This window comes from Papaver somniferum, unplaced genomic scaffold (genome assembly GCF_003573695.1).
Source record: "Papaver somniferum cultivar HN1 unplaced genomic scaffold, ASM357369v1 unplaced-scaffold_137, whole genome shotgun sequence".
Classification (NCBI taxonomy): Eukaryota; Viridiplantae; Streptophyta; class Magnoliopsida; order Ranunculales; family Papaveraceae; genus Papaver; species Papaver somniferum.
This window is the reverse complement of record NW_020622934.1, coordinates 19555990-19628078: the sequence shown is the minus strand read 5'-3', so window position 1 is coordinate 19628078 and position 72089 is coordinate 19555990. Positions and strand designations below refer to the sequence as shown.

General features: G+C 36.3%; 4 protein-coding genes, 1 non-coding gene and 1 pseudogene across 6 annotated transcripts; 2 read left to right on the top strand and 4 right to left on the bottom strand.

The window, feature by feature from the left end:
* The first annotated feature begins 16603 nt into the window (after positions 1 to 16603).
* LOC113335013 lies at positions 16604 to 20586 on the top strand (annotated as a pseudogene).
* Positions 20587 to 21110: 524 nt separating this feature from the next.
* Positions 21111 to 21192, bottom strand: TRNAS-UGA. Its single transcript has one exon. It is a non-coding gene; the product is annotated as a tRNA-Ser (tRNA).
* A 106-nt stretch (positions 21193 to 21298) lies between these two features.
* LOC113334719 (pentatricopeptide repeat-containing protein At3g29230-like) lies at positions 21299 to 24366 on the top strand. Of its 2 annotated transcripts, none has more exons than XR_003352903.1 (2): positions 21299 to 22979; positions 23495 to 24366. XR_003352903.1 is itself a non-coding variant. In XM_026580907.1 (2 exons), the coding sequence occupies exons 1-2, from the start codon at positions 21932 to 21934 to the stop codon at positions 23545 to 23547; spliced, it is 432 nt and encodes a 143-aa protein (XP_026436692.1). In that variant the 5' UTR covers positions 21299 to 21931; the 3' UTR covers positions 23548 to 24366. The 2 variants fall into 2 exon arrangements, 1 of the variants encoding a protein (XP_026436692.1); XM_026580907.1 differs by having other exon boundaries at positions 21299 to 22310.
* A 19918-nt stretch (positions 24367 to 44284) lies between these two features.
* Positions 44285 to 46110, bottom strand: LOC113334654. The gene is made up of 3 exons (XM_026580860.1): positions 45674 to 46110; positions 44650 to 45503; positions 44285 to 44436 (listed from the first exon to the last, which is right to left on the bottom strand). Exons 1-3 carry the CDS (start codon positions 46108 to 46110, stop codon positions 44285 to 44287), a joined length of 1443 nt encoding a protein of 480 aa, XP_026436645.1.
* A 2343-nt stretch (positions 46111 to 48453) lies between these two features.
* Positions 48454 to 49224, bottom strand: LOC113334653. The gene has a single exon (XM_026580859.1). It carries the CDS (start codon positions 49222 to 49224, stop codon positions 48454 to 48456), a length of 771 nt encoding a protein of 256 aa, XP_026436644.1.
* A 9244-nt stretch (positions 49225 to 58468) lies between these two features.
* On the bottom strand, positions 58469 to 59649 carry LOC113334652. Its single transcript, XM_026580858.1, has 2 exons — positions 59523 to 59649; positions 58469 to 59244 (listed from the first exon to the last, which is right to left on the bottom strand). Exons 1-2 carry the CDS (start codon positions 59647 to 59649, stop codon positions 58469 to 58471), a joined length of 903 nt encoding a protein of 300 aa, XP_026436643.1.
* Positions 59650 to 72089: the final 12440 nt, after the last annotated feature.

The window sequence follows — 72089 nt, the reverse complement described above, 5'->3', positions numbered from 1 at the left end:
TATTTCCAATAAACTATTGAATCTAGAATTCAATCCATGATTTCACCACACCAATAAGGTTTCCTACAAATCATGAAATTTACATGAGTTCATAATACCAATAATATTTTCAACAATTCATACAATTAGATTTCACGCATGAGTTCACGGTACAAATGTCCTTGGTTCGTACACCAACCTCTCGTTATCCGGTATAGATATCCGCTACCGATGGTCAGGAACATAAGTTCCTCCATAGGGATCATTACTCGCCGTTAGCATGAAACCATGTTCCTTCTAACAGTAAAACACGAACTTATTTTCAATTTGTAAATAATTTTTACAAACAATACTAACAAATAATGTGATAAACAGGTAATGATAAGTTTCATTCAAGCATATGTGCAAACAAGAATAAGTTTTACAATTTGTAGACATATTACGCTAATTATTTCATAGTGATAAATTGATCCGCTCGTCTTCAAATTATACAAGAGCGTAGATGAAAATTAAAAACAACATATCTAAAAATTCACAGTAAACTAACGACTCAATTAAAAGATATTGATTTTATAAAAGCATCCTATAAACTGGACACATTATTACCAAACAATTCATGGTAAATTCATAAAAATCTGAAATTGAGCAAATCCAAATCACAATGAAAGATATCATACATGGATACAATTTTTGTAAAGATTACAAATCATTCTAACATCATTAAGATTGCCTAAACACATCAAAACCATAGCAAAGCGAAACTATCCAGAATTTCAGAAACTATCATCTAAACTAAAACAAACATTCAACAGTGAAACTTTGGTGTATTATTCTCAAAATTTAACCATAGATACCTATCATATTATCTATCAATATGAGAAGCATGATCATCAATAAGACATGTATTTATGCGAATAAATTATTGAAACCTAACAACGCAAAATCATACGAAATAAACACCCCAAAAAAAACACCAATAAAGAAAGGGTCTAGCATTCTATCTTTTATTAGATACAATCTCATCTGTATTCTACATAGACTTCTTCTCTAAAAACTCTAGTTCCATCTTATTCTCATTCTCCCTAACCTTTTGTTTTCTCTTTCCTAAAATTTCTTTCCTAGCTTTTAGTTATAAAAATCTTAGTAATACTAATATGATGATAATTAATATTTCCTCCGTACTAAATTAGATGAGCTAGTTTGTAATTGATTAAAAGGGTAGTTTTAGAAACATCCCCTTGATTAGAGAGATGACTCATCTAATTTGGGACAAAATTTAGAACATACTAGCTCATCTAATTTGGGACGGAGGGAGTATACCCTATATTATTTTATTTTACAATAATGTTTTTATTTATTTATTAAAATAAATTAAATAATTATATTTTTGTATACCCAAACTTGTAGAATTCCTATTCCAAGCAACGTATTTAGGCTAAGGCCAAGGAACAACAACCTAAACCATATGGTTAGCTAATTTGGAAACAACCCAAACCAAAACGGAAACTAAAAGTACTGGGTATTACATTCTACCACCCTTAAAAAAATCGTCCCGAAATTTAGAATACACTTAAAATCTCAAAATTACACACAACGTAAATAAAATAATAACAACAAAACGATTGAATCCATCACATAACTAGCTATTCACATGAATTTCACAAAAGAAAAAATACAACTTAAAACATGGAATGAGCAATAGACCAATCAAATCAAACAAGCAGCATAACAACATACAAAATATTTTATTTACGGTCTCATTCAAGATCTACAGCTCTGACACCAACTTGTAATGAACAGATCTGAACAGACCCTCCATCGATATTGTTCCCACTTAACCACGGAGGTTATCCGCCAGTGTGGGGTTTTACGACGGGCACCGATGCGGTCATCCAACAACATCTTCCCATGAGGTCACCCATCCCTGGATTACCCCTGCCCGAGCACGCTTAACTGCAGAGTTTTCTGCTAACTCTGGAGCCAGTTGTGCTGAAAAGGTCTCAGTTTTAGGAAATGACAAACCATTACCTATATTCCATTCGGTAAACCTTACCTGTCGAATCGAGGTATTATATGAGATGTTTCACCAAATGCATTTATTAATGGCATCTTTTAAGGCACTATAAGAAGGTATGTATAAAAAATTAAAATAAAGAGGAAAAATATTTTGTAAAAGAGAGATTAAGAGATGGAAAATCCTGGAAAAAATGTTTTTGTTAGCAATCTTCAAAAGGATTGCTTCAACTCTTGTAACCAGGGAGTTAGAAACTTGAAATTTCTTTTTCATGATGAGATTGAAAGACGCGGTCGGAAAACAAAATATGAAAGGATCCGTCAAGAGAATGTTGTGAAATATGCTTTGTGGAAACTGAAGAGGATGACAAGGGATCATGAAAGAAAACAAAGAGAACGAGTAATGTTAGAGCATAGGTCGGTTGAACCCACCAAGCGTTGGTATGCCAAGTTTGGTTGTCATATTTTAGTGTGTCAAAACTCATCTAAGAGTCTCTTGATTATTTACTAGAGACAACTTCGTTTAGGATAGACTATAAAGTCTAGGAATGTTGCGACATACAAGTATTACTCGAAGACCTGAAGAAGGTAAAGAAGTAATGAACTAAAACGACGACATCATCCTTCCTCTTGAGGTTAGTAATATTGACTTGAACTTTCCATTCCTAACATATCTTTCAAGTCGTGCTATATTGAAAACATAATTGCGAAGCTGTGTATTGGATATATTACTCTAGTAGTGAGACATGATCATATGATCATAGTATTAGGGAATTAGACTACGAAGTATAACGCTTATCTTTTGAACTTCGTAAATATGACATCGACATAATCTTATATATGTTGTTATAATTATGTAAATGGGTTATGGTGAAGATTTCATCCTAGGAAACAATGTTTTACATTTGTTTAAAGGAAATACATTCATGAACTTTTTTTATGAATCGAAAGGGAAATCACTAGGCTTATTGGTACGGCTGTTCATTGCAAATATTTGGATTATCAATATGTGTGAGTTGGAAGAACCGATCATAACTTTGTTATGTATCTTGGTATAACTAATCATAATTCCTGACTTGTGATTTGGAATGACTAGTTTTCATTAATTAGTGTAACCGATCCTAAGTAATCACCATGAGATGGTATCATTGATATTTGTAATTGGTGTGACCGATCCTAGTAATTGGTGTGACGATCACAAAGTGTTGTGTAATTGATCCTTGTAATTGGTGTAACCAGTCCTAATAATTGGTGTAACCGATCCTGGTAATTTGTGTAACTGATCCTAGTAACTGGTGTGACCTATCACAAGCAATACCATGAGTATATGGTAACTGATGTAACCGGTTCGGGTAACTTGTGTGACCGATCACAAGTGTTTCCATATTAATGTATAACCGATCCTAGTGATTGGTAGAACCGAGTGAATCCATGTATGTGATTTGATATTTGATCAATCACATAGTAGTCTTGGAATACAGGTGAACCAGTTCTAAACTTGTTTGGAAGTGTGGTATAACCGATTCCAAGATTCTAAATAAGAGGCTTTACAGAGAAAATATGTCAACATACTCTGAACACTTTTAGTATCAATTATCATTTATTGTTCAAAGATATTCCTTAGTACTTAAGGAGATCTTCTGCCGAAATAAATTAAGAATCTTTTAATTAAGGTTGTTATTTTTATATGCTTTAATTACCAGCAATTAAATGCACATATCTAGAGAATAAAAATTAGTAATGTGCATTTACTAATTGGAGATTTTCTATTGAGATATTTCGGAAATTTTGGACAAGCATTTATTATTAAGAAAACCGAATTTTGCTATTCATTGCATATCTTGAGAATATTTTCGGCTTTGGGAATTTCTTGGTGTCCAAACATTCTTGGTCTATAAATACCTAAGTTTGCATTTCTAGCAAACTATCCTAAGAGCCAGGAAAACTTCATCTTTTTGTTGTTTCTGGTGGAGCAATCTATCTGGAGAGGAAAGTACCGAATTAGGCAAAATCTCTTATGACAGCTCGTTTAAAGACTTCTGTAGGATGAAGAAGCTATACGAGTACCGTTGGTGGGAAACTAGATAATTGCAGTGTTATTAGTTTTCGATTGATTTGATTGACTAACGGTTGTTGGAACTTTGACTGCACCTAGATTGTTTATGCTTGAGAATCTTCTCTTCTAGTATAAGATTCACTCAAACTAGATCGAAGTATCGACGAGATCTTTAGATTTAAAGGCATTGTGTGATAATCCATTGTTAACCGACTCCGTTCTGTGTGTGATTTATCACAAGATATTCAAGTGATGTTGTGCAGGTTTTAATTGAAGATTAAAAGAAGATTTGATGACGAAGAAGATTTCTTATTGTTTCTCATATCTTTGTGTGTTGCAAAAACCTTGATCGGCTGGGATCCAACTAGAATCGGATATATTCGGTTGATAGTTGCATGAGTTCGGTAACCCTTAGTAGTTCTATTGAGATCTATTTTGATTGTTACAAATTCGAATCTTATTACTTTGGTAATAGATATTGGATTGATCTAACCAGGCGAAGGAGTTTATTATTTTTAACGAAAGAGTATTTGTGTATGACCTAAAATATCTTTATCTTAAAGAATCAATTGAGTTGTTACCAAACAGATTTGTTGTTCCTTTATTGTTTGGAATACGATCCAAAAGAATTGTTCCAGGGCGTGCACCCATCAAAGTCGGAAGCGCATGGATATTGAGGAAACTGAGTTAACTATGGGTAGTTTCTTGGTCTCAACTATACGAAGTGGTTTAGATTTTGTATAGCGGCTTAACTCTGAGAGTATTCAATTCTGAACTTGGTCCCGGGGTTTTTCTGCATTTGCAATTTTTCTCATAAACAAAATCTTACTGTGTGATTTACTTTTATTTTCCGCAATTATATTTTTTTATATAATTTGAAGTATATTACACAGACTTTAACTCCGCAATACTTGTTAGTGATCCTATAGAGTTTGGTTAAGTCCGAACCTATTATCAAGTATGATACTTCGTTGTTGTATTGTCTCGATCTTGTATCCATAGTCAATCACACAAGTTATCTTGTTGTCGTATTGTATCGATCTTGTATCCATAGACGATCACACGAAATGTGAACCAATATGTTGTATTGTCTCGACTTTTTCCATAGACAATCACTTTCGGTAGAGGACTTATAGGTGGATATATTAAAGATTGTGGTGTATTTGGGTACCCTCGTCTTTTCAATTGGTACCAAAGCAGTCAAACACAAAAAGATCTAACAATTTGTGTTTGGTGCGATCCAACCTATAAGAATCGAATCTAATGTGTGATTCAGAACATTGAGCAAGAAGATGATACACTTCAGAAAGTCAATTTGTTTTCAGATCCTGATAAACAACTCCACACTGTTATTTCAATGATTGAACACAATTCAAGAAATATTAACCATGATGCGTTAATAAGAAAACAAATACCTGTGATGCACAAGTTATATTCAGATGACAGTGATGAGATTAATTTTTTCGTAAAGCTTGCCTGAAAATATAATCTAAAAGATAATATATATTATCCTTCTGGATTCTTTGATAAAGACCAGGTTTCACGAAAAAGATGCATCTCAAGAAACTCTTGAAGTTCATGAACCCCCTGACATGATGATAATCACATCTAGTCTATGTCAAGATGAAAATACAGTTCTGTTTTCTCTTGAAATTGAATCTGAAGAATCTGACGATGATCAATTTAGAAAAGATCTATTAGCTAAGATAGGGATATGTGATTCTAATTCCCAGAATCTCTTAACTAATATACAACATCTTGATTCTAATAGTCTAACCACTTGCAAGAATCAAAAGAGATGTGTTTCAAAGAATAATCCTATGACTAATATCCGGTCAAGTAAAACAGTCACTTATTGTGACAAGGATTATCTCACTGAAAGTGACAAAGATCGGCATAAATGAACTCAAAAAAATGATTTGAGATCATGCTGTTTTGTTGTTGATCAATTGTCTAAATCAGAATCAAGGGAAAAATCTCTTCAAAAGATGTTGTCATATTCCAAGATTTTTTTGGGTTGATATAAGAGTTCTGCTCAATTCGTGGCTCAAAAGGATTCTTGTCACACTTATGATCCTGTTCATCAAACTGATATTTCTGTTGACCAGATCACTCAAGTTGTGAATTAATGAAAGAAGCTTATTCTTGGAATAGTTCCAAAAAGGAAGATGTATGAAAACATCATGATAAATCATGTTCCACAAACCAAATTGAGCTATCAAGAGCTCACCTCAACAACTAAGTTTGTTGATCAGAATTTATTAATTTTGTTCTCGATTTAAATAAATGGGAAGTTCTTAAAAGAGCACTGGAACATGTGAAAAGCATAAAACTATACTTGACTTATCTATATCATGAACAACTTAAGCATTTTTCTAATTTCGGAATTTTGTTCTATTTTAGAAGAATTCTTTCGATCTAAGGAAAGTTCATGATAAAATTGTACAAGAAATATTCAGACTCTCTTGACAATAATATTTTCGAAAAAATTCTCTTGATGTTATTTCCGAATTTGTGTATTTTCATACAGTTGTAATCAAATAAAATACCTTGTTGGTTGTTTTAAAACTTGGAAACCAAGTCTATTTGATTTATAAAAACATCTTTAGAACCGATTCTTTTCTCCACTTTTAGTCTGCAGTTCAAGATGGGTGAAAATACTATTGATATTGATTCCCAGTTACAGAAGCTTGAAACTTGTCCCTTTGAGATTAAGTGTTATTTCTCAAGGGTACATAAGAGAATTCGAATCTCTTTCGAAATCATGCTTATGCTAATGGGAGATTTTGAAGTTTCTCGTAAACAGCTGGAAGCTTCTGTAGAATGAGCAGTGGCTAGAGTCAAGTCTTTTGAAGTTGATTGTGGAGATAAATCTTTTAAAGAGGAGAATCAATCATCTGAAAGCAAAGAGAAGACTCAAGAGTTTGAACACTGAAGATACCTCAGTGAACAATCATAGCACCAATAGGGATTAAATTATATGTTGTAATACTTAATCCAAGAAAAATAGACATCAGTTTTTGATTTATTTCAATTATTGTATAAGGTCTATTTTAAATAAAAATATCATTATTTATGAATGAAATTATTATTTTATAGTTTTTCTTGTGATAGTTTTCGATTACATAGCCTATGCTTGAATGTCTATATTTTTTCTATGTCTTTTTGGTTTATGGGATGTCTGATTTCGTTTTTCATTAACCTTAATATTCGATTTCATATGGTGTAAACCCTATGGTTTGTGTCTCTTTTTTATTTAGCGGGATTAAATTCTAGCCCATGTTGGTAGGCGTTATCAAAAGAGCATAAGGTGTTCCGCTTGAAACTCGTATGTGAAAAGTCACAATATGTTGAATCAATTTGTGTTTTCATGAGTTGTGTTTAGCATAACATATGTGTTTCGGGTTTTCAACTTTTTCTATTGGCACGCATCAGTTTAAAACCGATTCAACTTTTCTTTGGTAAAGGTTGCTTTTGTTGTCGTTCTTTTGTCCTTGCGAGAGGATGACAACACACTGGGGGAGAGTTCTTATTTGAACTTGCGCTTAATGATATATCTTTCTGGGGAGAAGAGGATGCGGAATCTGAGGTAAAAAATTTGTTAGTTAATCGTTTTCCTGTTTAAGAAAACATGTTTATCTTGCATATATTTTGCTTTTTCTTAACAAATTTCGGTACAATTGATATATTTCATTATATTTTGTATAGATATGTGTGTGTGATTCAATTGTTTCTAGTTAAGAAAACTATGTCAATTATTTGGCTTATTGTTTGTTATCTTCTTTATTGTGGGTATCGAGTGTTTTTGCTTAACGAAATTCAGTGCAATTGCAGTGTTATAATGTCTATGTTTGTTTCAATTGCTTCCGGTTAAGAAAATAATTGTGCAAGTCAATTTGTTTTGGTTTGTATGTATTGTTTATGGCTTAACAAAATACATGATCATTTATATAGTCCATTTTGATTCTGGATAAGAGAAACTAAGTTAACTCTAATCTTAGTTAGACTTATCAAATTGAAGGATTCGGTTATTCAAGTCTAATCGAATGCATTGACAAGAAAAACTAGTTAACTAACCTAGTGTTTGTCTTGTCTAAAGAGAAAGGTCCAAGTTATTGTCTGGTTAGAACCTAATGAGAAAAATAAAGTTAATTCTGATCTTTATATTGGTCTTATCAAATAAGCGATATGTTTACAATCGGTTTAACATGGGAATTAAGTTTCTTAGTCGAACTGTTAAACTATTAGGGAAAATTTCTTCGGGCAATTGTTTCCTTGATAACATATTAAAACTAAATTACTTGTAGTTTCGGTTTTAATATTGGTTATCTAAAGTGGTATGTGAAACCTTCGTGCTTAACTCTTGTAGGTTGTTTACTAGTCTTTTAGATTTGTAAGATCCTTTCGGTTTGTCCTTTATTTGCTCGAACCTTTGTCATTTTGTGACAAAGAGAGGGAGAAATATATGGAGTAAACAAGTGATTTGCAATCAATAAGGAAAGGACAATTGTGCTTAAATGTTATATCTAATGAAAGAGTAAAGTATTGACTAAGGGGGAGAAACATATCACATGGCTGTTGTAGTATTATGACTACAAAAAAGGGGAATAACAAAGATGTTCGAATTGAATATCTACCTATCTTGCCTTTAGGGGGAGTATAAGCTTTGTTATTCAATTGTCAACAACGGCATTTATTGATTGAATATATGCAGGTTATTGTGCTGTTGAAACTTGGAATCAAGCGTATGTAAAATGAATTGTTGTAATTTGTGTATCCATATGTATTAAGAGTTTTGTCACTAAAATTGACAAAGGGGGAGATTGTTAGAGCATAGATCGGTTGAACCCACCAAGCGTTGGTATGTCAAGTTTGGTTGTCATATTTTAGTGTGTCAAAACTCATCTAAGAGTCACTTGATTATTTACTAGAGACAACTTCGTTTAGGTTGGACTAGAATGTCTAGGAATGTTGAGACATGCAAGTATTACTCGAAGACCTGAAGAATGTGAAGAAGTAATGAACTACAACGATGACATCATCCTTCCTATTGAGGTTAGTAATATTGACTTGAACTGTTTCATTCTTAAAGTATCTTTCAAGTCTTGCTATATTGAAATATAACTGCGAAGCTGTGTATTGGACATATTACTCTAGTAGTGAGACTTGATCATATGATCATAGTATTAGGGAATTAGACTACGAAGTATAACGCTAATCTTTTGAACTTCGTAGATATGACATCGACATAATCTTATATATGTTGTTATGATTATGTGAATGTGTTGTGGTGAAGATTTCATCCTAGGAAACAATGTTTTACATTTGTTTAAAGGAAGTATATTCATGAACTTGTTTTATGAATCGAAAGTGAAATCGCTAGGCTTATTGGTACGGCTATTCATTACAAATATTTAGATTACCAATATGTGTGATTTGGTAGAACCGATCATAACTTTGTTATGTATCTTGGTATAACTAATCACAATGCCTGACTTATGATTTGGTATGACTAGTTTTCATTAATTAGTGTAACCGATCCTAAGTAATCACCATGGTATGATCGATATTTGTAATTGGTGTGACCGATCCTAGTAATTGGTGTGACCGATCACAGAGTGTTGTGTAATAGATCCTTCTAATTAGTGTAACCGGTCCTAGTAATTAGTTTAGTCGATCCTGGTAATTGGTGTAACCGATCCTAGTAACTGGTCTGACCGATCACAAGCAATACCATGAGTATATGGTAACCGATCTTGGTAACTGATGTGACCGGTCCTGGTAACTTGTGTGACCGATCATAATCTCAAAACTGTATAAAAGATGGCTAAGGGGAAGAGTTGCATGTTCAAGGAATTGTGGTGTTTTGGTTATTCGGTCAGAATTATAGATGACCCGTAATGGTTTTATTATAATAACCAAAAAGTCAGTTGGCATTTCCTTAAAACCAAGGTTTTCAACCAGATTCATGACTGCTCGAGGCGTATAAAGGGATACATGTTCAATTGTCATGATGATTTACGTGTTCTGACTTACTTTAAGTGTGACATATGAAGGTGAAGGGGGTTGATCCAAAGGAATGCTTTTGGGTTCCACCGAGACATAATGAGCTAATGCTTTGTTGCGATTGTGCGACAAGGGGAAATCTGGGAAGAACTGGTGCTGGGGTGGTGGTTCGTGATGCAAATGTTAATGTGTTGGGTGCAATGAGTGTTGGTTTTGGTATTCAAACTTGTAATACCCCGATATTCGGCAGTAGTTGGCCGAATGGAATATAAGTCTGTTCCTATCACCGAGGCCTGATAAGTACACTTGACTGAGTTGTGGAAAAATCTTCTCTGTTAAGCGTTCTCGGCCAGGGGTAGTCACAAGATGGGTGACCTCCAGGGAAGTTGTTGCTGGATAACCGCTGTAGTGCCGTTAAAAATCCCACACTGCTGGATAACCAAAGTGGGTAAGTGGGAACAATATCGGTGTTAGGGGTCATTCGCTTGTGCTCGGGTGAGGGAGTATGCTGGGGGATTATGCCAAATACTGCTCTCATAGGAGACAAAGAACGTCTACATTACACCGAGGCCTTTTCAGCACAATGGGCTCCAGAGTTGGCAGAAAACTTTGTAGTTAAGCGTTCTCGGGCGGAAGCAATCCAGGGATGGGTGACCTCCCGGGAAATTGTTGTTGGATGACCGCAGCGATGCCCGTTGAAAACCCCACACTGCCGGATAACCGCAATGGTTAAGTGGGGACAGTATCGGTGGAGGGACGTGTCATTACAAATGGCTTCAGAGCCAACGACGAGTTACCTGTTGAGGGTGGGAAGGTACGTTAGACAAGGTTGGTCCAGGTTCTTCTCATGAGGGGCAGGGAACATCTGAGATCTGGGATTGATATATTCTGGAGTCGAGGACGACTCCAATTTAAGGTGGTGGTATTGTAATACCCCGATATTCGGCAGTGGTTGGCCGAACGGAATATAAGTCCTTTCCTATCACCGAGGAATGATAAGTACACTTGACTGAGTTGTGGAAAAATCTTCTCAGTTAAGCGTGCTCGGCCGGGGGAAGTCACAGGATGGCTGACCTCTCAGAAAGCTGCTGCTGGATAACCGCAGTTGTGCCGTTAAAAATCCCACACTGCTGGATAACCGCAGTGGGTAAGTGGGAACAATATCGATGTTAGTTAGGATACAACTAGGAGTCATTCGCTTGTGCTCGGGTGGGGGAGTATGCTGGGGGATTATGCCAGATACTGCTCTCATAGGAGACAAAGAACGTCTACGTTACACCGAGGTATTTTCAGCATAATTGGCTCCAGAGTTGGCAGAAAACTCTATAGTTAAGCGTGTTCGGACGGGAGAAATCCAGGGATGGGTGACTTCCCAGGAAGTTGCTAATGGATGACCACAACGATGCCCGTTGAAAACCCCACACTACCGTATAACCGCAGTGGATAAGTGAGGACAATATCGGTAGAGGGACGCGTCATTACAAAACCAATTACTTGGCTGGACTTTTCTGTATTATCATGGGCTTGGAGTAGGAAACTAAGTTTGGTGTGGATGATATATGTATCCGTACAGATTCCATGGGTGCTGTTTTGGTTTACTCGGGTAATAATATTGCGGTTCCATGGTTCATGCGTTCGATATGGGTGGATGTGAAGGTAAGATATAATGCGATTCGCTTTGTGCACACATATAGAGAGGCAAATTTCACTGCTGATATTATGGCTAAGAAGATGGGGAATATTTGAGTTATGATAACAAACCTGACTTTATTTCAGCTATTGAACTACCAAATGTAACTTATTATCGTTTTGTAAGTTTTTGGGATGTTGTGCCTCTTTTCTTACAACTTTGTTGTAATTTTTTTTATTTATTAATACAATTTGGACTTACCAAAAAAATATTGTGTGATCGATCACAAGTGTTTCCATATTAAGGTATAATCGATCATAGTGATTGGTAGAACCGAGTGAACCCATGTATGATTTGATAATTGATCAATCACATAGTAGTCTTGGAATACAGGTGAACCAATTCTAAACTTGTTTGGAAATGTGGTATAACCTATTCCAAGATTGTAAATATGAAAAAGGATTCATAGATAAAAGAACACGTACAATATCTCTTATCATTTATTGTTCAAAGATATTCCTTAGTACTCAAGGATATCATGTGCCGAAATAAATTAAGAATCTTTTAATTAAGGTTGTTAGTTTTATATGATTTAATTACCAGCAATTAAATGCATATCTCTAGAGAATAAAAATTAGTAATGTGCATTTACTAATTAGAGATTTTCTATTGAGATATTTCGGAAATTTTGGACAAGCATTTATTGGAATTAGGAAAACCGAATTTTTCTATTCATTGCATATCTTGAGAATATTTTCGGTTTTGGAAATTCCTTGGTGTCCAAACATCCTTGGTCTATAAATACCTAAGTTTGCATATCTAGCAAACTATCCTAAGAGCCAGGAAAACTTCATCTTTTTGTTTTTTCTGGTGGAACCGTCTATCCGGAGAGGAAAGTACCATAATTAGGCGAATTCTCTTACGGCCGCTCGTTTAAAGACTTATGTGGGATCAGGAAGCTATACGAGTATTGTTGGTGGGAAACTAGATAATTGCAGTGTTATCAGTTTTCGATTGATTTTATTGACTAACGGTTGTTGGAACTTTGACTGCACCTAGTTTGTTTATGCTTGAGAATATTCTCTTCTAATATCAGATTCACTCAAACTAGATCGAAGTATTGATGGGATCTTTAGAAATGTTTGTAGATCTAAAGATATCCTGTGATAATCCATTGTTAACAAAATCCGTTATGTGTATGATTGATCACAAGAGATTCAAGTGATGTTGTGCAGGTTTTAATTGAAGATTAAAAGAAGATTTGAAGACGAAGAAGATTTCTTATTGTTTCTCATATCTTTGTGTGTTGCACAAACCTTGATCGGCTGGATCCAATTAGAATCAGATTTATTTGATTGATAGTTGCGTGAGATCGATAGCGCTTAATAGTTCTCTTGAGATCTATTTTGATTGTTACAAATCGGAATCTTATTACTTCGGTAATAGAGATTGGATTGATCTAACCAGGCAAAGGAGTTTATTAGTTTAAAAGGAAGAGCCTTTGCGTATGACCTAAGATATCTTTATCTTAACGAATCAATAGATTTGTTGTTCCTTTAATGTTTGGAATATGATTCAAAGGAATTATTCCAGTGCGTGCACTCATCGAATTCGGAAGCGCATGGATACTGAGGAAACTGAGTGAACTAGGGGTAGTTGCTTGGTTTCAACTCTACGAAGTTGGTTTAGATTTTGTATAACGAATTAATTCTGAGAGTATTCAATACTGGACTTGGTCCCGGGGTTTTTCTGCATTTGCAATTTTCCTCGTTAACGAAATCTTACTGTGTGATTTACTTTTATTTTTCGCAATTATATTTGTTTATATAATTTGAAGTAAATTACACAAATGTTAACTCTGTAATACTTGATAGTGATCCTATAGAGTTTGGTTAAGTCCGAACCTATTATCAAGTATCATACTTCGTTGTTGTATTGTCTCGATCTTGTATCCATAGTCAATAACACAAGTTATCTTGTTGTCGTATTGTCTCGATCTTATATCCATAGACGATCACATGAAGTGGTGTGTTTGTCTACCGTCATCTTTTCACGTAATGATGCTCTTATATAGAGAAAAAGTCGTAGTGCGGCAGAAAGTGAATCTGAAGAGGCGTATGAGGATAATATTCAAGAGGATGATATACCTGAGGATGATGCATAATAGGAGAGAAGGAGGAAGATGAGAGGGTTGAGGATTCTTGGTATACGAGATACTTAGAAGAGAAACCAAATCCTTCAATTTTTGCAAGAACCATGCGAGAACGATTGAACATTGATTTAGGTAGTCATACTGCTAATGGAGTTGACGCAAATATGGTACCACTAGAAGATGAAGAATCAATAAGGAAGGAAAGAGAAGATAAGGGTGATGGTGAAAGTGCTGATTCATGAGGAGATGCTAGTGATGGGTATGGGAATGCAACTTCAACGGGTATCAAGGATAGTGTATGCTATGTAGAAAATAATTGTGAAGTCTACGATGATGATGGTTATGACTTATCATCCTTGGAACATTATAATGAACAAGGTTGTTAAGCTTAGAGTTTAGCTTAAATATGATTAACAAGTTTTGTTCGAACATGTGTTTCTGGTATTTGATGCTCATTTTTTTGGAAGTGTTCTGAAGATTGATGAAATTTATACTCTTTTTTATTTCTCGAACTACTTTTACTTTTGTTTTAAAATTTTCAGACCTGTAATAGTGGTCGTCAGTGTGGATAGTATTTGGACTGTTTGATAATAGGTTCTTAGGCTCATATGATGAATGTTTGTTTTGATTTTATAATTGCAATATCTTTGTTCGACAAAGATGTTTTTAATGTAGGTAATGTTATGATTATAGTAACAAGAAGGGTTTGATGAACAAGGAATGTTATCTTTTATTGTAAGTTTGTTAGTATTTTATAGTCTTGATAATTAAGGTTATGATTTCAATACGAGAAAAAATTTGTATTAACCAGATTTGAGAGATTAGGGATGAAAAAAACATAACCCAAGCTAGGAATTTGTTGATTGAGGTTAAGAACTGATGATGAATTTGATGAACAAACATATGCATTTGCAATTCAAAAAAAATTGAAGAACCGCTAATGTCATAGTAATGGACTAGAGTTCATCTACAACGGTGGTTGACATTATTGAATGTATATGCCCGTAACTTGTACTATGTTGTTGTTGTTTTTTTGTCCAAAGATAATTGGACACGTTTGTTGGTAGACATATTTTGTTGGCATTACTCCTTTTATTTTAGCATTCCATTCCCTTTCCTTCTTTCATGGTGGGTCTCACACCAGAACAGCATTGAGCCAATTCCTATGCACCATACCAAAAAAATTTATTTGGCATACTAGGTGGCATCACTATGGTAAATAGCGCAGAGCGAAAATGAATCTATCGATCGAGAGACTGCTGATCGCTCGTGTGGCTACTAATTTTCCCATAGTCTATGTAGTGTATACAGCTCAAAGAATCGCATATTAAGTAGTATGGATACCTCTGTTGAACTGATGATGCTAAGTAAATAAATGGTACTCAAGATCAAAATGATAACAAAGAATAATAAGAAAGATAAATAAAGCTAAGTTATCATATGACACAACAGATTACGTGGTTCGACTATTTAGTCTGCGTCCACGGGGAAATGAGTGATTGTTTGTATTAAGTTTAGGTGGTTACAAGAGATCTTAAATGCTTCCCAAAGTAATAGGGAGAACTCAAGTGGTTGTATCTACTTAAGTTCTAAACATTAAAGAGGTATAAGCTTAATACTAGATCTTCTTCTCTAAGAATTGAATGCCTTAATTTCTTGGTGAGGCTTGGTATTTATAGCCCATTCGACTCCAGGTATATTTTTGCTGTCTTGGAGTCCATCGTTATCTTGATATAACTTCCGTACAAATGGTACCTTCGTTCACCGCATGTTTCCTCCATTCGAACTCTGCCACCTCAGCTGACCCACGTTCCTTCGAGAACTTCCCAGTCTCAGTACAGATTGTACCTTCGCTCGCCGCTAGCTTTCTCCTACCGGGTCCCGCCGCGTCATCTCTCTCCACGTGCTTTGACCGTTGAGACGTTTTTACTTTATCCATCTTGACCGTTGAGACGTTTCTTCTTGGAGGAAGATAAAGTAGATCTGTGAAGGTATCTTCTGCTGCTCAGATTCCTCTGTACAGCAACGGCTATACAGTTATCTTGTATGCGACCGCCGAGATCGTGACACGTGCTCCACGGAATATTGGTATTCACTGAACGATAAACATTTGATCGCTAACGAGGGAACATTGGTCGATCGACCAACTCTCTATCTAAGCGATAGAAACTCGGTGAAGTGTCTTTCATGTATGCATAAGAAGTATATTTGATATTTAGGCATATATGTTTGACACTTTACCATATCCATAGTGGATTTGACATGTGCATAAGAATAAGCCTTAATATTCGGCTTAAAAAAATTCACCGTTGACGTGGAATGCTAGACTCACCGAATAATACATGGCAATTTCTTCCGAAAGAAAATCGTGCGGCCGTCATCCAATGACTCTAACTTCGGGATTATAATGGTGGAAAGTGGGTCCCACCATTTATTATTGTCGGTGTAAATCTCGGTAACCAGTACTCAGTGTATATAGAGTTTCCGCACCGTTGATAACATACATTGGTACGTGCGTAAAGCCGTGCACATCAATGCCGCTATCTATGATGGTGATCCCATCAGTGTCCGGCTTAAGGGGTATTCACCGTTGATACATATTGGCCCACGCATTTACAAAGCCGTGTTTATCGATCCATCCAACGACCAAGATATAGCAAACAGAAATTCTAGATGTACCATAAGGTCACATAAATTAGCCAGCCCCGGAGCTTTTAAACAGTTTGTTTCTTTATTTGTGTTCGGAAAAACCCTATTTACTCTAGAAACAAACTAGTTAAAAGCTATCGGTATCATCGACAAATTGAACCCTAAATTCGAAATTAGTCTCGTTCAATTGTCTTCTGTCATATTTTCTCCATCTTCTTCACAGTAAACATGAAACCAATTTTGATGAAAGGCCATGAACGGCCTTTGACGTTCCTCAAGTACAATAGATAAGGTGATCTTCTCTTTTCATGTGCCAGAGATCATACACCCACTGTGTGGTTTGCGGATAATGGTGAGCGATTGGGTACCTATAAGGGACACGGTGGAGCCGTCATGTGTTGTGATGTTTCTAGTAAGTTCAAATTCCTCTTCATCTTATTATATTTCTGTTGTTCGAAATAATATATTTGCATGTTGATTTGCAGTCATCTGACGTATTCTCAGAATTTACTTATGCTTGTTTCCGATAAGTTTTGTTCTCTTGTTGATTGTTATCATTGCCATCTTTTAGTGTTCTTGGGTATTTGCCAGCCTTTGGTTTGTGTTAGAAGGTTTTATTTGAAGCTGTTATATTTGTTTTATTTAAATCCAAGCCTTAGAGGAAATAGCGTGTTCCAATTCTGAGGATTTTTTTGGCACAATGTGTTTAAACGATTGGGTTGAGGTGAGGTTCATGATGCACACAGCCTCTGAGCAAATCCCGCTTCAAGGAACAATTTAGTAGCCAAGGATGCACAACGGCTAACTTTTTATACTGTATATTGAACCTGGAGATATTAGGTACCTGAAATCTGTTTGGCTAAGTAAGTTTTATGCCGTGAGCCTCAAAACCGTTAACCTCCTTGATTGGTTCTTCGGGAAAATCATTCTTTCTACAAATATTTACGACCTTGTGATCGGGATTGGATTTTATACGGGACTTACTGGATAAAAGATGGCAGATATATGAAGAGCTTGCTAACTGATTTTTTGTTTCTATCTTCTCTAATGACCAATATATTTATTTTTGTGGACTTAATTTTGACTATTTAAGTGCTAATATATCTCACTATCATTCAGGGGATTCCAGGCACCTTATTACAGGAAGTGCAGATCAGACAGCAAAGCTCTGGGATGTTCAATCTGGAAGTCTGCTATTTACCTTCAAATTTGATTCTCCAGCTAGATCTGTAAATTTTGCGATAGGAGATAAGCTTGCTGTGCTCACCACTGATCCATTCATGGAACAGACTTCAGCTATTCATGTAAATACTATTTCGAATGATCCCGATAAACGTGAGTACGTTTTCACTTTTTATTTAGTATTTTTTCGTTACTCATTGCAACCTGTTATTCTTCTTCTGAAAGTTTTTGCTTGCTTCAATTAATTGGAGTCGGGTTTCATTTGTTTTTCTATTGACTTTATGCACTTGCGTATTAATATTGCAAGTTCAATTAGTGTTGCTTGACATATTTTCGAGTCTGAGTTACGGTACATCTGTTTAAGAGTTACGGTACATCTGTTTAAGGAACAGTATTTTAAATCTAATTGAGTTGAGTATTATTTTTGGTTTTCCATGAAAAGGGAATCTGTATGTGATAACTATCACTTGTTAACCAGAATTCTAAACTGGCTAAATGAAGTGTAAAAGCTAACTTTGGATAAATCAGGGTAGCACCTCATCTAAAGTTATGGTTAAGAACATCAAAAAATGAGCTGTACCACTGTTTTGAAATAAGAGTGCAGCTCGAGTACAAGGTTCTTATTAAAGAAGCATAGGATTCATACAGCTACTTTAGCTAATTGTGGCTTCTGTCTTCCATATACGTGTTTCTACTATCTGGTTGCCTGGCTAACTGGGTGGTCTTGTATATTTTGTTCCTAGTACATTTTTACATTCTCTTTATAGGTACACTTTGAATATCCGAGTTAAATATCTCCGTAATATAACTGAAAGCTCTTATTTTGGTCAAAAATAAATTGCTCTTACTTTTTTTCAAAATTCCTTTTTCGATGGTAATGAACTCGTAGATATGTAACTCGAAAACTGATTATATGATATATCATCTTGTAGAGACCGCGGAGTCTGCGCTTAAAATTACTGGACCCCAGGGAACAAGAATCAACAGAGCTGTCTGGGGACCCTTGAACAGGACTATAATAAGCGCTGGAGAAGATGCCACAATTTGCATCTGGGATTCTGAGGTATGTACCCATACAAAGGAAATTCAAAGTGCTAAAAGTCTAGCTAGACGATCTTTATATTTTCTTGTGATGTGCTGGCACAGCGGAAACCATTTTTGAAAGTCCTTCTTGTGACTCTGTAAAAGATCAGTAGATACCTCAACTTTAACATTGCTATCGACTTGCAGACAGGGAAAATGCTGAATGAATCAAGCAAGGAAACTGGTCATTCGAAAACAATTACTTCATTGTCAATGTCTGAAGACGGCTCACACTTCCTTACTGGTTCTTCTGACAAATCTGCTAAGGTATACACTTTGTGAGAAAATTCTTTTTCTGCCATTTCTCTATTTATATTTGACCCATTTCTTCTTCATCTTTGTATTTTTATACTTTTTCCTTCTTTTCTTGCTGATAACCAGTTTGTTTCATTTTTGTTTTTAGCTTTGGGACTCCAGGACATTGACACTTTTAAAGACATGTAACTTGAAGTCCAGTCAATGCTGTTGCTATGTCTCCACTTCTTGAACATGTATGTGCTTATGTAACTTGTAACTTGAATTGTGGAGCCTAGTAGGCTAGTATACTTTATATTTATTCCATGTTTCATGAGCATTATCATTATTTTTTATTTATTTATTTCGTTTGCTCGTTTGTGTGCTGAAATACTGGTCGTAATACGTAAAGAAATTGTTCTTTGCAACCTTGAAACTTTGCAACCATATTGTTATTCTGATTCTGCGTCTTTCAGCTATCAGTATTTTTGTTGAATAAAAGCTAGCATGTATTCTTGCATTCCCTAGTACTTCAATAGGCAGATATAATGGGTCATGATATAGGGTGTGATCTCCAGCTTTTTCTAATATTGAGGATTTTTATCTTAATTTCCACCTATTAAAGATGCTTGTTCATATTTTTCTTATTTGTTCAGGGACTAATGTCATCTGTGCTTAATATGTAGGTGGTGATTGGAGGTGGTCAGGCTGCAATTGATGTCACCACTACTCATCATCGTGCTGGGAATTTCGAGTCTAAATTCTTCCACAAGGTGAGGCGTTTTATTACATGACCTAGGTGCATGCAGATCATTTTTCCCCGGTACTCTCTGTTACTGAATGAAAGTTCATGGTTTTCCTTTGAAAATAGGTTCTTGAAGAAGAAATAGGCGGTGTAAAAGGACATTTTGGTCCAATAAACGCGTTGGCAATCAACCCTGATGGAAGAAGGTATATACTCCCATTTTATTCTCTAATCTATTTTAATATCATTTGAAACTGTCAATTTATACATCTTGAAACTGGTGCAGAATTTCAGAACTAATAGTGAACCATATGGGGATTTGTCATTCTACTCCATGTAGTTCTTACGTTGTTTTTCTTTCTGTTTTGTACAGTTTCTCAAGTGGTGGAGAAGATGGTTATATTAGGTTGCACCATTTTGACCAAGATTACTTCAAAATCAAGATGTAGGTCGCCATCTGTTCTGTTGATCCAGATCATCTTGATTTGGTCTTGGGAGTATTTGTCCCTCTTTTTAATTTTTAACATTTTTGTTGTGCAACTCGTGCCTACAATTTTGTGAAACACCGACCCAGATTTTTGCGGGATAGATACGTGGATCGCTACATGTAGCCTTTGGGGAAAATAGTAGTGTCAAATTTATGAGCTAGTAATGGGTATCATGCTTGCATTTAATGGAATCCATAGAGTTGTATATATCTTTTTCAGCCCTCTCTTCTAATGTTGCGAGTTGAACCTAAAAGAATTGAGCAGGTACATGTTTTTCCACATGGAGAAGATGATGCTTGATCTCCATTATTTGATTTAACATTTAAACAATCAGAAAGCAGAAAGGTAGATTACTAACACTAGTAAGAACATGGCATTGATTATGTTGACTGGAGAAGCGGATTTGGTTATGTTCCTTCCACCAGTGAGTACAAAGTTGTAGCATTAATAATTTTGCATCGGAGTTTAAATGCATGACTACTGCATCGGAGTTTAAATGCATGACTACTGCATCAATGCCATAATAATAATGTGTATTCTTAATTGTTCAATCTGATTGGCGTAAAAACATTGATGTCTTGGCGAGAACTCATCAATGCCAGATTCATGATCCTGGAATCATAATTCTTCCTAATTCCGGAACCAGATTTCTGCATATGTTGTAGTAATGCATTTTTGCTGCTAAACTCATTTCTCGAAAATATTGAAAACATTGCTAAACTCTTAAGTCCTCAGATGTTAGGACTACCAAAATAATACCATTTTCTGGGTATTTTCTTGTCGGACCATGATGCTGCCAAAAAACTACCTGTACACATTTTGAAACAATTACTGAGACTAAATGGCAGAAGAATGTGCAAAATGAGTCTCAAGTGCCAAAAAAAAAATATTCTCGTCAACAGCAGGGTTCGAACCTGCGCGGGCGAAGCCCAGCAGATTTCAAGTCTGTCTCCTTGACCACTCGGACATATTGACCGGATGCACATTTGCAATGAAAAACATATATTATCAGGTGAATATGAATTTTCGAACAAAAGTGCAGAAGGGCTAACGACTCGATAATTTTTCGTAAAGATGAATGAGAAGAAAATTACAACGCATTTCTACCTGATGTTTTTAGGTAGTGGCTAGTGCTGCTGGTACTATAAGAATGGATATAAATATACGTACAAAGAAAACAAAAAGAACACAACAACAGATTCATCTCCTCATCAAATCAAACATCTTCAACAACGAGTCAACGACCCATTACTAGAATCTCCCAAGAAATTATCAACACTCTCTTAAACACAAAACGCAACAACTCAGTCCAATATTAAAACAAACCCATGCTTTAGTTATCAGAAATGGTTTATCTGAAGAAAATTTCATTGCTGGTTCATTGGTTAAATGTCACTCAAACCCATACTTCAATGGTTTATCCATTGCACTCTAAGTGTTCACCTCTATTCCTCAACCACATCCTTTCTTATGGAACTCAGTGATTATAGGTTGTCTAGAAAATCATGACCCTAAGAAAGCAATATCTTTTTATATTGATACAACGGTGTTTAGTTCTGCGGGTAATAAGTTTACTTATCCGCCTTTGTTCAAGACTTCAAGGCGTGTAAAGTGGCAAAGAGAGATTGATGTTGGTGTTCAGATTCATGGGCATATTTTTAAGTATGGACTTGGAGGAGATTGTTATATTGCGCGTGCTGGTATATTGCGGAGAATGCTTCATAAGAGCGAGCATGAGGCTGACGTTATCTGTTGGAATGCAATGATCGATGGGTATTTGAAATGCGAGGATTTGGATTCTGCTATTGGTTTGTTTGAGAGTATGCCGGATAAGAATAATGGGTCTTGGAATGTTATGATTTCTCGGTATGCCAAAGCTGGGGAGATTGAAATAGCTCAAGAGTTTTTTAACAAGATGCCTGAAAGAGACGATGTCTCTTGGAGTGCGATAATTTATGGGTATATAAAGGGAGATTATTTCAAGGAGGCGTTGAGGGTTTTTCATGAAATGCAGATGAATGGAGTTCGACCGAGGAGATATGTACTTTCTAGTGTTTTAGCTGCCTGTGCGAACGTGGGGGCTCTTGATCAAGGTAGATGGATTCATGCTTGTGTTAAAAAAGAATTCTATTAGTATTGACGCGATTTTAGGTACATCTTTAGTTGATATGTATGCGAAATATGGGTGATTAGATATGGCATGGGATGTTTTTGAAAAAATGAGAAGGAAAGAAGTGTTTACTTGGAGTGCAATGATAGGATGACTAGCTATGCACGGGAGAGCTGAGGATGCCATTGAATTGTTCTTGAAAATGGAAAAGGATAAGGCTAAACCAGATGGAATCACATTTGCCGGTGTCTTGAATGCTTGTGCTCATTGCAGGAATCAGGATTTACCGAAAAAGGACTTCACTTCTTTGATGCTATGGAAAATGTTTACGGAATATAACCGAAAGTGGAGCATTTCTGTTGCGTGGTTGATCTGCTTGGTAGAGCAGGGTTCTTAAATGAAGCTGAAGAACTTATGAAAGCAATGCCTATACAACCTGATTCTGCAGTTTGTGGGGCGCGTTTAGGTGGTTGCAGGATTCATGGAAATGTTGAGTTGGGTGAGAAGGTAGGGAAGCTTTTACTTAAGATGGAACCAAAAAATAGTGGTAGATATGCCCTGTTATTAAACATCTATGCAAAAGCAGGTAGACGAGATGATGTTGCAGAAGTGCGGAAATTGGTGAAAGATGGAGGAATCAAGACAATCCCAGGTAGTAGCTTAATCGATCTGGATGGCTTGATTTATGAATTTGTTATTGGAGATGGATCACACCCGCAATTAAACAACACTTTGTCATCACAGTGAGAAACTTGCTATTGCTTTTGGATCTCTTAACACAAGTCCTGGAACAACCATACACATTGTAAGGAATCTGCGAGTTTGTGAAGATTGACAGATTGTCATACAGCAACAAAACTAATTTCACGTGTATATAACCGTGAAATAATTGTCAGAGACCGTGTTCGTTTCTATCAGTTTAGAAATGGGAATTGTTCTTGTGTGGATTTTTGGTAGTTCAAGTAGTTAGAGTTGACCATCAAGATTCAAGGGGTCTACCATCCACTTGCAAAGGCCTAGAAACACTCAAATGAAAACTGTGTAAAGTAAACTTCACTTGTATTTCTGACAGATGAAATGAAGCCTGTTATGACGATGTTGTATCTTGCAAACAGTTTGTTGAATTTTATTTTTGATCTAACATCCAGATTGTTTCTGAACTTCCAGTGTTATCAATTCGATCTTCACTTTTCTACAAAGAGAGTGGCAGAGACAATTGAGGGGAGCCCCAATATCAGTGGAATGCGAGAGTTTGATTGTATCCTGCGGGCGCAGACAAAAAAACCCTTGTAAGTAATATTATTCTTAGGATTTTAATCGAAACAGGTATAAGAATGCAGTTGGTTTATTTTTGGCTCTTATTCCTTATAATGAATCCAAGCAGATTTATTCTATTGATTGTGATTCTTTACCACAGTTATTGTTTTCTAATGAAGCAGTAAAACTACAGAATGTGAAGTTAGAATTCGGCCTACTCGTAACTGGTTGATTTGCTTAGCTATCTTGAAGTCAGGACGTTATAATTCATGGAAATGTATTCAACAGATCCCATATGTTTCATAAATTTGTAATCTGTTGGAATTGAGAAGAGTAGAAGAAACACATTGTAAGCTTTTGCGTTTCTGGTTAATTTCGTTTGCGGGACCTGGAAAGTTCACCTGTTAAACTATCAAGTATACTACACACAGATTACATGCATATTGTCGAAGTGTCTGTCATCTTTTGTACAATCGTCATGAACAGTCTCGTAACTGAAACAAAAGTCTTATGGTGCTGGAATTACTGCTGAGCTAGTTGGTAAGCAGCAATATTTTGTTCAACGCGATTGCAATGTTTTCGTTTAGGTAATGTTTATGAGATCAATGACAGAGTTTTGTTCCAGCTTTATGGTAACTGAACTGCTGTTTGGGTTCTGAACTGTGTTACTGTATACATCCTGGCGGTTCAACTGTCTAGAGTCTTTGGTACTGAGGAAAACAAAAAATTGTACTTAGACTTGAGCTTGGGACTGAATTTGTACAACAAGTATATATGCATCTTCAATTGTTGGATCTCTTATCTAATTTCTTTCTCTTGTATACCTAAAAACATGAGGTACCCTTAGAAAATATTTCGGCCGTGTCGAATATAGACTCTCTTGTTCATTTCTTAGTTATTTCTTTTGGTATGTTGGGAGAGTGTAATTGTGTAGCATACGGTTGGAATGTGAACGTGGTGATGCTTATGATATGTGCTTGCTTCCATGTAAATCATGAAAACTCTTGGCAACATGTGCATGAACATCAGTATTGCAGATCTCAGAGTTAATGCATTTTTGTTGAACTATGTTTCTTATAACATTATTATTAAACAACAATATTGCAAGTTTGGTTGGTCAGATCAATGTATCATGATGGAAGATGGCTGCCGTTGGGTATTACCAAGGTGCTGATGCTTAGTTTTCCGGCTATTTTTTCTAAGCTTTCGTATCATCCTAATACACCGTATCATTTTCCGCATTAGCTGTATGTGCTTATTCATTCAATTTGGTTCATGTTGGATGCTTCAAGTTACTTGCTGTGTGCAGATGCAAAAAAATTAGTCTTCATGTCCAAGGGCAGTCTATTTCTTATGAGACTATAATACTTAAATTCTGGTCCACGGTGAATCTATAATATGTTGAAATTGCTTGTTAGGTATTCTTTGCCCGACCACTCGTATGCAAGTTATGCACACTCTATCATGTTATCTTAGTTTGGGTGTCCAAGGGAGTAGCGGATTCCGAAAGAATTATTGTTTTGCGTGAAGTCACCATTACTGCTAAGTGCTAACACCATTACTACTAAGTGCTAACTCTATTGAATGAACTACAATATTGATGTTGCCTGTCCCTAGAGCTTAGTCGACTAAGGTCATTCCTTTTTTCTTTTTTTCTGTTGAAGATTTAAATTCTTCTTCTTTTAAAATCATTTGGTTTAGTCCATGCTTGGTTCTTGAAATTATTGCCTCTACTGTATTTATGTTTGATGCAGCTGATTAGCAAAGGAATGTCAATTTCTTATGAGATCCTTGTAATTTATGGTGGATGTACAACATGTTGAAATCGGAGCGACTCTGGTCACATTCTAACTAGTGGTACAACAAATTCACATCTTAAGTTTTCTTCGGGAATTGTCAGTATAATAAAGGGAAAGAACTTGGGAAAAGAAAAAATAAAGAAAGAGGTTGTTTGTACAGGTTACCAAGAACTGACAAAATCTGAGATTTTCCTAAGTACACTTTTGCATGCATGCGCATTCATGGGAGCGTCTACATCTGGGACAGTAGGCCCTGTCCACATCTGGGACATGAGGTGGCACAATTTTAATGGATTGAGAGGAGAATGATTCTAACATCAGAATTAATAACGGGTAAAGAGGTGAATGATTAAAGGTCAAGATTTATTATCCCATATCCGGACAATAACAGTTGTCTATGTCTAGAATTTTCCCGCATTTATATTCTCGTAGTTGGTTGGGAAGACAACAGCCGAGTACATAGGCCGAAAAATAAATGAGGCTAAGGTTCAGGTTCGATTCACCTTAGCCTCATTTATTTTTGAAGGAAAGCCGAACTATAGGCATCGAAAAGGGTCGAGCGAAGAGTGTTCTCGTTGACAACAAGGACGTTTAGGAGGTCTGGCCACGCCGACGGGACATCAAATGTCTGCAGCATTCACGGTCTAAAAGGAACAAAGGGTCATTTTCAAAGAAAAGAATGATTAAAGATCAAGATTTATTGTCTCATATCCGGACAATAACAGTTGTCTCATGTCTAGAATTTTCACGCAATTATATTTTCGTAGTTGGTTGGGAAGACAACAGCCGACATACGCCGAAAAAGATCTACTCCTACAAGATTAATTTGACTTGACAGTTGACACCTGCACAGTACAAAGTGGTGCCCCGCTATTCATCAGTCACTTCAAAGATGTAAAGGTAGGTTGGTGGGCCCGGAAACGTGTATAAAAATGATGCGATGGAAACGGGCCTACAGTAATACCGCAAGTGCACGGTCGTCAGTTGTAGCTCGTGCAAGTACGGGTCGATCCACAGAGATCGGGTGTGTTTCGGAAGTGTTTTAGCTAATTGGGTTCCTAGATTTGCTTTGGGCTTAGAAGCCCTTTGGAAGTGTTGGGCTTAATGTACTATTGGGTTTGAATGCCCTTTGAATGGATTGGGCTTAGTGGGTTTGTTAAACATAAAATGAACTGAGCCTGGGCTCAGTTATATTTAAAGTGCAAATGGGCTTTGGTTCTTTGTTTAAGCTTTGGGCTCAATCTCACCTGAACAGTGAAATGGCCTTTTACAGTAATTGGGCTTGGTATTTGAGAGTTGGGCTTTGTTTCAGTGAGCTGATTTGAGCTTTGGGCTCAGCAGTTCAACTATGAGTTGGGCTTAACAGAGAACTAGGCTTTGGCCTTGACTATGAATTTGACTTGGGGCCTTACTGAACTGGGCTTTGATTTTGGTCTTACAGTTGGGCTCAGATTGTGCTCTGGGCTTTTGGAAGTGAGCTGTGGAGAGCAAAGCAATCAGCAGCAATGCAACAGCCCAGAGAAGTGGATTGGCAGCGGCAGCTGCAGAGAGGCAAGAAGCAGTGCAGCAGGCACCAGCAGCAGCAACCTGGTAGAGTAACAGGCACCAGCAGCAGCACACCAGAAGAAGTGGCAGCAGCACAGAAAATGCACAGTAGTGCAGTAACAACAGAGCTGCAGCAGCAGCTGCAGCTGCTCAAGCAGTGAACAAAAAGCAAAGCAGGGGTGCAACAGAGTTGCAGGGCAGGGGGGAACAATCAAGGTAAAAGCAAAACAAAGCAAGAACAAAGCTAAACTAAACAGTTGAAGAATGAATTGTGGTTGAGAATGAAGTAGATTATGGATGGGAACTAGGGGTTGAATTCACTCTAATTTTTACTGTGTATTCTCCTATAGAAAGTTAAACACAACTATGGTATTATTTCCAAAGCACTAATTGTCTTTCTACAGCACAACTAGTCAAGGGATTATGAATTCAGCTTGAGTTGCAGCTTATCAGCAGCTCATGAACCTAACTACAAAGTATACTTGGCATACATTGTGAAAGTGAGGTGATGATGAGCTAAGTTCAAGTTTTTCCTAAACCTGCTTAGCCTTCTAAAGCAATGTGATCAATGTACTATACAATAAGACATTAGAGATTCATCAAGTCCCTAGCATGATGGTTTAGAACATGACAAACATTACACTAACATTACAGGGCAGTGAGCATAACAGTGAACAACATGGTGAACTAACATGACAACATTCATATAAACAGAGAATTAAAACCAAGAACAAGAACAAATGCAATTAAAAGTAAAAGTGCAACTAACAGGAACAATTAAAATTAACAGGAGCATCACACATTAAACATTAACAGTGCAATTTAAAATTGGAATTAACCTAACCCAAATTGGGTGGAAACTTGGCTAGTCCAAGAACAAGTTTTAACAGTGATACCCAACCCTCAATTTATACCCAGACAATAAAATTAGGGTTTCCCCCAAATTACAAATTAGGGTTTTCTTAAATTAAACAAAATTTAACTTACAAACTCCCAAAATCTGCTCGACCCATGCCTCCTCTAGTCCTTGATGCTCTTCCTCTGCTCCTATTGTCCCCTAATTTCGAGTTATTTTACTCACCCCAAAACCTAGGGTTTCAGAGGTTGTGAGATGAAGAAAATAACTAGGCTAGGGTGTTGTCGGGTGTTGGAGATGGTGGTGGCAGTGATGGAACTGGTGGTGGTGAGGGAATGGTTGCGGCAGAGGAGACAGAGGAGGAGGTGGTGTTGCAGAGCTCTGCAATTTTTTTGGGAAGAAGGGGAGGAAGAGCTCGATGGGATTAGGATTAGGGGTTGTTTGGTTGGGAATAGGGTATGTGTTGCTATGGTGTGAGGCAGGATATCAAATTTAGATGTTGGCGAATCTGAGATGTTGGATCATTGGATCTAAGTGGAATCGAACGGATAGATGGAAGGATGTGTGAAGCGACCGTCGGATTCTGAGGTGCAACGAAGTTAACGGCACCAGATGGAGTTAGGTACTGTAGTGTAAGGCGGAATCATCGGGATTTGATGCACAGGCATAGGAGCGACCGTTGGATTCAACTACCATCTAATCTGAAGGCTTGGAATTTCAGCGCTGTGGTGCTTGGCAGAGACTTCCGATTTTTGATGCTCTATGAAGGAGCGACCGTCGGATGCTCCCGAGAACTGATCTGATGGCTGAGAACGGAGGCGCTTTTGTGTGTAGAAAATGAGGTTGTGCGCACCATTCTTCGCGGTTTCCTTGCGTAATTTCTCCCAGCTTTTCACTACTTTTCTGCTCTTTTCGCTCCACGACTCATCCGAACTTTATTTATTACCTAAAAATGCAAAATTAATTAATAAAAATATTTATTCTTGAAAACAATGAAAATACAGAATATGGGATAATATGTAGAATTAATGCGCAAAAGATGAGTTAAATGCCAACAAAAAGGGATAAATATATACAATATTTGGCACTCATCAAATACCCCCAAACCTGAATTTTACTTGTCCTCAAGTAAAAACAAACTAAGGAAATCCTAACTATACCACTGTCGCTGGTCTCTCGAATGCATTTAGCGTATGCACTAAGCCTTTTAAACCACTAAGTGTCCCTAGTGGACGAGTTGAAGTCTCGTGAAGGTTTACCAGAGGTGTGCCTACAAAACCTAAGGACAAAATATAAGCTCAGATTCCATCAAATGTGACATGTGCAAGTCAGTTAAGCTCACAGCAAAATGGAGATGTCAATCTAGCTATCGAAGGCACAATCCTAGCACTGATAACAAATAAGGACATGTGATAAGAGTGTAAAGTGTATCTACACATGTGTAAAGAAAGATCTGAAGTTATGACTACTAATCACCAAGAGATAGTTTCTCAGGCTAAGAACTGAGGTCGAAATCTAGCTAGCTGTCCGGACTTTACGAGAATTGTGAATGAGTTGGAGGTATTTCACAATTACTCGCGTTGTACATCAATGGCATACACCCTCCTTGCTTATTACAATGAAACAACAAAAGACTATTTACATGACTCTTATTTACATTGACTATTCTCTTTTTTTTTGGAACAAGAGATGATGGAATTGATAAATACTTGAATTTTTTTTTTTTTTTTGTATTTTTCTGATTTTTTTTTTTCTTTTTTTTTTTTCTGAATATATACATCGTTTTTTTTTTTTTTTTTTTTTTTTTTTTTTTTTTTTTTTTTTTGAAGAAGGAAACACTTTTGATATACAAAAGGAAACAAAAGATTACATGACACTTTGCAAGAGGTAGCCCTTTTTGATGCACCCAGTTAAATTCGATGGTTGTCTTTCTTAATGTAACCTCCACCTTCTATCCCAACCAACCAAAGAACAAGCTAGTCAAGTTTCGTTCAGTATTCTAAAGTGATTGGCAATCGTAACTTCCTATCCAACACCTTGAAGATCGAGGCCATACATGTATTGGTAGATCGTGCGCGTGCAAATTTCTTATCACTATGTGAATTGTGCTAGAATCAGGGTGCCTAAATATCTAGACTAAGACTCCTAATAATACATATTTGCACAAGAGTCAACATTTCAAGGTAAATGAGCTCCATTTTTATGATTTTTTCATTTTTTAATTTTTTTGAATTTTGATTTTTTAATTTTTTTGGAATTTTTCACTTTTTTCAAAAAGAAAGGAGTTCGTTTTTAATTATAGCATATTATCGTGGTATCTACTCTATACCCCCAAACCTAAACTAAACATTGTCCTCAATGTTTCAAAATATGGAAAGAATTAAAATGCAACATATGGAAAGGGACATGCTGAGTAGAGTAAAAGGAGAGAGAATACCCGATTTCGGCGAAAGCAGAATTAAAACTCCGTTATTCAAGGCAAAAATCCAACATATTTCAGCCGAGATCATATTGGATTAGCAAAATATATACAAAAGGAACAAAAGGTTTTTAAAATTTTATCTACTGGATTATATACAAAAAATTCACCATACACTAACAATCTAAAGAGTTGAGGATCAACCCAAAAGAAAAGTGTAGAGACAAAGAAAGTTTCAAAACACTAAAATTGGACTTAAATGGGAGTGAGAGTGAAAAACCGAATGAATTACCCCTAAACCAAAATTTTTCAACAGGTTTACTTTTAAGCACAAAATCTATTAATTTTAGGGGTTCAGGATTCAAAAGGTCTAACTCATAATGGACTGTTTTCGGGATGGGCAAACATGCAATTTCCAACTGTGGCTCTTTAAATGTGTTATATTTTGAAGCAAAATAGTCCAAGAGGACTTGGGAAGCACACAGTTCCAATCCTAGATTAGGAATTTTCAGAAAAATTGGTTTTACAATATGGGTACAAACCAAATCTAGGTTGGGTGGAAGGCCATCAGATTGTGACTTAGGTAGACGATAGGCACATCATTATCAATCAAATCAAAATCTCTAACTCATCTACACATGTCACATCATGCTCACAATCATCAATCAAATTGGCAAGATTACAATCAGAATTATCAACATCATCAACAGATTTATTCTCGTGTATCGGCACATCAGGGGAAACATCACATGGAATACTAGAAGAAATATCATGCATTAAGGTCGGGGCAGAGAAGCCTAATGTATTTGAACCCAAAGGTTCCATAACATTTTCAGTATAGACATGTTCTTCTAACATAACATCATAATCATCATCATCATCATGATAGGATTTTGCAATCTAGGATAATTTTCAATCCTAAGGTCGGAGCTATTACAAGAATAAAACTCTAATTCATGGGACTCATATCATGTGGTGTTGTTCCTGTTTCCCTAACGGATTCCCATTGATGGGTTTTTTCTGCAATCTCGGCTAAAAAATTCCATGCATCATCCACAGATTTATCAATAAACTCACCATTACACATAGACTCAACCATGGTTCGAGATTTAAAGTCTAGTCCCTCATAGAGGATGACGACAAGTCTCCACTTCTCAATTCCATGGTGCGGACATTCACTCAACAAATCATTAAAACGTTCAAAATAGTGAAAAACAGTTTCCTCATCCAATTGGACAAAACAATTGATACTTTGACGAATAGCGATGGTCCTATGGTGTGGAAAGAATTTTTGAAAAATAGATGTGAGTTGTCCCAAGTGTGATTGATTGTGGTCTCAAACCGTAAAACCATGTTTTGGCCCTTTCCTTTAAAGAAAATGTAAACAAACGCAATTTCAGAGAGTCTTCGGACAATGATCAGGTTGCATAGTCCGACAAATTTGTTCAAACTCCCTCACATGAGTATAGGGGTTCTCAGAATCGAACCCTCGAAATATAGGAAGTATTTGTATCATGTTGCATTTATTTTAAAAGGGTTATTGGTTTGAGGTAAGACAATACATGATAATGGAATTTGTATTGATGGATACATGTATTCATGGAGAGCACGAGGTTGGCCCATTTTGAAATGACACAAAGCCCACTATTTGGTTTTAATGGGTTTTAAAAAAATTTGGTTTTTGATGGGTTTGGATTTTTGGGAAAAATTTGGTTTTGGTGGGATATAAAAGAAATTTGGTTTAAAATTGGGAGCAAAAGAATTTTTTTTTTTTTTTTTTTTTTTTTTTTTTTTTTTAAAAATAAGAAAATAAAATTTGGTTTTTGAATGGGAGCAAGCCCACTGTGCAAGCCTCTAAGAAATGGAAGGAAGGCTGCGGCCCACAATCGGTTATCAGCTCAGCTGGGTTTAAACCCAGAGTCCAAAATACAAGTCCAATGGAAAAATTTAAACAAGCCCACACAAAATAAATACAAGCCCACAAATTAAACAACAAGCCCAAAAATAAATTATTACAAACCCAAAATAGAAAAATAAAAAGCCCAAAAAATTGGGTTAATTATTACAAGCCCACAATTAAAAAAATTGGAAGCCCACAGGTTGGGTTCTCTCAATTGAATGGGTTTAGGCTTACCTTTTTAGCACAGCCCAGCTGCTCTGATATTGTTGCAAAAACCCAGTTGGGTTTTGGTTCTTTTCCTTGGTGGCGTCCCAGCAGAGGAAAAACAGGTTCAGAATCAGCAGGTCCAACAAATGAAATGAAGCAGATGCAGATGCAAATGCTATGAAATGAAATACAAAATAGCTAAAGAAAAACAGATAAAACACAGCACCAATCCCCGGCAGCGGCGCCAAAAACTTGGGGCCGGAAAGTGTATAAAAATGATGCGATGGAAACGGGCCTACAGTAATACCGCAAGTGCACGGTCGTCAGTTGTAGCTCGTGCAAGTACGGGTCGATCCACAGAGATCGGGTGTGTTTCGGAAGTGTTTTAGCTAATTGGGTTCCTAGATTTGCTTTGGGCTTAGAAGCCTTTGGAAGTGTTGGGCTTAATGTACTATTGGGTTTGAATGCCCTTTGAATGGATTGGGCTTAGTGGGTTTGTTAAACATAAAATGAACTGAGCTGGGCTCAGTTATATTTAAAGTGCAAATGGGCTTTGGTTCTTTGTTTAAGCTTTGGGCTCAATCTCACCTGAACAGTGAAATGGCCTTTTACAGTAATTGGGCTTGGTATTTGAGAGTTGGGCTTTGTTTCAGTGAGCTGATTTGAGCTTTGGGCTCAGCAGTTCAACTATGAGTTGGGCTTAACAGAGAACTAGGCTTTGGCCTTGACTATGAATTTGACTTGGGGCCTTACTGAACTGGGCTTTGATTTTGGTCTTACAGTTGGGCTCAGATTGTGCTCTGGGCTTTTGGAAGTGAGCTGTGGAGAGCAAAGCAATCAGCAGCAATGCAACAGCCCAGAGAAGTGGATTGGCAGCGCAGCTGCAGAGAGGCAAGAAGCAGTGCAGCGGCACCAGCAGCAGCAACCTGGTAGAGTAACAGGCACCAGCAGCAGCACACCAGAAGAAGTGGCAGCAGCACAGAAAATGCACAGCAGTGCAGTAACAACAGAGCTGCAGCAGCAGCTGCAGCTGCTCAAGCAGTGAACAAAAAGCAAAGCAGGGGTGCAACAGAGTTGCAGGGCAGGGGGGAACAATCAAGGTAAAAGCAAAACAAAGCAAGAACAAAGCTAAACTAAACAGTTGAAGAATGAATTGTGGTTGAGAATGAAGTAGATTATGGATGGGAACTAGGGGTTGAATTCACTCTAATTTTTACTGTGTATTCTCCTATAGAAAGTTAAACACAACTATGGTATTATTTCCAAAGCACTAATTGTCTTTCTACAGCACAACTAGTCAAGGGATTATGAATTCAGCTTGAGTTGCAGCTTATCAGCAGCTCATGAACCTAACTACAAAGCATACTTGGCATACATTGTGAAAGTGAGGTGATGATGAGCTAAGTTCAAGTTTTTCCTAAACTTGTTTAGCCTTCTAGAGCAATATTCAGTGTACTACACAATAAGACATTAGAGATTCATCAGTCCCTAGCATGGTGTTTAGAACATGACAAACATCATAACAGTGAGTAACAATGAATAGAAAGTCTAACATGAACACACAAAACAAACATTGAACTGAAATTAACATGTGAACACAAACATCTAACACACTAACAGGATGCAAATACAATTATAACAAGAACACAAGCATTACAGGAATATCACACATTTAGACATTAACAGTGCAATTTGACATTGGAATTAACCTAACCCAAATTGGGTGGAAACTTGGCTAGTCCAAGAACAAGTTTTTCATTCTACAGCACCTCCCTTTTATACCCAAATTAACAAATTAGGGTTTCAACACATTTTCCCCAAAAATATCACTACACAGTACAATTAGGGTTTAACTTATTACCCAAAATTTAGCTTCCAATCTCCAAAATTTGCTCGACCCATGCTTCTTGATGTCCCTCTGATCTTCCTGCTCCTATTGTCCCCTAATTTCTAGCTATTTTACTCACCCCAAAACCTAGGGTTTCAGAGGTTGTGAGATGAAGAAAATAGCTAGGCTAGGGTGTTGTCGGGTGTTGGAGATGGTGGTGGCAGTGATGGAACTGGTGGTGGTGAGGGAATGGTTGCGGCAGAGGAGACAGAGGAGGAGGTGGTGTTGCAGAGCTCTGCAATTTTTTTGGGAAGAAGGGGAGGAAGAGCTCGATGGGATTAGGATTAGGGGTTGTTTGGTTGGGAATAGGGTATGTGTTGCTATGGTGTGAGGCAGGATATCAAATTTAGATGTTGGCGAATCTGAGATGTTGGATCATTGGATCTAAGTGGAATCGAACGGATAGATGGAAGGATGTGTGAAGCGACCGTCGGATTCTGAGGTGCAACGAAGTTAACGGCACCAGATGGAGTTAGGTACTGTAGTGTAAGGCGGAATCATCGGGATTTGATGCACAGGCATAGGAGCGACCGTTGGATTCAACTACCATCTAATCTGAAGGCTTGGAATTTCAGCGCTGTGGTGCTTGGCAGAGACTTCCGATTTTTGATGCTCTATGAAGGAGCGACCGTCGGATGCTCCCGAGAACTGATCTGATGGCTGAGAACGGAGGCGCTTTTGTGTGTAGAAAATGAGGTTGTGCGCACCATTCTTCGCGGTTTCCTTGCGTAATTTCTCCCAGCTTTTCACTACTTTTCTGCTCTTTTCGCTCCACGACTCATCCGAACTTTATTTATTACCTAAAAATGCAAAATTAATTAATAAAAATATTTATTCTTGAAAACAATGAAAATACAGAATATGGGATAATATGTAGAATTAATGCGCAAAAGATGAGTTAAATGCCAACAAAAAGGGATAAATATATACAATATTTGGCACTCATCATAGGTCTTACCCGCAATGCCTGAAATTAATGCGTCTTCAAATGCAAATGTGGTTTGTACTTGTAGTTTCTGTCCACCTGACTTGAATATACTGAGATCTGCCAAGAATAAATATGAACTGAAGGCACATGGAAGTTGCATTAAAATCAAGAGAAGAATTTTTTTATTCTTTTTTTTTTCCTAAATCACTTATTTATTAAATTTCAAATCAACGTTCCCAAATACAACTCATAAAAAGGACCAAGAAAAGTCTTCTGAAAATAAAGAAATACTTTCTTTTTATAGAAAAAAGAGTAAGAGAGCTCAATAGAGCTAGCTACTCCAGTTTACAGCCAAGGGGATCACATGAGTCAAGGATGGCATCAGGGTAATCCATCAAAATATGAGTATGAATATTACAATTATCCTTAATAATATTGTTTGTAGGATACTGCAAAGCAGACCAAAGAGACCGGAGGTTAGGTCCTTTCCAGTTAAAGTTTTGAAAAAAGATAGAGTGACTAGCCATCCTAGCTAAGTTGGCTACAGTGGTGTTTTGTTGAGACGCCAACTTGATTAGCCTTCCCAAAAAAAAATCAATAGGTTCTATGTTTCTGTCGGTGCTTTATATGTAATCTCCTTGAAATCTTTCTTGAACTTGTAGTTGATAGAGAGACTGAATGGTGTGTAGAATTCCTTCTTCCTCTGTTGCATAATCAATGTGCTGCTGGTGCATTTCCTTCCCCCAGTTCAGTGCAAGTTGAGCTCCTCTGCTTGCTCTGTCTGTTCTACTGAGTCCAGTTGTAGTGTCTTTGATGTTCCATGCTCCCAAGCATTGACCTGTAGAAGACATTGCCAAGAACGCAAAGTTAGTATAGGATGGTAAATCACTATTAGCCATATTATTATTGATTTCTAAGATGTGTATGCTATTAGTGATGCCAAAATTTCCCCCAGAGGTTGTGTTCAGACTGATAGAGCTTGAATGCTGAGCATTTGTGTCCCTCTGATAGTAGGGATTGTTTAATATATGGCCTGGGTTGTGATGCACCCTATAGTAGTTGCAGAGGTGTTGAGTGATCTTCAGAGATGTAGCTGCTACCGAAGGAGTTATATTTCTGAATATTTGATCACATCTAGCTTTCCAGATGAATCAGCAAATGGTAGCAAAGGTAGCATTCCAGTTAGCTCTGGGGTTATTCTGAGTAAACCAGTTGTTCAACCAATCATGGAAAGATATGAAAGTAATAAAGAGTTGGTGATTTTCTCCAAAAAGCTTGGCCCAAACATCAGAAGCAGCTGGGCAGGCTAGAAGAACATGAGTGATATCTTTAGAGGAATTCTTGCAAATTGAGTATACGGGATCAATATAATGCAGGATACTAGCAGTCTTGGCATTGGTTGGAAGAATTCCATGAGCACATTTCCAGAAGAAGAGTTGGATAGCTGGTGTAGTGTCTAGGCTCCATATTTGCATCCAGGGAGCTATGATAGCATCATTAGCATATTTGTCATTAATCTGCTTGTCATATAGGGATTTGACAGAGAATTTTCCTGTATTGGTCAGGCTCCAGTTTATAGTATCTTCAACATTTGGGTTATGATGGGTAAGGATGATGAGATTTTGAATATCTTGAGTAAACCATAGAGCTAAGATTGTATGACCCCATTCTCCATGAGTATTGCAAAGTTGGTTCACAGTTTTGAGGTTAGGAGGGCAGAGTGGAGGTTTTTGAATGATGTCATGAAAACCTTCAATCCATCCGTCTTCCCAGATATGTATTTTTGTTTCATCTCCAATCTTCCAAATGTAGTATTGTTGAATACAAGAGTACCTTCTAGAATTCCTTTCCATAACTAATAATCAGTGTTTTTTGGTTTGGTGTCCATTCTGATGACTTCTTGATTAGGATAATGGGAGGCTTTCATAGTATTGCTCCAGAGAGAATTTGGCTCTTCAATTAATCTCAAAACAATTTTGGAGATTATTGCTATATTGAAATATTCCATATTTTTGAAGCCCAAGCCCCGTAGCTCCTCTGGTTTGTTAACAGCATCCCAAGAAATGTAGAATAGGCCTTTAGATTTGTCTTGCTCCTTATTCCAGAAGAAGTCCCTTTGTATAGCATTTAGTTCTTTGCATGTACCTTTGGGGATCTTGAAGCAGTTCATTTGGTATATACTTGAGGTGGAAGTAACAATTTGGATGAGAGTGATTTTTCCAGCTATAGATAGATTGGTTTTCCAACCAGCAAATCTTTGCTTTAGTTTTTCCCCACATGGTTTGAAAGCTTGGATCTTGCTTCTGTTGGTGAAGAGGGGGAGCCTAAGTATTTATCAGTGCTGCTAATCCTTTAAACCTGCAGGGCTTCACCAATTTCATCTGCAGTATCTGGAGCAGTGTTTTTACTGAAGAAAATTCCAGATTTAACAAAGTTAATCAATTGTCCAGAGGATTGACCAAATTCTTGGAAGATCTTGATGAGATTGTTGCGTTCGGTCATGTTGGCTTTGCATAAAATCATGCAATCATCAACAAATAAAAGATGGTTAATAGCAGGAGCATCATTGCATATTTTGGTTCCATGAATGAGCCCTTGAGTTTCAGCAGATATCAGATATATTGATAAAGCTTCCATGCAAAATAGAAATAGATATGGGGATAGAGGGTCTCCTTGTCTGAGCCCTCTAGTTAGTTTGAAGAATTTTCCAGGAGAACCATTTACTAAAACAACAAGGTTGGTAGTAGAAATGCATTGGTGGACCAGGTTGCACCATTGATTGCTGAATCCTATTTGTGTCATTACTTTGATAAGAAATTCCCAGTTAACCCTGTCAAAGGCTTTGGCCATATCAATCTTAATTCCCATGGCGCCATCAGCTTCTTTTTTCCCTTTTCTGGTGTTCATATAGTGAATAATTTCATGGGAAATGGCAATGTTATCAGAGATTTGTCTGCCATGGATAAAAGAATATTGGAAGGGTGAGATAAGTTTGGGTAGAAGAGGTTTGGATACGATTTTGTAGGTGGTATTGCATAAGGAGATAAGCCTGAAATGGGCTGGGGTAGTTGGGTTATCAGTTTTAGGGATGAGAGAAATAAAAGTGGAGTTCATCTCTTTAAGAATGAAGCCGGAGGTGAAGAAGGTTTGAACCATGCTGCTGATGTCTTTTCCAACCACCTCCGAGTTAGTTTGGAAGAAATTTGGTGGGAAGCCATTAGGACCTGGAGTTTTATCTCCTACCATGCTGAAAAGAATGTTTTTGATTTCCATATCATCAGGAGTTCTTAGAAGGTTGATGTTCTCAGTGTTGGTAATGGTAGTGGGTATGAGATCTATGAGGGATTGGTTGATGGTTATAGGTTCAGCAGCAGCCATAGTAGCAAAATGCTTGGTGAAACAATGATGAATTTCATTAATGTGGTGAAGTCAGGTGCCATCCTCTTGCTGAATGTATACAATTTTGTTTCTTCTGTATCTTTTCTTGGCAGAAATATGGAAGAAGCTGGTATTTTTATCTCTAAGTTTGATGAGTTGATCTCTGCTTTTAGTCTTCCATAACTTTTCTTGAATGTCTTGCCAATGTTCCACTTTCTTCTTGGCCTCTCTTATAGCCTGGCCTCTATTGTTGTTTAAAATGTTCTTAGTAATCCATTCAAAATGATTAATACTGTCTTCTAGGTTAGTCTTGATGTTCCCATAAATTTCTTTGTTCCATTTCTTTAATTTGATTTTTATATCTCTTAGCTTCCTAGCTATCTTAATAGCAAGAGAGCCTTTGTGTTGAGTCTTCCAACATTCATCTATGATATCTTTTCAATCTTTGTGATCCATCCAGGGCCCAAAAAATTTAAATGGTATGTGACCCTATTTCCTGGATGGATTGGTATTGAGAAGAATGGGGTTATGATCAGATCCAATAACAGGGAGGTTTGAAATGGTAGAGTTAGGGTGTATGTCAAGCCAACTTTCAGTAGCAAAACCTTTATCTAATCTTTGTTCTGTTAACTGGGGACCAACTCTTCTGTTAGTCCATGTAAAGGGACATTCAATATAGCCCAAATCTGTAAGATTAGCTGCTTCCAATTTCTCTAGAAAGATATTAGCTTCATTATAATCAATAGAGTGTTGGCTGAATTTTTCATGAGCATGCAAAACAAAATTCATATCACCCATTATCAGCCAAGGTGGGGGGGGGGGGGGGGGGGGTGTTATGAGTGTGATTATTTTCTATCATTTTCCAGGAGTGCAGTTTATCAAGAGTGGTGTAGGGGCTGCCACAGTATCCTGTGAAGAGCCAAGGTTCCCCTTCAATAGGGTAAACAGTGGCACTTATATGATAGTTAGATAAGTCCTCTATAGTGACATTAAGATTGGTTTTCCAGGCCAAAACTAGGCCACCAGCAGTTTTAGATTTACCTCTAGGTTCTACAAACCAAAAGTTTGTGACTCATATGTTGCTAAGGATAGATTTTAGGTTTCTGGTTTGTTGTTTGGTTTCAGATAAAAAGAATATGTCAGGATTATGCTTATTTAACATATTATTCAGATGCCTACTAGTGTTTGGCTGGCCTATCCTTGACAATTCCAAGTCAAAATAGAGTAAAATTGTCAGAAATAAGAAACATGAGGATATGTGAAAATTATGATGATGTATCCTAAGTAGGGGTTACTAAGTAATATAGTACTGATATGGATAATACTAATTATAATGATAATTTTGATAAATGTGTACTGTAAATTCTGACAGTTGTAGCTGAGAATAGAGTTTGATACCTGAGGGGTTATGAAAGGATTTGCTCCCTCAAGGATTCCAGTATTCATGTCATTGAGATGATCCTCTTCCATGTGCATCATTTTATTGTTGTTTCTCTTGGTGGGTTGTGTCTGGTCCCGGTGGTGTAAGAGATTACTAGTTGAATCCTCTGGAATGAAGAGCTTTCTTTTTGGGTCAAGTAATTGAGGATGAAGTTTAGTATCAACAGCCTTGAGTTTGAATTCCTGCTTTCTTCTTTCCCAAAGGAGTTGTTTCTGTTTATTGAACTCCTCATTGATTTGGTTTTGAATTTCAGTTAAAGATGGAGTAGTTTCAAAGACATTAGAGACAACATCATTGGGGTTTGGGTCGTGGTGGGGGTTATTGATTTTTGGAAAAATGTACTCAGGAGTAGTAGTATTTTCCATACCAGTTGTACTAGTAGAATGCAGTTTCCTGGATGCATCTTTAATGTTGATGCCTTTTTGCTTCAGCAATTTTTCTTTATGCTTATTACTCTCAATGATTTTCCTGTGCTTCTTTTGGCAAGCAAGAGCCTCAGAATTAGTAGTAGGTATTCCTCCACTGATGGGTTGGTGCAGGACAGCTTTAAAGATTATATAATCCTCAGGCCCATCAAGTTCTTCAGAGCTGTTCTTGAGAAGGATCTGTCTTTGAGCTAACCTCATTTTGATGGCAAACTCATCAGCTGCATCCTTGTCAGAGTAGTGCCTTATCTTGATAATATTTTGAGGGCTATTGGTGTTGGAATTGTTAGGGGTGTTGGAATTTTTAGGGGTGTTGGATGATGAGGGGTATGAGTTATTGAGGTTTTAAGGATGGTTGTGTTGAGAGGTGTTTTGAGGTTGTATTTCTTTTTCCTCACAAAGAGGGCCAGGATGGTCAATGATTCTGCATACTTTGCAGAAGGCAATACCATTCAGAGCATAAGCCATCTCTAACCAATAAGATGTTGTGGGGTTTTCATAAGCATCAATGCCATATTTCAAAGCTCTTGTAACATCAATAGTTAGAAGAACTTCTAGATTTTTTTCATCTTCATCTCTGCCATAAGATTTCCTTGACTCTTGATGAATTCCATCTGGTTTAATGATATTTTTGATATCAGGGATGATGTATTTTGGAATCCTTTTAACCAGAGTCCAAATATAAACCTTGTAGAAATTAGCTTCATCAATGAAATCGGGTCCAGAGGGAGGTACTTCAGTGAGGACTATGAGTTTGTCGAAAATGCCTCTGGTTCCTCCTTTCCTAAAGACTTTATAATCCTCTAAGCTTCCAAGTTTGATAGAATAGTAGTTTCTTATTTTTTTTCCGAAGATTGACCCCAGCATGTCTTCTGAGCTCCTAGTTTGATTTGATAAACCTAGAGATAGTTCTAGTTTCATGAGAAATTTTGCTACAATATCTGCCAATAAAAACCCATTTCCAATCTTCTTTGTTTTTGGGTAGAGTATTCTCAGCATTGATGAAAACTTTTAGGAACAAGTCTTCAGGAATGTTCAAGGAGGAATTCATTTGTTCAACTAGATTTTCTACTTGATCAATGGGTTTAGTTCCAGAAGATGAGGCCATGAGAAAAACTTTAGAGATAGTAATGGTGGTGGTGGTGGTGGTATAGAGAGTGATGTTATGTTTAGTACTGAGACTATTAACTTTAATTTGAATTTGAAGTTGCAGTTTTGTTGTGTATATGGGTTTCATTTTGTTGTTTAGCTGCAGATGATGGTGATGTAGCTTAATAGTCCAAGGGTCATCTGAAGAGAAGTACAAGAGCCATGTGCTACCATTGCAGTTCCAGTATCCGTGTTGTTGAGATTTGCTGACCAAGATGGAGTTATTGACTACTGGCGAACCTTGGGGGGCTGACCTGTCAAGAAACCAAAAACCATCAAAGTACAAGATAGTATAAAGATAGGGGTTAGCTGTCCTAAGTAAGGTATTTAAGGTAAAAAAATCGTGGGTGAAGTCCAGAGAAAATCTAAGCATGTCTCTAATTATGAAACGTCCAGAGTGCATAGGATTATAAAAATTAAAGACTAGCAGGTAATGTCTAGAGAATAGAAAAACTGGATCAGGTAAGGAAAGAAGTATGATAGTGGGCTTGGCAAAATTGAGTTTCGAGTGAACACATTTACTAACCGCTACGTAGGAGGACTTAGAATAGGAAACAATTTGCATGAGATACCACTCAGCCGAGCTGCTTAAACGAGTCAGATGGATTGAAAGATGATTCGTAATTGTGTGGTTAGGACGTGTGCAAGGTGTTGCAGTTACTGGAGCCGAACACGTTATGCCGCCAAGTGTAGTGCTGCTCGTTCTCACTTCCCATCTGTCAAAGAAAGAGATATAGGGTTAGTCAGCCTAATAAGAAAGCATTTGTGCTTCTTAGGCTATAGGTAATGATCTTTTTGATGCGGGAAATTTGAAACGACAGTAAAAAGGGGATGAGTGTAGAAAACGGAAAGGTGTAATCTTTGGGAACCGTCGCCACTTAATGGTGAGAATACCCAACACCAATCAATAAAATCCTTTATAAGAATCCTTGCCGGGGGTAAGAGATGTTTTAGTTTCTTAGTCCGTTCTTCTCCTATTTCTTTCTCCTTATTGAAATTACTCCATTCAATCCAATCAAAATGTCTGATACTGTTAAGAATGTTGATCGAAAGGGTAAGTAGAAATTGGTTGAGGTTGATGTTGAGCCGAGAAAATCCATTGGTATCCCTGAGAGCACTGTATCACTCGGTTTCCATATGGAATCGCATTCCCACAAGTTTGTGAATCGACTGGTTTTGAGAGTGATTTCACATGGTATTTGGACGATCTTAAACATAATGTTGAAGTGAAGATTGAATAGTGCTTGTAAGATGATGGACCATCATTGGTCGTGCATGAGTTGATGATGGATTCTCCAGTCGATCGTCTTCGAATTCATTTCAATCAGCCAAAGCCTGCACCAATAAATCAGGAAACAAGCAACCCATTTGCGGAATTGGAGACCAAATTCGGAAATGGTAGCAGTAGTGGACATGCATCTGGTGAAAAAGTGCAAGGATCGTCTAGAGTAGGTTCTGATGTTGAAGGTTGCTATATTACTGGAATTCCCAAATCTATAGAGAACCCTCAGATGGGTTCCAAAGAACAATGGGTATTGTATGCTTTCCACCCCAAATATGGACCATTTGAGGTTCATGAAGCCGTTGTTGTCGTGGCTGATCGCTTTTTGGTGTCTAGAGTGAGTAGGGTAGGTTTCCAATCTATAACACTTGAAGAAGATGAGAGATTGATGGTCCATCAGTTGGCTGGTCAACCATGGCATCATGATGATCCAATGCACTTTCCAGTGATGGATGCTCTGTGTCTATCTACTGCAAAAATTGGCCGAGAGATTTTTGCAGGTTTTGGAAGAACAGAGGATGATCCAACCACCGTTCCATTTGCTGAGCCAACCACCGATCCAACATCCAATCCTGTGGAAGAATCCAAGATGGAAGAGCCTGCACAAGCAATGAGTGAAACGGAGGTCTCTCCCAGAGGTGCTGCTGCGAGTGCGGTTGCCGGAGAAGAAGTGAATCAATCTCCGGTACTTGTAAGGCGATCTTCTAAAGCTAGGATTCCAATGACTCGCAACCGAACTCAGAGCTTAAGTCAAGGGACTCGGATCAAGGCTCAGCTCTTTCACCAGTAAGAGAATGCTTGATCCTTTTCTTTTATCTTCGCTTAAAAACTTTAGTTGGTTTTTGAAGATGGGTTTATAGAGGGGTTGGTTTATGGTAAATATATTGCACTTTTTAAGGATTAAACAGGTGTGTTTGATGGTTTTAATTTTGTTTGAACGAATTCGGTTTCTTTCTTTATGGATTGCTTTGAATTGGTAATTGTGTATGTTATCTTTGATATTTCTATGGATGGAATGCCTCTGGTGGTTGTGAATGCTAATATACTGATTGTGAACATGTAATTTCTGGAGAGATTTATCCTTGTGATGAATATGATGTGAAGCCATGAGCTGATTATAATTAGCTAAGATATGTGTGGTGATAGAATTATGGTAATCAGTATAACTCAATAGGTGTTGATAGTAATTAGCAATTAGATCCTTATTGAGCATGTAATGAATATTAGTAGGGGGTATCCCTGGATCAATTTTGGTGTTGATGAGTAAAATGGTAGGATTATATTGAAGTATTCTAAGGGGGGAAGCTCATCAGAGAGGTAATGGTGAGGCTTTTAGTAGAATTTGTGATGAAGGTGATGTTGGTAACAGTAGTGATAGTAGTCAGAGTCTGGTTTGTGATGAGAGTGATTTCTGAAATTCCTGTTGTGGTAGTGATATTTGAGATGTTTATGATTCTGGTGGGGATTTTGTAATTCTTGTAATTCATGATAATCCCCATTCCATTGCCAATTCAGCTGCACATAACACTGCATAGTTTACTGCAATGTAATTTGTTGCAATTCCAAGGCCTCCACATAGAGTACCTATCACTTGATAATATTCATCCATGATAACCACTCCAAAACCAGTTGCTCCTAGATTACCAAAAGATGATCCATCACAGCAGAAGAGTATATAACCAATTGTTGGAGGAGTCCATAAGCATACTTTGATACACTAAAATCTTGTTTTCCTGTATCCCAAGATGAAAAAGCTTATTACTTGATCATCATAATCTTGACTCCATTTATGACCCTTCATTCTAATTCATCCTTCCTGCACATATTTCATTACTTTCCTTTTAATACCCTGAGCATTTGGTTTGATTTCTTCAAAGTATTTTCTATTTTTCTGGAACCATTTTTTTTGTTTGAGAATAGCACAAGAGGCAATAATCCAGATTTCTTGTATAAGAGGACTCTTGTTTTTAGCACATCTCCAAACTTCTTCAAAGGATTCAGGAGCCTTGAAATTGAATACAGCAAATCCATATTCCCATATCTCCACACTGACAGAACATTCCCACAGTAGATGGTTCATACTATCTTGTTCTTTCTCACACACACAGCATCTAGATGCTAGTTCATATCCGTTACTTACCATAATAGCATCATCAATATATGATCCTTGCACCAACTTCCAAATGTTACTTGAAATACTTGGATGTAAAAAGTTATTCCATACATACCTTGACCAATGCTTCTTAGGTTCTTTATGTCTGAGCTTATTCGTTGCATCTGGCATAGTAGGTGTGCCTTTAATATCTCCATTCCAGATTACTTCATCTTCATCTCTATATATTTCAGGAAGTTTTTGATTCATTAATATTACTTGAATTTCACTTGGTATAGACCATGTACCTTCATTTAAAATATCAGCTAGCTTCATCATTTTGTTATTTAGGAAGAACTGAGAAGATCCCATTTTATCCACTAGAGGAGTGTCCCTTATCCAAACTTCATGCCATACTGATATGTCTTCACCATTTCCACTTTCCAATGTCCACGCAGTAGATAATTTCCATGCATTACTCCATTGGCCATTTTTATCCATGTACTTTGCCTTGAAGAAAGCTGCCCAATCTTCGAGTGCATGATTTTCCACATCATCTTCATCAAAAATGCCATGTTTATTACTGCAAGTCTTGGGATAGCTAGGCCACCTTCATTAAATGGAGTGCGAACTCTTTCCCAAGCCACAATTTTGAACTTTCTAACATCACCATCACCCGACCATAAAAAAATTCTGATAACTTTCTCACAAATTTTAATTACATATGAAGGCCATTTGTATACTTCCATGTTGTAAATGGGGATAGTGCAAAGAACTGACTTTATAAGCACTAATCTTTCTTGAAAATACAATATTATCCCCTTCCAAGCTGCAAGCTTACTTTGTAACATTTCGACCATTGGCCAAACTATTGAGGTTTTAACTCTGTCAGCTGATAATATGACACCCAGATATTTGTCAGGAAAATCACTTCTCTCCATTTGAATTATATCTTGAATCAAAGATTTCCTTGAATCATTTGTACCATCAATAAATAGTTTACTCTTATTATTGTTAATTATCTGTCCAGAGCATTTTTGATATTCATCTAATAGCTGCAGAAGTTTTTGTAGAGTTTTTTTCCCTCCATTGCAAAACATGAAAACATCATCCGGAAAAAATAGATGAGTTGGCCTTATCCCCTTCCTGATGACCGTTGGAGATATCTTTCCTTCATTCACCAACTGAGTAAGCTTCTTACTTAGTACTTCTTCCATTAGCACAAACAAAATTGAAGAAACGTGTTCTCCTTTCCTTAGATCCCTACTCATAGGAAAAAAGCCACAAGGTCCTCCATTTATTAAAAATGATATTCTTGCAGATTTAAAGAGGTTGTGCAACCAATCACACCAATTTGTTGAAAAACCAAATTTCTGAAGTACTTGAAAAAGAAATTCTCAACTGACAGAGTCATATGCTTGTGAGATGTCAAGTTTAAGTCCATCATTACCTCATCTTCTTTTCTTCTTCATTTCATTGACCATTTCAGATGCAAGTAAAACCTGCTCTTGGATGCATCTGCCTTTTATGTAAGCTGCTTGTTGAGGGGACACCAGCTTTTCCATTAGAGTGCTCATCCTTACAGTCAGTATCTTTGTGATAATTTTAAAACTCACATTACTCAGGCCAATTGTCCTAAACTGACTTGGATTTTTTTCTCCCTGCACCTTTGGAAGAAGAACAAGGAAGCCTGAATTGAGGCCTTTAGGAATGAACTTTTTTTGCCAGCAATATTGGATTTCTTAAACTACATCATCCTGTATGATCTGCCAGCAGGCTCTATAAAAGCATCTGAGAATCCATCTGGACCTGGAGAGCTATCTGGATCCATGCTGAAAACAATGTTTTTGATCTTTTCTATGTTAGGAATGGCATCCAAAATATTTTGGTCTTCCACGGTAATATTTTTTGGACTAACCTCTAATAATGAATCTGCTATTTTCACTTCTTTAAATTTGAATTTATTATCAAATTGACTTACTAGAAGATCTGCTATCTTTTTTTTTATTTGAAATAACATTCCCAGTATCATCTTCTAATTCACTTATACAATTTTGTGTTTGCTTTATCTTGATGGAGGTATTAAAAAACTTTATGTTGGAAGCTCCTTCCTTTATCCATTTCACTCTTGCTTTTTGTTTCATCATTGCATTCGGTTGGACTCCCTTAGTGTTAAAATAATTTTTTGCTTCCACCAACTCATTCAAGTTCTCTTCATTAAAAGGATTGTTATCAGATTTTTCTATTGCTTCTTGAACTCTTACTTCAGCTTCTCTAATTTGGACATTCACATACCCAAAAACCTTCCAATTCCATTCTTTAAGAATATTTTTTAACCTCTTCCAATTTGTTTGAAACACAAAGGCAAGATCTCCTATAATAGGTTCTGACCAACTTTTTTGAACTGTCTCCATGAAATAGGATGAGATATCCACATTTTCTGAAATTTGTGGGGGGAGTTCTTTGGCTTTGGAATATTTTCACAACCTCCAAATATAGGTGCATGATCTGAAGGAATTCTTAAACCAACCTTGAAACCCCAATCTGCATAATTATGTAGCCATAATTGATTGAACATTGCTTTGTCCAAGCTGCAAAGTATTCTTTTACTGCCATGCTGATAATTTGACCATGAATGTTGTAATACTGATTTTGGATCTTGAAGTAATCCACAACCATCAATACAATTGTTGAAATCCAACATTGATCTTTTATTAAGAGCTTTTCCACTAATTTTCTCTTCTGCACAAGTAATAACATTGAAGTCTCCATGAATTAACCATGGCTTCTTCAAATCACTAATCATTTCCATCTCAGACCATAAAAATCTTCTCTAGAACCACCCCCACATGAGCATCAACTCCTGATATTAAAGAATCTCCCACACTCACAGTGATCATTTGACTTGACATAGACACAACTGTTGGTGTTGGTAATGTCTTATTCCAAAATAACCAAATGTTCCCTTTTTTATTTGAAACTGAATTATGAATCACCATACTTTGCATCACAGATAGATTCAACTTATTACAAAAATAAGAAGTGCAAAAAAAATTTGGTTCTACAACCAAACTAGTGAAGGATTAAATTGATTTACTAAAGACCAAAGTTTTTCTTGAGACCTAGGTCTTTTAAGGCCCCTTAAGTTCCAGAATAAGACTTTCATTGTTTAGGATGGAGGCCTATTGTGCCTCCTTTTCCATGATTTTTTATAAAATTGTATTTCACTGGTACTTGTTGAGGAATTACCTTAGGTTTTGCATTCTTCATTTGAGTTCCAGTTTGTGCAGGTGCACTTAGTTTTTGAATAACTTTGGACCAAGAGGTAGTAGGAATTCTTTTCTCAGATACTGATCCATTCTTTTCATTGACATACTTAACCACACTTGTATCCAGAGAATTGTCTTCCACTATTTGTAAAACTTTAGCTGGACTTATCATGTTCATGACAATATTGTGCTCCTCTTCAGTTATACTTTGTAGAGATCCAAATTTCCCTGAATTACTTGGAATGTTACTTGTTGTGCTTTGAACTGGTTCTTCAGTAATGCTAATTTGAGTCACTGGTGTGTTTCACATATATCAAATTTCTCCATAATTTTGATTGGTGTCACATTAAAATTTGATGTAGGCATACGACCTGCTTTCTGATTCTCTGTTGCTTCTTGATTTGAATTCTTCTTTGCTATGCACTCTGGCTGAGTATGACCAATAATTTGACAATTTGGACAAAATTTAGGAAGCTTTGTAAGTAGAACACTCTGCATAAAGCCTCTATATTTGGTCTTAATCCAAAGTTTATGAGGAATCTTTTTTTCTAAATCAATTTCCACCAGAACTCTTGCATATAGACCATTCTCATAGTTCAGAATGACTTCATCAACTTTTACTGGTGTTCCAATTGCACTGCTAATGGTGAAAAGAGTTTTTTCATCCCAATATTCCAGACTGAGACCAGGATAATGAACCCAAACCATAGCTAAGGATGTTCTTTGATTCTCTGGTCTAAAATTAGGCATCAAATTTCGAATCCTTAAAACTTGATCAAGGACTTCCCATTTACCAGCTTTGATTGTATTTCTATCTTCCATATTCTCCAATTTGATTGTGAAAAACCCCTTTCCCAGAGGAATCATTTTACATTTACCAGTTAATTTCCATTGATTTTTCAAACTCGTAACAACATCAACAAACTTGATTCTCAAAAAATCAAGCCTACCAATTAGAGAAAGCTTCCATACATCATATCTATCTTCTGAGAAATTATTGATCAAATCGATCGATGGACTTTCTTCAACAGGAGTAACCATATTTATTTCTGGGACTTCCATCTTAATAAAACCTTATTTTTTGATGATAAACTATTTAAAAGAGATCGAAATAGTAGGTAAACATCATTTAAAAACACCAATCATGAATTATTATGTAAGAAATCACATGAATTAATGATTAGCTTCCCTGAAAGCGATGATTGAAACGAAATAATGTTCTCCGAGTTGATCACCTATTTGTAGAGCACTGAGTCGACCGATCTTTTTTTCCGAGGAATTTTTATCAAAATTACGAGTCGTAGGGTAATGCTAACATCATGTGCAAATCATATAAACTCTTGGTGACTCTTTGCATGAACATCTTACCGATTTTTTTTTAAGGTTAACGGAAAGACCAAACAAAAAGAAAAACAGAAAATGACATGGAATAAGAAAATTCATCTGGCCGATGAATAATATTAGGAGGAAAAGACCATGTTTCAGAAACATGGTTTGCAATATCAAAAGCTGCTAAGTTGTGAGCCGACACATTGGCTTTTTTCCAGACAAAGCTGAACTCAGTCGAGTTAAAACTTGAGACTTTGTCCTTTATATCGTTGATGTTGTTCCTAATACGCCACGGGACTTCAGCACTTTTGTATCTAAAATTGTTGATGACATTTAAGGAGTCACCTTCCAAATCTGAAACCTTTTCCCATTGGCAGATCAATTCCAATTAAGGCCCCATTAGCTTCAACTTCAATTGACTGGTGTAATCCAAAACTTTGGACTGACCACCTTGGGATCCAGATCTTACAACTGACGCACATGCGTACCACTTAGACCCAGCCACCCCATCAAAGTTTATCGTAATTTTCTCAGTAGGAGGAGGTTTCTAGTTCTTGTTTTCTGAATCTAGCATGTCTTGTTCAGTAGGAAACAAGTAGAGTTTTGGCTCCCAGAATTCGTATTACACCCGTAAAGGGCTTCTCTGATAAAATCACAAACAACTTTTATATCTCAAAAGGCTTATGTTTATCGAAATAAATAACCTTTTAATCCTGGAAAATCAAGTCACAGAGAGTTACACCAAGATCAAAACACAAGAGCAGAGTCTTCAAAGTCTTAGATCTTCGATTTAATCTTCAAAGTAACAACTTGCAACAAGAAACTTGATTTCTGATTTATTTTCGCACAGAACGGAGTCTGTTAACAATGGAAAATCAATAATCTATCTTACAGATCTAGAATAACTTAGATCTGTAGAAATGTTAAATTTTTGATCTAGTTTGAGTGTCCTTATATCAGAAGAGAAGGATCATGGAATAAACAAACTAAGTGCAGTCAAACATTCAACAACTATTAGTCAATCAAATCAATAATCGGAAACTAAAATAACAATGCAATTATCTAGTTTCCCACCAACGGTACTCGTAGAGCTTTTTGATCCCACATAAGTCTTTAAACGAGCGGTCGTAAGATATATTTCCTAATTAGGGTACTTTCCTCTCCAGATAGACGGCTACACCAGAAACAACAAGAATGAAGTTTTCCTGGCTCTTAGGATAGTTTGCAAGAAATACAAACTCGGGAAGAATGAAGATTTCCTGGCTCTTAGGATAATTTTGAAAGAAATACAAACTCAAGAATTTATAGACCAAGGTTGTTTATACAAGGAAGAAATTACACATAAAATGGTGAGAGAAAAAACAAAAAGAAAGAGAAAGGAAAAAAAAAACATAACTCTTCATTATTCTTGTGAATCAAATCAGATAGAACTAGAGATTGATTGATTTCCAAGTTGCAAGCTAACATTTGACGAAGTTCAGAAGATTCCTCTTTGAGTCGATCAATCAATATTAATATTATAAAAAATCCATACGACATCTTCACATATCTTTTAGCCATAATTCATACGAAATCTTCACATACCTTTTATCCATATTCTAAAATCAATCAATATTAAGATTATAACAAAACAAGTGAAAAACTCTTATTTTATACCAATTTCTAAAATCTTCACTGGTCCAATATTTTGACTCATTAAAATCATTATGAATTCTTCTGCATGTTGGGTTGTAGCTGATATTGAAGGAAAAATATTTATGTAAGTGAATCATCAACAAAAATGATAAGGGTTTCATCATCTTCTTCTTCCGGCAGTTTCATAGGCATGGGGAAAGTAACCGTAAAATTGTGTTAAAATCCTCGACAAATAAAGATGTTCATGAAGAATCCACCATCATCATCATCGAGAAAGAGTTTGAACAGAAATTTTAAGATGCAAAAATGGAAAAGAAATCGGATGAAGATATTTTTAATTTTTAGGGTACACGAAAGAGCTAGATAATTGATCTGACCGTGAGGATATCTATTGGGGTTGGGACTTGTAATTTTATTATCTCATGTACCCATAATTTGCGCCTGCGGTCCATATTGTATGGGGTTAGTAGTTAGTACATAGTATAGTTTTCATTTTATCCACTTCTGAAATCTCATCTGGAGGCTTATCTAAATATTTTTCATAATGGTCAGATGGCCTCGTTTTATTAGTGTTAATTATTTAATAAGATTATATAATTTAGTATTAATTATTAAATTAATGAATTAATTTTGATTTAAAATTAGACTTAGCGGCTTGATTTATTTATTTTTTGAGGGAAGAGAAGTAGAAGGAAAAAATAGATGTTTATTTCAACATTCTAGATTTTGATTCATCCAACCAAGAAAAGTGATTCCTTTGAGAAATTTGAGATGGGAGATCATTATATAATAGAGAAATTAAATTTTACATACCTACTGATAGTAAAAATACTTAAAAGATTGAAGAATATAATAATATCTTTGATTTAAAGAATCTTTTATGACTTTGCTCGATCGTATTGCATTCCAAGTTTGTTCTCAATGTCATAGTTATTACAGGGTTGCTAGAGAATTGCTCGTTCGAACTCACAAGTGTTTCTATATCAAGCTTGTTGTCAAATTTAGTTGTCAAAACTATATCTTGATTTCTAGTCTACAATTAGTTAAGTCTCGGTCTAGGATAAAGATAGTTTAAAAACGAACCAGTCATCATTGTGTTCTACCATTTGAAGGCGAAGATCAACCGAAGTTTTTGGAGAACTTCATCAACAAAAGATAAGTGAAGATTGAACCACCTAATTCTCAAGTTATATTCACTTTTCTATCCTTGAGACGTTGTTCCGTAACTAATTAGACTATCATGCATAGACAATAATTTCGAGTCAAGTTTATCTTGATAATTAGTTCTCGAAATGCAACGACTAAGCTTAATGAACATTTGTTCATACTTGATGAATTTTGGTTAAGGAAAATTTATTGTTCGCAATCAAAATCATGATTCAAGTTTTGACGTTCGAAAATAGCCTGGAACAGTGATATTTGTCATTGATGTTATTCGGGAATGTTTCGAATCGAGTTAGAGAGAAATATAGAACTACTATAGATTCAGATATAAGACAGTGTTATCATTCAGTCTTACAAACTGGGAAAATTGTTATAATTCTTAACCCGTATTACATGTATTCGTACACGTATCGGAGTAGCTATATATATATATATATATATATCGACTTATAGATTTGTGGTACGCATATTTTTATGTACACCATGTAAAAATCGGTTCAAATCGTGAACCGGATCGGTATGCACACTCTTATGCAAACCATTTTAAAATTGTGGTTACGGAACCGGGTTAGTTTACAAACCAGTAAACGTACCGAAATAGTTATGTGTTCCTGAACTCGGTTTAGTACCCAAACCGGTACGCAAACCAAAATAGTTATTTGAACTCCAGAACCGGTCATAGTCTTAAAGTCTCCAGACCGGTACGCATACCTAAATTTTTATGTTAACTTCGGAACTTGGTTTGGTTAAATGTTTACAAACCGGTACACGTACTCTGACTGAACTGAGTCACGAACTGCTATGATATTTGTACTTTCTGCATTTACTAACCATGTCGATTATCATCGATTGCAATAACTTATTTCTACGAGATAATTAGTGTTTGATTAATTCTCTAAAACACTAGACTTATTCGATCAAATGATTGTGACTTAAGGTTAACGTCTTAACTGTTCATGAAAATGAGTATTAAGCTTTTAAGTTCAAATCGGCTAGTTTTAGATAACCACCTTGAACATAGTCTTTATACACGGTTCGGTTACGGTTTCACCTAACCAGAGTGTATATCTTGTTTATGTAAATCAGATTCAAAAATTCATCTAACGGTGGATATTGTTAATTTGCTTGGTTCCAAAACTGTCTTATCTTAAACCTGAAACAACCTATGCTTTGAATGTCTATAAAAGGGAAACTCCAAGCAACCGGGATCTTTGAATCCCAACACTACTTTTTGGTGTGTTCTAGTTATATTTAGAGTCGTCCTCTCCAGAAACCCTTTTAGGGTTAAGCGACTACAAAGACTTCACAGGGATTCGTGAAGCCAGGTCCAGTAATCTTTTATCTCGATAACTCAAGTATCTTGATCTTGTTCGATTGTTGATTTATCACTTGAACAAGATAGATAGAAATCACAAAGTTCTCTTCGTCTCAAAATTTGTGATTTCGCAAGTTTTATACTTGTGAGGTGAATAATAATCTAGGTTGTACTGAGGTTACATAAGTCCGAATTTTTAGATTAGCTAGACTTTGTCTATTGCTATCGATTTACAAACCACCTTGAACGAAATCCATTTTGATCGTAAAGGAAATCAATTATATAGGCTTAGTTTGCGGGAGGAAGATTTGGTTTAATGTCTTCAATTGAGTTTAAGCAACTCTTAGTTGGTGTGACGTCATCTAAGGGAATCAGTTGTGCGGAATCCTGTTGGGATTCAAGAGGCTTAAGAAGCGCGAATGTACCTGAATCAGTGGGAGACTGAGTTCGGCTCAACTACATTCCAGACCGAGGTTAATTGGTAGTAGGCTAGTGTCTGTAACGGCTTAATACAGTTTGGTGTTCATCTGGACTAGGTCCCGGGGGTTTTCTGCGTTTTTGGTTTTCTCGTTAACAAAACTTCTGGTGTCTGTGTTATTTCTTTTTCCGCATTATATTGTTTATCTTTATAATTGAAACATCACAGGTTGTGCGTTAATCAATCGTAATAGATACATCCGACCTTTTTTGTTGGATACGATTAGATTGATGTTTGTACATCGGTCTTTGGTACCGTCCAAGTTATCTATTTGTAACTAGGTTCACGGATTTGGTTCTGTAAACCAGAAACCATCAAAGTACAAGATAGTATAAAGATAGGGGTTAGCTGTCCTAAGCAAGGTATTTAAAGCAAAAAAATCGGGGGTGAAGTCCAGAGCAAATCTAAGCATGTATCTAATTATGAAATTTCTAGAGTGCATGGGATTAGAAAACTTAAAGATTAGCAGGTAATATCTAGAGAATAGAAAAACTGGATCAGGTAAGGAAAGAAGTATGGTAGTGGGCTTGGAAAAATTGAGTTTCGAGTGAACACATTTACCAACCGCTATGTAGGGAGACTTAGAAGAAGCAGCAATTTCCATGAGATACCACTCAGCTAAGCTTCTTAAACGAGTTAGGTGGATTGAAATTTGATTCATAATTGTGTGGTTAGGACGTGTGCAAGGCGTTGCAGTTACTATAGCCGAACACGTTATGCTGCCAAGTATAGTGCTGCTCGTTCTCACTTCCCATCTGTCAAAGAAAGAGATATAAGATTAGTCAGCCTAATAAGAAAGCAGTTGTGCTTCTTAGGTTTTAGGTAATGATGTATTTGATGCGGCAAATTTGAAACGACAGTAGAAAGGGGATGATTGTGCAAAACGGAAAGATGTAATCTTTGGGAACCGTCGCCAGCTAATGGTGGGAATACCCAACAACAATCAATGAAATCCTTTATAAGAATCCTTGCCGGGGGTAAGAGATGTTTTAGTTTCTTAGTCCGTTCTTCTCCTATTTCTTTCTCCTTATTGAAATTACTCCATTCAATCCAATCAAAATGTCTGATACTGTTAAGAATGTTGATCGAAAGGGTAAGCAGAAATTGGTTGAGGTTGATGTTGAGACGAGAATCCATTGGTATCCCTGAGAGCACTGTATTACTCGGTTTCCATATGGAATCGCATTCCCACAAGGTTGTGAATCTCCTGGTTTTGAGAGTGATTTCACATGGTATTTGGACGATCTTTAGCATAATGTTGAAATGAAGATTGAAGAGTGCTTGCAAGATGATGGACCACCAGGGGTCGTGCATGAGTTGATGATGGATTTTCCAGTCGATCGTCTTCGAAATCATTTCAATCAGCCAAAGCCTGCACCAATAAATCAGGAAAGAAGTAACCCATTTGCTGAATTGGAGACCAGATTCGGAAATGGTAGCAGTAGTGGACATGCATCTGGTGAAAAAATGCAAGGATCATCTAGAGTAGGTTATGATGTTGAAGGTTGTTATATTACTGGAATTCCAAAATCTACAGAGCACCCTCAGATGGGTTCCAAATAACAATGGGTATTGTATGCTTTCCACCCCAAATATGGACCATTTGAGGTTCATGAAGGCGTTGTTGTAGTGGTTGATCGCTTTTTGGTGTCTGGAGTGAGTAGGGTAGGTTTCCAATCTATAACACTTGAAGAAGAGGAGAGATTGATGGTCCATCAGTTGGATGGTCAACCATGGAATCATGATGAGCCAATGCACTTTCCAGTGATGGATGCTTTGTGTCCATCTACTGCAAAAATTGGTCGAGCGATTTTTGCAGGTTTTGGAAGAACAGAGGCCGATCCAATCACCGTTCCATTTGCTGAGCCAACCACCGATCCAGCATCCAATCATGTGGAAGAAGTCGAGATGGAAGAGCCTGCACCAGCAACGAGTGAAACGGAGGTGCCTCCCAGAGGTGCTGCTGCGAATGCTGTTGTCGGAGAAGAAGTGAATCAATATCCGGTACCTGTAAGGCGATCTGCTGAAGCTAGGATTCCAATGACTCGTAGCCGGACTCGGAGCGTAAGTCAAGGGACTCAGATCAAGGCTCGGCTCTTTCATCAGTAAGAGAATGCTTGATCCTTTTCTTTTATATTCGCTTAAAAACTTTAGTCGGTTTCTGAAGATGGGTTTATAGAGGGGTTGGTTTATGGTAAGGATATTGCACTTTTTAAGGATTAAACAGGTGTGTTTGATGGTTGTAATTTTGTTTGAACGAATTCGGTTTCTTTCTTTATGGATTGCTTTGAATTGGTAATTGTGTATGTTCTCTTTGATATTGTTATGGATGGAATTCCTCTGGTGGTTGTGAATGCTAATATACTTACTGTGAACATGTAATTTCTGAAGAGATTTATCCTTGTGATGAATAGGATGTAAAGCCATGAGCTTATTAGAATTAGCTAAGATATGTGTGGTGATAGAATTATGGTAATCGGTATAACTCAATAGGTGTTGATAGTAATTAGATCCCTATTGAGCATGTAATAAATATTATTATGGGGTATCAATGGATAAATTTTGGTGTTTATGAGTAAACTGGTAGGATTAGATTGAAGTGTTCTAAGGAGGAAGCTCATCATAGAGGTAATGGTGAGGCTTTTGGTAGAATTTGTGATGAAGGTGATGTTGGTAACAGTAGTGATAGTAGTGAAAGTCTGGTTTATGATGAGAGTGATTTCTGAAATTCCTGTTGTGGTAGTGATATTTGAGATGTTTGTGATTCCGGTGGGGATTTTGTAATTCTTGTAATTCATGATAATCAAAGGATTCAAACAAAGAGATACCCGGGAAAGATTAGGTATGAGTAGAATTCATGAACAGAGAAGAGGATAGAAGAAGAAACAGAGAAAAAAAATGCAGCTAGGATGAGATCCGGCAACATTGCCGGCGAGAAACAAGTGAAAACTAGCAATTAGGCATAAAAAAAGACAAGAGAAACAGCTATAAATTGCCGGGGAAAGAGGAGGAGAGGAGAGGATTCAGGTGGGGAGGAGAGAGGAGAGAGGGTAGAGCATTTCTTTCTGGTATATAAAGAAAAAATAAAGAAATAAAATTTAAAGATTTTAACTTCTCCCTAACAGAATCTATAATAGTCACAATGAGGCATTTCAATTCCGGGTAAGAAATTTAGTTTCCTGGAAAAGTCTTTCTCCTGCTAACAATTTAGCACCTCTCTTAGCGATTGTATCAGCGGAAAAATTGACTTCTCTGAAACAATTCTCAAGATATATGGAAGCAATCCTTGATTTAGCTATTATCCATCTAGATTTCAGAAACCATGGGATCTTACCTACATTAAAATCTTGCAACACAGTTTTGGAGTCTGATCTGATTGTAATTTTTGTTAATCCCCATTTCATTGCCAATTCAGCTGCACATAACACTGCATAGTTTTTTGTAATGTAATTTGTTGCAATTCCAAGACCTCCACATAGAGTACCTATTACTTGATAATATTCATCCATGATAACCACTACAAAACCAGTTGCTCTTGGATTACCAAAAGATGATCCATCACAGGAGAAGAGTATACAACCAATTGTTGGAGGAGTCCACAAGCATACTTTGATACACTAAAATCTTGTTTTCGTGTATCCCAAGCTGAAAAAGCTTATTACTTGATCATCATAATCTTGACTCCATTTATGCCCATTCATTCTAATTCATCCTTCCTGCACATATTTCATTACCTTCCTTTTAATACCCTGAGCATTTGGTTTGATTTCTTCAAAGTATTTTCTATTTTTCTGGAACCATATTTCTTTGAGAATAGCATAAGAGGCAATAATTCAGATTTCTTGTATAAGAGGACTCTTGTTTTTAGCACATCTCCAAACTTCTTCAAAGGATTCAGGAGCCTTGAAATTGAACACAGCAGATATCCATATTCCCATATCTCGACACTGACAGAGCATTTCCACAGTAGATGGTTCATACATTCTTGTTCTTTCTCACACACACAGCATCTAGATGCTAGTTCATATCCTTTACTTACCATAATAGCGTCATCAATATATGCTCCTTGCACCAACTTCCAAATGTTACTTGCAATACTTGGATGTAAAAATTTATTCCATACATACCTTGACCAATACTTCTTAGATTCTTTATGTCTGAGCTTATTCGTTGCAGCTGGCATAGTAAGTGTTCCTTTAATATCTCCATTCCAGATTACTTCATCTTCATCTCCATGTATTTCAGGCAGTTTTTGATTCATTAATATTACTTGAATTTCACTTGGTATAGACCATGTACCTTCATTTAAAATATCAGCTAGCTTCATCATTTTGTTATTTAGAAAGAACTGAGAAGATCCCATTTATCCACTAGAGGAGTATCCCTTATCCAAACATCATGCCATACTGATATGTCTTCACCATTTCCACTTTCCAATGTCCACGCAGTACATAATTGCCATGCATTACTCCATTGACCATTTTTATCCATGTACTTCGCCTTGAAGAAAGCTTCCCAATCTTCGAGTGCATGATTTTCCATATCATCTTCATCAAAAATGCTCTGTTTATTACTGCAAGTCTTGGAATATCTAGGCCACCTTCATTAAATGGAGTGTGAACTCTTTCCCAAGCCACAGTTTTGAACTTTCTAACATCACTATCACCCGACCATAAAAAAATTCTGATAACTTTCTCACAAATTTTAATTACATATGAAGGCCATTTGTATACTGCCATGTTGTAAATGGGGATAGGGCAAAGAACTGACTTTATAAGCACTAATCTTTCTTGAAAAGGCAACATTCTCCCCTTCGAAGCTGCAAGCTTACTTTGTAACATTTCAACCATTGGCCAAACTATTGAGGGTTTAATTCTGTCAGCTGATAATATGACACCCAGATATTTGTCAGGAAAATCACTTCTCTCCATTTGCATTATATCTTGAATCAAAGATTTTCTTGAATCAGTTGTACCATCAATAAATAGTTTACTCTTATTCTTGTTAATTATCTGTCCAGAGAATTTTTGATATTCATCTAATAGCTGCAGAAGGTTTTGTAAAGTTTTTTTCCCTCCATTGCAAAACATGAAAACATCATCTGGAAAAAATAGATGAGTTGGCCTTATCCCCTTCCTGATGACCATTGGAGATATCTTACCTTCATTCACCAACTGAGTAAGCTTCTTACTTAGTACTTATTCCATTAGCACAAACAAAATTGGAGAAAGGGGGTCTCCTTGCCTTAGACCCCTACTCACAGTAAAAAAGCCACAAAGTCCTCCATTTATTAACAATGATATTCTTGCAGATTTAAAGATGTTGTGCAGCCAATCACACCAATTTGTTGAAAACCAAATTTCTGAAGTACTTGAAAAAGAAATTCTCAACTGACAGAGTCATATGCTCGTGAGATGTCAAGTTTAAGTCCAACATTACCTTCTCTTCTTTTCTTCTTCATTTCTTTGACCATTTCAGATACAAGTAAAACCTGCTCTTGGATGCATCTGCCTTTTATGTAAGCTGCTTGTTGAGGGGCCACCAGCTTTTTCATTAGAGTGCTCATCCTTACAGTCAGTATCTTTGTGATAATTTTAAAACTCACATTACTTGGGCCAATTGGCCTAAACTGACTTGGATTTTTTTCTCCCTGCACTTTTGGAAGAAGAACAAGGAAGCTTGAATTGGGGCTTTTAGGAATGAAAATTTTTTTCTAGCAATATTGGATTGCTTAAACTACATCATCTTGTATGATCTTCCAGCAGGATCTATAAAAGCATCCTAAGAATCCATCTGGACCTGGAGAGCTATCTGGATCCATGCTGAAAACAATGTTTTTGATCTTTTCTGTGTTAGGAATGCCATCCAACATATTTTGGTCTTCCACAGTAATCTTTTTTGGAATAACCTCTAATAATGAATCTGCTACTTGCACTTCTTTAAATTTGAATTTATTCTCAAAGTGACTTACTAGAATATTTGCTATCTTTTTTTTTTCTGAAATAACATTCCCATTATCATCTTATAATTCACTTACACAATTTTGTGCTTGGCTTATCTTGATGGAGGTATTTAAAAAAATTGTGTTGGAAGATCCTTACTTTATCCATCTCACTCTTGCTTTTTGTTTCATTATTGCATTCAGTTGGACTTCCTTAGTGTTAAACTCATTTTGTGCTTCCACCAACTCATTCAAGTTCTCTTCATTAAAAGGATTGTTATCAGATTTTTCCATTACTTCTTGAACTCTTACTTCAGCTTCTCTAATTTGGACATTCACATTCCCAAAAACCTTCCAATTCCATTCTTTAAGAATATTTTTTAACCTCCTCAAATTTGTTTGAAACACAAAGGAAGGATCTCCTATAATAGGTTCTGACCAACTTTTTTGAACTGTCTCAATGAAATTAGGATGAGATATCCACATTTTCTGAAATTTATGGGGGAAGTTCTTTGGCTTTGGAATATTTGCACAACCTCCAAATATAGGTGCATGATCTGAAGGAATTCTTAAACCAACCTTGAAACCCCAATCTGCATAATTATGTAGCCGTAATTGATTGAACATTGCTTTGTCCAAGCTGCAAAGTATTCTTTTACTGCCATGCTGAAAATTTGACCATGAATGTTGTAGTCCTAATTTTGGAGCTTGAAGTAATCCACAAACATCAATACAATTGCTGAAATCCAACATTGATCTTTTATTAGGAGCTTTTCCACCAATTTTCTCTTCTGCACAAGTAATAACATTGAAGTCTCCAAGAATTAACCATGGCTTCTTCAAATCACTAATCATTTCCATCTCAGACCATAAAAATCTTCTCTAGAACCACCCCCGCATGAGCATGAACTCCTGATATTAAAGAATCTCCCACACTCACAGTGATCATTTGACTTGACATAGACACAACTGTTGGTGTTGGTAACGTCTTATTCCAAAATAACCAAATGTTCCCATTTTTATTTGAAACTGAATTATGAATCACCATACTTTGCATCACAGGTAGATTCAACTTATTACAAAAATAAGAAGTGAAAAAAAATTTGGTTCTACAACCAAACTAGTGAAGGATTAAATTGATTTACTAAAGACCAAAGTTTTTCTCGAGCCCTAGGTCTTTTAAGGCCCCTTAAGTTCCAGAATAGGACTTTCATTGTTTAGGATGGAGGCCTATTGTGCCTCCTTTTCCTTGATTAAAAAAATTATCTTCCACTATTTGTAAAACTTTAGATGGACTTATCATTTTCATGAAAATATTGTGCTCCTCTTCAATTATATTTTGTAGAGATCCAAATTTCCCTGAATTACTTGGAATGTTACTTGTTGTGCTTTGAACTGGTTCTTCTGTTATGTTAATTTAAGTCACTGGTGTTTCACATATTTCAAATTTCTCATAATTTTGATTGGTGTCACATTCAAATTTGATGTAGGCATACTACCTGCTTTCTGATTCTTGATTTGAATTCTTCTTTACTCTGCACTCTGGCTGAGTATGACCAATAATTTGACAATTTGGACAAAATTTAGGAAGCTTTGTAAGTAGAACACTCTGCATAAAACCTCCATATTTGGTCTTAATCCAAAGTTTATGAGGAATCTTTTTTGCTAAATTAATTTCCACCAGAACTCTTGCATATAGACCATTCTCATAGTTCGGAATGACTTCATCAACTTTCACTAGTGTTTCAATTGCACTGCTAATGGTGAAAAGAGTTTTTTCATCCCAAGCTAATGAACCCACACCATAGCTAAGGATGTTCTTTGATTCTCTGGTCTAAAATTAGGCATCAAATTTTGAATCCTTAAAACTTGATCAAGGACTTCGCATTTACCAGCTTTGATTGTATTTCTATCTTCCATATTCTCCAATTTGATTGCGAGAAACCCCTTTCCCAGAGGAATCATTTTGCATTTACCAGTTAATTTCCATTGATTTTTCAAACTCGTCACGGCATCAACAAACTTAATATCATATCTATCTTCTGAGAAATTATTGATCAAATCGATCGATGGACTTTCTTCAACAGGAGTAACCATATTTACTTCTGGGACTTCCATCTTAAGAAAACCTTATTTTTTGATGATAAATTGTTTAAAAGAGTTCGAATAGTAGGTAAAAATCATTTAAAAAAACCAATCATCAATTATTATGTAAGAAATCACCTGAATTAATGATTAGCTTCCCTGAAAACGATGATTGAAACGAAATAATTTTCTCCGAGTTGATCGCCTATTTGCAGAGCACTGAGTCGACCAATCTTTTTTCCCGAGGAAATTTTATCAAAATTACGAGTCGTACGGTGATGCTAACATCATGTGAAAATCATATAAACTCTTGGTGACTCTTTGCATGAACATCTTACAGATTTCATTTTTTTTGTGAAGGTTAACAGAAAGACCAAACAAAAAAAAAACAAAAAATGACACGGAATAAGAAAGTTCATCTGGCAGATGAATAATACAAGGAGGAAAAGACCATGTTTCAGAAACATGGTTTGCAATATCAAAAGCTGCTAAGTTATGAGCCGACACATTCTCTTTTTTCCAGACAAAGCTGAACTCAGTTGAGTTAAAACTTGAGACTTTGTCCCTTATATCGTTGATGTTGTTCCTAATACGCCACGGGACTTCAGCATTTTTGTATCTAAAATTGTTGACGACATTTAAGGAGTCATCTTCCAAATCTGAAACCTTTGCCCATTTACAGATCAATTTTAATTAAGGCCCCATTAGCTTCAACTTCAATTGACTGGTGTAATCCAAAACTTTAGATGACCACCTTGGGATCCAGATCTTACAACTAACGCACATGCGTACCCCTTAGGCCCAGCCTCCCGATCAAAGTTTATCGTAATTTTCTCAATTGGAGGAGGTTTCTAATTCTTGTTCTCTGAATCTAGCATGGCTTGTTCAGTAGGAAGACAAGTAGAGTTCTGGCTCTCAGAATCCGTAAAGGGCTTCTCTGATAAAATCACAAACAGCTTTTATATCTCAAAAGGCTTATGTTTATCGAAATAAACAACTTTTAATCCTGGAAAATCAAGTCACAGAGAGTTACACCAAGATCAAAACACAAGAACAAAGTCTTCAAAGTCTTCGATCTTCGATTTAATCTTCAAAGTAACAACCTCCAACAAGAAACTTGATTCCTTATTGATTTTCGCACAGAACGGAGTCTGTTAACAATGGAAAATCAATAATCTATCTTACAGATCTAAAATAACTTAGATCTGTAGAAATGTTAAATTTTTGATCTAGTTTGAGTGTCCTTATATCAGAAGAGAAGGATCATGGAATAAACAAACTAGGTGCTGTCAAAGATTCAATAACTGTTAGTCAATCAAATCAATAATCGAAAACTAAAATAACAACGCAATTATCTAGTTTCCCACCAACGGTACTCATAGAGATTTTTGATCCCACATAAGTCTTTAAACGAGCGGTTGTAAGATATTTTTCCTAATTAGGGTACTTTCCTCTCCAGATAGACGGCTCCACCAGAAACAACAAGAATGAAATTTTCCTGGCTCTTAGGATAGTTTGCAAGAAATACAAACTCGAGAATTTATAGACCAAGGTTGTTTGTACAAGGAAGAAACTACACATAAAATGGTGAGAGAAAAAAGAAAAAGAAAGAAAAAGAAAAAAAAAACATAACTCTTCATTATTCTCGTGAATCAAATCAGATATAACTAGAGATTGATTGATTTGCAAGTTGCAAGCTAACATTTGACGAAGATCAGAAGATTCCTCTTTGAGTCGATCAATCAATATTAATATTATAACAAATCCATACGACATCTTCACATATCTTTTAGTCATATTCTAAAATCAATCAATATTAAGATAATAACAAAACAGGTGAAAAACTCTTATATTTATACCAATTTTTAAAATTTTCACTGGTCCAATATTTTGACTCATTAAAATCATTATGAATTCTTCTGCATGTTGGGTTGTAGAAGATATTGAAGGAAAAATATTTATGTGGGTGAATCATCAACAAAAATGATAAGGGTTTTATCATCTTCTTCTTCCGGCAGTTTCATAGGCATGAGGAAAGTAACCGTGAAACTTGTGTTAAAATCCTCGACAGATAAAGATGTTCATGAAGAATCCATCATCATCATCATCAAGAAAGAGTTTGAACAGAAATTTTAAGATGCAAAAATGGAAAAGAAATCAGATGAAGATATTTTTAATTTTTAGGGTACACGAAAGAGCTAGATAATTGATCCGACTGTGAGGATATCTATTGGGGTTGGGACTTGTTATTTTATTATCTCATGTACCCATAATTTGCGTCTGCGGTCCATATTGTATGGGCTTAATAGTTAGTACATAGTATAGTTTTCGCTTTATCCACTTCTGAAATCTCATCTGGAGGCTTATCTAAATATTTTTCATAATGCTCAGATGGCCTCGTTTTATTAGTGTTAATTATCTAATAAGATTAGATAATTTAGTATTAGTTATTAAATTAATGTATTAATTTTGATTTAAAATTAGACTTAGTGGTTTGATTTATTTATTTTTTGAGGGAAGAGAAGTAGAAGGAAAAAAATAGATGTTTTTTTCAACATTCTAGATTTTGATTCATCCAACCAAGAAAAATGATTCCTATGAGAAATTTGAGATGGGAGAACATTATATAATAGAGAAGTTAAATTTTGTATACCTCACGATAGTAAAAATACTTAGAAGATTGAAGAATATAATAATATCTTTGATTTAAAGAATCTATTATGACTTTGCTCGATCGTATTACATTCCAAGTTTGTTCTCAGTGTCATAGTTATTACAGGGTTGTTAGAGCATTGCTCGTTCGAACTCACAAGTGCTTCTATATCAAGATTGTTGTCAAATTTAGTTGTCAAAACTATATCTTGATTTCTAGTCTACAATTAGTTAAGTCTCGGTCTAGGATAAAGATAGTTTAAAAACGAACCAGTCATCATTGTGTTCTACCATTTGAAGGCGAAGATCAACCGAAGTTTTTTGAGAACTTCATCATAAAAAGATAAGGTTAAGAATTGACCACCTAATTTCAGTTTATTCACTTTTTTTTTATCCTTGAGACGTTGTTCCGTAACTAATTAGGACTATCATGCTATAGACAATAAATTTCGAGTCAAGTTTATCTTGATAATAGGTTCTCGAAATGCAACGACTAAGCTTAATAAACAATTGTTCAATACTTGATGAATTTTGGTAAGGACATATTTATTGTTCGCAATCAAAATCATGATTCAAGTTTTGACGTTCGAAAATAGCTGGAACAGTGATATTTGTCATTGATGTTATTCGGGAATGTTTTGATCGAGTTAGAGAGAAATATAGAACTACTATAGATTCGGATACAAGACAGTGTTATCATTCAGTCTTACAAACTGAAAATTGTTATAAGTCTTAACCCGTATTACATGTATTAGTACACGTATCGGAGTAGCTATATATATATATCGACTTATAGATTTGTGGTACGCATATTTTATTTTGTACACCATGTAAAAAATCGGTTCACTCGTGAAACCAGATCGGTATGCACACTCTTATGCAAACCATTTTAAAATTGTGGTTACGGAACCGGGTTAGTTTACAAACCAGTAAACGTACCGAAATAGTTCTGTGTTCCTGAACTCGGTTTAGTACCCAAACTGGTACGCAAACCAAAATAGTTATTTGAACTCCGGAACCGGTCATAGTCTTAAAGTCCAGAATGGTACGCCTACCTATATTTTTATGTTAACTTCGGAACTTGGTTTGGTAAATTTTTACAAACCGATACACGTACTCTGACTGAACTGAGTCCGAACTGCTATGATATTTGTACTTTCTGCATTTACTAACCATGTCGAGTATCTGATTGCAATAACTTATTTCTACGAGATAATTAGTGTTTGATTAATTCTCTAAAACACTAGACTTATTCGATCAAATGATTGTGACTTAAGGTTAACGTCTTAACTGTTCATGAAAATGAGTATTAAGCTTTTAAGTACAAATCGGCTAGTTTTACATAACCACCTTGAACATAGTCTTTATACACGGTTCGGTTATGGTTTCACCTAACCAGAGTGTATATCTTGTTTATGTAAATCAGATTCAAAAATTCATCTAACGGTGGATATTTTTAATTTGCTTGGTTCCAAAACTGTCTTATCTTAAACCTAAAACAACCTATGCTTTGAATGTCTATAAAAGGGGAACTCCAAGAAACCGGGATCTTTGAATCCCAACACTACTTTTTGGTGTGTCTTAGTTATATCTAGAGTCGTACTCTCCAGAAACCCTTTTAGGGTTAAGCGACTACAAAGACTTCACAGGGATTCGTGAAGCCAGGTCCAGTAATCTTTTATCTCGATAACTCGAGTATCTTGATCTTGTTCGATTGTTGATTTATCACTTGAACAAGATAGATAGAAATCACAAAGTTCTCTTCGTCTCAAAATTTGTGATTTCGCAAGTTTTATACTTGTGAGGTGAATAATAATCTAGGCTGTACTGGGGTTGCATAAGTCCGAATTTTGAGATTAGCTAGACTTTGTCTATTGTTATCGATTTCCAAACCACCTTGATCGAAATCCATTTTGATCGTAAAGGAAATCAATTATATAGGCTTAGTTTTTGGGAGGAAGATTTGGTTTAAAGTCTTCAATTGAGTTGAAGCAACTCTTAGTTGGTGTGACGTCACCTAAGGGAATCAGTTGTGCGGAGTCCTGCTGGGATTCAAGAGGCTTAAGGAGCGCGAATGTACCTGAATCAGTGGGAGACTGAGTTCGGCTCAACTATATTCCAGACCGAGGTTAATTGGTAGTAGGCTAGTGTCTATAACGGCTTAATACAATTGGTGTTTAATCTGGACTAGGTCCCGGAGGTTTTCTGCATTTTTGGTTTTCTCGTTAACAAAACTTATGGTGTCTGTGTTATTTATTTTTCGGCATTATATTGTTTATCTTTATAATTGAAATATCACAGGTTTTGCGTTAATAAATCATATTAGATACATCCGACTTTTTTTGTTGGATATGACTAGATTGATTTTTAGACATTGGTCTTTGGTACCGTCCAAGTTATCTCTTTGTAATTAGGTTCACGGATTTGGTTCTGTAAACGTTCTAATTACAAGAGAGAGAGAGTATTCCTTTATTGAATTTAGCTCTCGGAGTTGTGTTGAGTTTGTCCATATAAATTTTCTACGAAAAAGTTGGTGATATATTTTGGTACCCCAAATATTCTCAAGGATTGGCCCCGAGGCAGCTCTACCAAGACTCTAACTTGGGGTAGCAAGGCATGATAGGGAAACATACCAGGAACAAGTCGAAAGAGCTTTTACTTTTTTGAAAGAAGTGAATGGTTTACAGACTCTACACTGTAATCGTAATTAAGAAAATGGGACACAATCTTTTTAAAGTAAAACATTAAATACATCTCTTTGTCATTTTCTTTCTAACCCTTTATTCCTCCCCCGAACCCCCTCTTTCTTTGAAATCTTAGAAGAAAATATATTGTGGAGTTTCTTTTAAATTGTCTCAATGAGCATTCACAAGTTTATATACATATATAACTATGTTATGTTTGATGTGTTTAATGTAGTAGTACGGGGCTGGTGTTGGATACGGTAGAGACGATAATTTTTAGTGTAGTAAGGAGTGTCTAAAGCCGAGTCTTATGTAGGATTCCCTCCCCCCACTTATACAGTACCGCCACATAATCTGTAGGGAATGCCCAACTCTTATGGTGGGGAAGAGAACATGGACCAAGCCAGAATTGAATACCGCTTTAAGAAGAAACAACGAGATAATATTCCTTTTTTCTAAAATATATTCTATTAAATGTAAATCGTGGGTCCATCTGTTAAAATTTAGTTATATTAAATTGGAAAAAAAAAGTAATAAAATTTTCAGGCGAGAATTAAAATCTTGCCCCTGTTTAGATCCCCTACAAGGTTCCTGTTTTCGAGCGGAGAGAAACGAGACGATATTTTAAACCACGATTTTCTGTCTCAATCGTTCCACGCTTACTCTCCACTAGACTTAGCCTAATGGAGATGGTAGAGGCGGTGTGCTATAATGATAGAAATTTATTATGTATTATTATTAAGCACCTTAATATTTGTAGTAACCAGTGACCATATCGTAACTGTGACACTCTCAAATGGTATGTTTAGGTGTCGAATTACGACCAATTTACCGGGTGAGCCAAGAGACATTCTCAATGGGGCAACAACTGAGATTTTTCCTTGGGCCAGCAAAATCTCAAGACCGCCCTGATTATCATGGTGATTTCTTTTTTAAAAAAAAACCTAATTGGTACAGATTGAAGCTAATATTTTGAGATATATTTCTTTTGCAAATCTTTACGTTCCTACAAAAAAAAACGTATACCATCTCGAAAATTATAACATCTCCGTTACTATTTTGATAATCAAGCACTGAAATCAAAATTGGTAGATAACGAAGCTTGGTATTAACGCGCTCATTTTTCATAGTGTGCAGATATTTATAAAAGGAACATATCACCAATATATTAGCTGGAACGTTACCTTGAGTTTTTAATTTTTAAAATAAGTAGTGTCTGAGGTGTGAGGTAACGTGAAGTAAGTAGATGGGTCTTCCCTCAAAATAAAATGAAAAATAAATCAATAATGTGTCAACTTTGCATATGTAGCTCTATACTAAGATCAAGGACTATGGGTAGAATGTTTTTTTACGCTCTGTCCCTTTCGAAATGAAAGATTCTAAAGGAGTGGTTTTCCATTATGGCTAGAGAGAGCGATGGAATGATACAGACTACAAAAAGAGAAAGAGATAATAAACAGAATATAATATTAAAAGAACGTGTATCTACAGGAAATACTACAATGCATCCAAATAATATAACTTCTAACTATAAACAGATAAGATCACACTAACAAATATTAGTGATTTAAGCCAAAATTTATATTAACTCTCTACTCCATGATGATGATGATGATTAATGAATAATATGAGTACAAACCCTCACTCACAACATTCATACGTAAAGCTTTCCCATCAAGGTATCTTAATGATTATAAAATAACTCAACCCTCTCCACGTTGCCCTCTCACCTTTTATATAGGCACTTACATAGTGAATGACAACTCATTTACATAGTGGATGACAACTCATTTACATATTGGATGACATCTCATAGTCTTCCTCGCGAGGTAGTCATGCTTTTCATGTGAACTATTAAATACACCACCAACTATTTCTTAGGAAACCTGTATGGACTAAACTCGAACACAATTCCGAGAATTCAACTTAATGAATCTCAATCAAGGAATTATATGAAGAGCCTATATCTCTTTCTCTCACAATTAGAATGTTTATAGAACCAAGTCCGTGAACCTAATTATGTGTGAGAATACTTGGACGATTCCGAAGATCAACATCCAAGGAATCAATCAAGCCATATCCAACAAACAAGGATGCATATATCTACTTTGATTGATTTACGTACAACCTGTGATATTTAAATTATCAAGATAAACCAATATAATGTGTAAAAGAAATAACACAGATGCCAGCAATTTTGTTAACGAGGAAACCGCAAATGCAGAAAAACCTCGGGACCTAGTCCAGACTTGAACACCAAACTGTCTTAACCCGCTACAGACACTAACCTGCTATCAGAATTTCGGACTGGAATGTAGTTGAGACCAAATTAAACCGTCACGAAAATTCAGTTACAGTTGCGCTCCTTACGCCTCTTGAATCCCATCAGGACTCCGCACAATTGATTCCCTTAGCTAACGTCCTTTACAACTTAAGAGTTTCTTCAACTTAATTGAAGACTTTAAACCCATATGCCCCCCACAGATAAGCCTATACGTGATTTTTGTTCTGATCAAAGATCAAAGTGAGGTAGGAAATAGATAACAATAGAAAAAATCTAGTTAACTTCAAAATCCGGTCTTATGACTCCCAAAGAGCAGCCTAGCTAGATTATTATTCACCTCACAAGTATAAACTTGTTGAATCACAAAGTCTGGGACGAAGAAACTTTGTGATTTTTATATGTATATTTTGCTGGAGCAAGCTCGACAATCGAAACAAGATCTGGATACATGAACTATCAAGATAAAGATAGTTGGACCTGGCTTCATGAATCCCTAGTTGAAGTCTTTTTAGTCGCTAAACCTTAGAATGGTTTTAAGGAGAGGACGACTCTAGTTTACAACTAGGACACACAAGAATAATGTCAGGGATTCAAAAATCACAGTTGTTTGAGGTTCTCTTTTTATAGACTTTCAAGATCAATGTTGTTTTAGATTTAAGATAAGGTAGCTTTGAAACCAATTAATCAATATTCATCGTTGTATGAAAAAATTTACTTGAGATTAACATAGAATAATATACACTATGGTTAGGATAAACCTTAACCGAACCGTGTATAATGTGTGGTTCATATAAGTTAGCCGAAGCTAGCAAATTGAACAATAAGCTTAATCATTTTCATATAACTCTTTGAGACTTTTATTTAATCACACATATGATCAAAAATGTGTAGATAGTGTTTTTATAGAGTTATTCAAATGCAGATTATCTCATAGAAATAATTCTCATGCATCCGAAAATATTCGACAAGGTAAGTACGTGTACCGCGTACGTGTACTATACTTATTGGTGAATATTATTCTCATAGTATGTATACCGGGTATGTTTACACTTAAGACAAAAACGAGTTCAGGAACTCACAGATCTTTCATGGTATGCGTACCTTATTTGGTTTTGAAACTAACAGATCTTTTTGCATACTAGGTATGCATACTTTTCCTGGTTCACGAGTTCACAGAATTTTTATAGTATGGATACTGGGTATGCGTACCAAAAAAATCGTTGCCGAACTATAGCCACGCCGGTACGTGTACTGGGTACATGCACTATGGCGTCGGACCTATAACAGTTCTCCCAGTATGTGAACTGGTATGCATACTGTCTTGTATCCAGATTTACAGTAGTTTTACATCTCTCTAATAATCGATTCGAAACATTCCCAAATAACATCAATGACATATATCACTATTCCAGGCTATTTTCAAATGATTAAATATTAAGTCATAATTAGGTCATAAGAAATAAATTGCTTTTCACCAAATTCATCAAGTATAAACAAATGTTCTTAAGCATAGCATATTTCGAGAACGATATTCAAGATAAACTTGACTCAACATTTCGTTTATGCATATACTGTCTAATTTAGTCATGAGACAATGTTTCAAAGATAGATATGTGAAACCTTGAAAAATAGGTGGTGTATTCACTTACCTTTTGTGGAAGAAGTTCTCCAGAGCTCATGTTAATCTTCGCCTTCAAACGGTAGAACGCAGTGATATCCGATTTTCAACCACACACTTCTATCCTAATCCGAGATTGACTAAATGTAGACTAGAAATCAAGATATAGTTTTGACAACAAGCTTGGTATAGCAACACTTGTGAGTTCGACCGAGCAATGCTCTAACATAGTTGTTTTTTTTATTATTATTATTGTGAAAAGAGATGCCATAGGGGGAAATTTTATTAGAAAAATAATCATTCGTCATACAAGAAGATGGTTGGTAACCTCGCAATAACCTGGGCACCAACAACCTTTTGAATCGCTACACCAAGTCTATGAAAAATAAAATTACGTATTCTAGCATTAACATCATGGCTAGCAATACGGTTCCTCAAAATATTCACTGAGTTCCCCTAAGGTAATGAAAGCCAAGACACCAAAACCATATCCATGAGAAGTGCACTTTTCAAGATATTTGTTACATTTACGAAGAGAAGCATTTGAAATAGCTTGACCTGGAGTGATAATAAGGGAGAAACCTGTAGTAAACGGAGACACTCCGATAGCATAGAAACAAATATCCTATCCATTCTCCCAATTAAAAACCAAGATATCAGCAGAAAGTAGCGCACCACCTTTGTCATATAAGAAACCTAAGGGTACTTCTTTTCTCGCATCAACACCAACTTTGTCATGACG

What these genes read in the sequence shown, in the direction of transcription:
- LOC113334653 (XM_026580859.1), bottom strand. Translation starts at nt 49,224, where the DNA reads ATGGAAGTCCCAGAAATAAATATGGTTACTCCTGTTGAAGAAAGTCCA.
- LOC113334652 (XM_026580858.1), bottom strand. Translation starts at nt 59,649, where the DNA reads ATGAGCACTCTAATGAAAAAGCTGGTGGCCCCTCAACAAGCAGCTTAC. An exon ending in GAAGAAGAAAAGAAGAGAAG is followed by an intron (nt 59,245 to 59,522) that starts GTAATGTTGGAC and finishes TGGTGAATGAAG; the next exon opens with GTAAGATATCTCCAATGGTC.
- LOC113334719 (XM_026580907.1), top strand. Translation starts at nt 21,932, where the DNA reads ATGCTTCATAAGAGCGAGCATGAGGCTGACGTTATCTGTTGGAATGCA. An exon ending in CGTGGGGGCTCTTGATCAAG is followed by an intron (nt 22,311 to 23,494) that starts GTAGATGGATTC and finishes CTGAACTTCCAG; the next exon opens with TGTTATCAATTCGATCTTCA.
- LOC113334654 (XM_026580860.1), bottom strand. Translation starts at nt 46,110, where the DNA reads ATGGAAGAAGTACTAAGTAAGAAGCTTACTCAGTTGGTGAATGAAGGA. An exon ending in GAAAGATTAGTGCTTATAAA is followed by an intron (nt 45,504 to 45,673) that starts GTCAGTTCTTTG and finishes CATTTAATGAAG; the next exon opens with GTGGCCTAGCTATCCCAAGA. An exon ending in AATCAAACCAAATGCTCAGG is followed by an intron (nt 44,437 to 44,649) that starts GTATTAAAAGGA and finishes TTGGTAATCTAG; the next exon opens with GAGCAACTGGTTTTGGAGTG.